This window comes from Arabidopsis lyrata, assembly GCF_000004255.2.
Source record: "Arabidopsis lyrata subsp. lyrata unplaced genomic scaffold ARALYscaffold_1, whole genome shotgun sequence".
NCBI lineage: Eukaryota > Viridiplantae > Streptophyta > Magnoliopsida > Brassicales > Brassicaceae > Arabidopsis > Arabidopsis lyrata.
In genome coordinates this window covers 22,253,076-22,324,336 of record NW_003302555.1, presented here as the reverse complement: position 1 = coordinate 22,324,336, position 71,261 = coordinate 22,253,076, and the positions used below count along the sequence as shown (strand labels likewise).

General features: G+C 36.2%; 6 protein-coding genes, 4 long non-coding RNA genes and 1 pseudogene across 14 annotated transcripts; 4 read left to right on the top strand and 7 right to left on the bottom strand.

Moving 5' to 3' along the window:
• Nucleotides 1-4,118: 4,118 nt before the first annotated feature.
• LOC9330027 (ras-related protein RABC1) lies at nt 4,119-6,340 on the top strand. Its single transcript, XM_002893920.2, has 7 exons — nt 4,119-4,203; nt 4,291-4,461; nt 4,539-4,607; nt 5,467-5,532; nt 5,641-5,762; nt 5,840-5,968; nt 6,046-6,340. Exons 2-7 carry the CDS (start codon nt 4,326-4,328, stop codon nt 6,160-6,162), a joined length of 639 nt encoding a protein of 212 aa, XP_002893966.1. The 5' UTR covers nt 4,119-4,203; nt 4,291-4,325; the 3' UTR covers nt 6,163-6,340.
• A 32-nt stretch (nt 6,341-6,372) lies between these two features.
• On the bottom strand, nt 6,373-8,084 carry LOC110224606 (annotated as a pseudogene).
• A 2,708-nt stretch (nt 8,085-10,792) lies between these two features.
• On the top strand, nt 10,793-12,962 carry LOC9330026 (probable protein phosphatase 2C 11). The gene is made up of 8 exons (XM_002893919.2): nt 10,793-11,157; nt 11,247-11,389; nt 11,482-11,580; nt 11,658-11,816; nt 11,905-11,991; nt 12,179-12,270; nt 12,453-12,524; nt 12,703-12,962. Exons 1-8 carry the CDS (start codon nt 10,808-10,810, stop codon nt 12,829-12,831), a joined length of 1,131 nt encoding a protein of 376 aa, XP_002893965.1. The 5' UTR covers nt 10,793-10,807; the 3' UTR covers nt 12,832-12,962.
• Nucleotides 12,932-14,743, bottom strand: LOC110224605 (AAA-ATPase At1g43910). Its single transcript, XM_021010919.1, has 3 exons — nt 14,253-14,743; nt 13,600-14,170; nt 12,932-13,525 (listed from the first exon to the last, which is right to left on the bottom strand). The coding sequence occupies exons 1-3, from the start codon at nt 14,684-14,686 to the stop codon at nt 13,103-13,105; spliced, it is 1,428 nt and encodes a 475-aa protein (XP_020866578.1). The 5' UTR covers nt 14,687-14,743; the 3' UTR covers nt 12,932-13,102.
• Nucleotides 14,744-17,846: 3,103 nt separating this feature from the next.
• LOC110225164 lies at nt 17,847-18,771 on the bottom strand. Its single transcript, XR_002329577.1, has 2 exons — nt 18,677-18,771; nt 17,847-18,161 (listed from the first exon to the last, which is right to left on the bottom strand). It is a non-coding gene; the product is annotated as an uncharacterized LOC110225164 (long non-coding RNA).
• A 159-nt stretch (nt 18,772-18,930) lies between these two features.
• Nucleotides 18,931-20,764, top strand: LOC9327338. 5 transcript variants are annotated; one of them, XR_002329576.1, is made up of 5 exons: nt 18,931-19,119; nt 19,235-19,597; nt 19,972-20,051; nt 20,238-20,420; nt 20,487-20,764. It is a non-coding gene; the product is annotated as an uncharacterized LOC9327338 (long non-coding RNA). The 5 variants fall into 5 exon arrangements; XR_002329575.1 differs by lacking the exon at nt 20,238-20,420; XR_002329574.1 differs by lacking the exon at nt 20,487-20,764 and having other exon boundaries at nt 20,238-20,479.
• A 287-nt stretch (nt 20,765-21,051) lies between these two features.
• Nucleotides 21,052-31,599, bottom strand: LOC9327337. Its single transcript, XM_021014149.1, is given in 16 exon segments — nt 21,052-21,223; nt 21,225-21,368; nt 21,455-21,542; nt 21,781-22,207; nt 22,319-22,669; nt 22,891-23,037; nt 23,231-23,434; nt 23,530-23,733; nt 24,119-24,322; nt 24,417-27,710; nt 27,809-27,960; nt 28,299-28,794; nt 29,183-29,891; nt 30,032-31,109; nt 31,180-31,353; nt 31,498-31,599. Coding segments are annotated over 15 exon segments (7,740 nt in total). The 5' UTR covers nt 31,352-31,353; nt 31,498-31,599; the 3' UTR covers nt 21,052-21,153.
• Nucleotides 31,600-33,548: 1,949 nt separating this feature from the next.
• Nucleotides 33,549-34,777, bottom strand: LOC110225163. Its single transcript, XR_002329571.1, has 2 exons — nt 34,396-34,777; nt 33,549-34,324 (listed from the first exon to the last, which is right to left on the bottom strand). It is a non-coding gene; the product is annotated as an uncharacterized LOC110225163 (long non-coding RNA).
• Nucleotides 34,778-36,225: 1,448 nt separating this feature from the next.
• Nucleotides 36,226-38,575, top strand: LOC110225306. The gene is made up of 5 exons (XR_002329699.1): nt 36,226-36,479; nt 36,581-36,723; nt 37,108-37,159; nt 37,664-37,778; nt 38,053-38,575. It is a non-coding gene; the product is annotated as an uncharacterized LOC110225306 (long non-coding RNA).
• A 21,293-nt stretch (nt 38,576-59,868) lies between these two features.
• LOC9327336 lies at nt 59,869-60,401 on the bottom strand. The gene has a single exon (XM_002891228.2). It carries the CDS (start codon nt 60,333-60,335, stop codon nt 59,982-59,984), a length of 354 nt encoding a protein of 117 aa, XP_002891274.1. The 5' UTR covers nt 60,336-60,401; the 3' UTR covers nt 59,869-59,981.
• Nucleotides 60,402-60,734: 333 nt separating this feature from the next.
• Nucleotides 60,735-62,132, bottom strand: LOC9330025 (F-box protein At1g53790). The gene is given in 2 exon segments (XM_021014965.1): nt 60,735-61,281; nt 61,284-62,132. Coding segments are annotated over 2 exon segments (1,152 nt in total). The 5' UTR covers nt 61,971-62,132; the 3' UTR covers nt 60,735-60,816.
• Between the last annotated feature and the right edge of the window lie 9,129 nt (nt 62,133-71,261).

Below are 71,261 nucleotides of genomic sequence, written 5' to 3'. Positions count from 1 at the left end.
AAAGATACATACAAAGATTTCAACAGGTGGAGTTTTTTCACGATCTTTCTATGTTGGTTCCAGATAAAACTAGATGGCATGTCTGTCTCAAGGTCTTAAGACGTTTTTGTGTCTACCTCGCCCCACCACACATAATGTTGGGATTGATTTTGGCAAATGAAGAGTTATATCTTTCTATGAATACTTATTTTGTTAATTAATCATACAAAAATATGTTCATATCAATACTCTTACTATTTATATTTTCATGTTCTTGTTAGGGTGTGAGGATTGAAGCAACTGTGGACAAGAAATTCTCTATTTATAACATGAAAGCTAATGGTTATCAACTATGAACTTCAGTGTTGGCTTGAACTCAGAAGCGGTTAGAGCGACGTCTCACCCTTAGAAGATATACTTTCTGTAATACACAGTAGTGAAAAAAAATTCTTCCCATTCCAGAAAATCCACTCAATCATTTCTCCTTGTTTTTTTGGACCATTAATGCTTCTATTGACATGACTATTTTAATCGGTAAGAGCACCCTTAATGATAGACTCTTGATGAGTTTTTTATTATAAAAATATTGAAAAAATAGAAAAATAGGAGAGAGAACTAAGAAACTTTATAAATAGAAATAGTTTCTTATTTAAGGACTTTTAGAATCTCATAAGAGACTCTTGACGACACTTGTCTTTTTATGAGTGGTTTATCTTGTTTTCAAAACTAAAATTTAATTTAATAATTTAATTCTATAAAAGTATTAAAATTTTATTTTAAAAAAACTCAAATTGGATCTCTCACCATTGGGGGTGCTTTAAGTTTACCTATATATACTTAAATCGGATCAGATTTATTGTTTATGCATGTTGATTTAGGATTTATGTAAAAAAAGTTCCTCTTTATTTGTTAAACATTGTTGGAACCGTTGTAAAAGTTGGCCATCTAGAGAACATTGCTTACAATTCCCATGATATTAGTGGTTTCAGAATTCCCTTCAAGATCACGGTCAAAAAGTTAGTATTGTTAAGTTCATAAATTTTATTTTAATAATGTTTCCACAAATTTGACTTGATAAACTTTTTATTTAAACGAGGTGAACAAGTTTTGGATTGTATGGCATGAAAAAAGAGGCTGTCGGTTTCCACCATAATTATATCACATGTTTAGTGATGGTGTTCTGACGGCGGTTCTCAGGTGGTGAAAATTTGATAGGTTTTTTGATGAGCCAAAGAATGTTAATTAGGATATGCACAAATAATCCAATTTCAAAACTATATCCAAATCTGAATATATCTGAAGTTGACAAAATTCGTGAGATGTAAGTTTATATTATTTTATATTTCAAGAGAGATATTTTGTTAGCACGTGAATAATATTTTGATTTGTTTGTTTACAACTTTGCATGCTAGCATGAACTGCTCAAGCAAATGTCGCACGATAATTCTATTCATCATCTAAGTACTAATTGTATTTTAAATGGTTGTTAGTGTTTAAGATCCTTGGAATGGTTCCTGATACAATGGTATACTGTCGTATTTTTGTAGATCTTATGGTTTTGGTTTAATGTATTTCTTCTCGATAAAAGCTACATGTGTTGGTTAAATTTCTTCTTGATACAAATTAAACTTTCGATTTTATTTAGGGAATATATATAAAGTAACCATGAATTCAAAAAGAATATACAAACTAACCATGAGCTACAGTAACCTGTCGGTAACATGTCGGAATGCATGTGTAATTACGTAAATATCACTTGCAACACGATTTTTTTTCAAATTACATGTGATAGCATAATATATCTCTTTTTATCATATATTTTTTTTGTATTACACGCTATTTATAAAGAACACATGGCATTTCTTGGAAAAGACATTCTATTCAGTTTATATCTCTTTTTATCATGTTATTTTGTAATAATACACATGTTTTATTAAGATCACATGTGATTTCTTTTAAAAAAGATGATTATTTTTTAGTAGTACACGATTTTTATTAAGATTACATATGATTTCTTTTTAAAAAGATTCTATTCAGATTAAATTTTTCATAACAATGTTTTTTCTTAAAAAAACACTATGTAACAATGTTTTTTCTTCAAAATTCACTGTTTTTTGAAATATCATGTCTTTTAGTTAAATATAACATGTGAAATTTAAATGTTACATGCTATTTTGAAAAATCTCACGAAACTGTCTCGCATATCGTAGATTTCGCAAGAAAATAAATGATAGTTTTGGTATTTCACTTCACCTGACAAGTGACAACGTGGGGTCATGGCTATTTTGCAACAAAAATTTTTCTCTTTGCTATTTTTTTAATTTCAGTGTTTTATTTGGCTATTCAATAATATTACCCACCTTTTATTTAATTGCTATAGATGTCATATTTATTTGTATTAAATAAATTTATTATGGTTTTAATGATACAATTATTAATGAAATCTAATTATTTATTTACAAAAGAGTCTATTCTTTTATTTGATTGAAACTAGATTACATAATTTTATAAATATTCAATTTATATACTAGAAAATTTGCAGATAAAAGTAAAATTTGTTTTATATTTGTCTAATAAAACAATTCAACTGGATCAATATCATAACCAAAAAGACTAAACAGGAAATCAAATCAGATTTCTTATAAACTATATATTTTTTGGGGTGAAAAGTCATATAGTTTAAAAGGAAAACAAAAACTCTATGGGGATGCATGTACTAAACGTTGGATCAACCGGTGATCAGAAAAAATGTTCCTTCTTGTATAAGCCCTACGGCCGAAATCAAGCTGGCATATTGAAGAAGACCTTGGTGACATTGACAATTCCATTAACATCTCAAGTTTCTCTTCAGGATTTGTGGATTTCGGATAGAAACCTGCCATCTTTAAACCACAAGAGTTTCTAAAGATGAATCTTGCAACTTCGATCTCTTCTTCTTTTCCTTCGTATTGCAACCATTCAAAAGTTTCAAGACTTGACAATAGGCATCCCGGGATATAACTTGGTTCGCTCCAGCATGGTCGCGGATATATAGTCTCACCACTATGGACCTGAGACTCAAAATGGCAGATTAGTATTATAATTCTACTTGAAACCATCAAAGTATTTCGAAATCAGTAAATTTACCTGTTCTAGTCTGAGGATTCTTAATTTAGGGGAATCTTTGAGTAGACGTATTAGTAGATTCAATCACTCTGGTTCACATGTACATAGATGCAATCGTACAAGTCGACTAAATATTAGTCCTTCAGGATATGCATTCTACATAGGAGATATGATTAAAGAAAAGTTTAGTATAATGATAGAAAAAATTAATGTATAATGATAAAATCTTTTAAAGAAAAGTTTAGTCTATAGAGAAGAAGTAATAATAATAACCTTTGATGTCGCTAAACATAATCCAAGTTGCTTGATTGAAGTAAGAGAAGAAAGAATTTGCTCGGTATGACTACAAGTAACATAAACATTAGCCGCTTCAATCTTAGGCATACTATGCTCAATGCCACAAAACCCACCTAAGTATTCTCGAATCTCCAAGAGCTCCAAAGAAGGAGCATCTATCAAAAATCCACCATCATTTTCCATGTCTATACGCAATCTTAACATCTCTAAAGAGGCCATTCTAACTATGAAATGGCCCGCATTATCACCCGGGCTTCGTTCTACGACCATAGTTTTAGGAACAGAACAACCAGATAAAAGCAAGGGGACAAATTCATCACTTGGGTACAAACATCCAAAGAAACTTCCATCGTTTCGACAAAACCATTGTTGTCACAACATCTTTTGTTGTTAATAATGACAATATTTCCAAGAGCAACGCATCAGGCAATTCACTTAACCTATCCATATATGATTATGATCTCATACAAAGTTTTCTTCCGCCTCCACATCATTAGCAAAGACCTACTAATGCAGCAAAAGAACCTTGCCGGTGATTAGCAGAAGAATTGGGCCATAGGCCCATTCGACTGATTCCGGTATACTAATTCGGCCGACGTCGAATAAAAACCGGTTAATGATCCAACGGTTAAGAACAAAGGAGGGTGTAGATAAGATTCCGTAAGACCATCTGCAGAAGATAATTCCCCATGTATCAGTCGGTGAAATTAAAGAGGCATCTTCAGGCTCTCACGTTAAGTCTCTCTTTCGAGTTTTTTCTTCGGCTTTCCACTTTTTCCTCTGTTCGTGTCATTCGTAGATCTCGAGAGAGAGAGTCTTAAGGTGAGAGAAACTTAAAAATCGATCCTTTTAGTCAAAGTTTGTGTCTTTTGATTGTTTTGTTCCGACCCTTCTAAAATTTGTTCTCAGGAGAAAAAAAAGGAAAAAAGGTTCGATTTTTATCGATGGGTTCTTCGTCAGGACAACCCGAATTTGATTACTTGTTTAAGGTTTTATTGATCGGAGATTCTGGTGTTGGAAAGAGTTCTCTTTTGTTGAGTTTCACATCTAATACCTTTGATGATCTTTCTCCAACAATTGGTGAGTTTGGATGAAATTGATTAAGCTTTATTACCGATCTGGTGTTTTGTTTTTGATGTTGGATTTGTTTTGTCTAGGTGTTGATTTTAAGGTTAAGTATCTGACAATTGGGGAAAAGAAACTCAAGCTTGCGATTTGGGATACAGGTGAGAGATCAAAACTCTTGTTGTGTGTTGTTGAATGAAATTTATGTGAATGTCACATCTTGTGGTTTTAATTTAGATGTTTAGGGGAATCATTGAACAATCGATAGTTTGAAATTGTCTTTAAAAAAAAAAATGGACCACAGTATGGAATATATAATGTTTTCTTTGTAATCTATTTGAGTGTTGTGTCTCAGTCATTGTTGGCTAATCTCATATGTATGACTTGTGAACAAATGATAAGAGTCTTCTATTTAGAATGGTTTAGATATTAGTCTATCCCCTTTAGAATAGTTGAGAGGTTAGTCTTGTATTTATTATAGTTTATATATTAGGCAACAGTATTACTTACAATTATTTTAAGATTAGTCTTGTATCTAGAATAGTCTAGAGAATAGACTCTTGTACACTTGTTCTATTATCACCGATCAGTTTTTGGGTGTTTCTAATCACTTAGATGGTGGTCTCAATCACTGTTGGCTAAGTTCTTATGTGTGATTGGTTAACAAATAGGAGTCTTGTATTTACAATAGTATAGAGATTAGTATCTTGTGTTTAGAGTATATTAGAGATCAGTCTATCGCTGTTAGAATAGTTTAGAGATTGGTCTTGTATTTAGAATATTTTAAAGGTTAGTCTTGTACTTAAAATAGTTTATAGATTAGGCAACGGTATTACTAATAATTATTGTAAAATTAGCCTTGAATCTAGAATATTTTAGAGATTAGACTCTTGTATTTAGTATAGTTTGAAATGAGTTTCTAGTTCGAATAGTAGTCTCTCTGTATAGAATAGTCTCTTGTAAATTTTCAGTTGTTCTGTTATCACTGATTAGTGTTTCGGTGGTTTTCTGATCACTCAGCTGGGCAAGAGAGATTTAGGACTCTAACAAGTTCGTATTACAGAGGAGCTCAGGGTATAATTATGGGTATGGCTCTCTCTTAATGAACAAAATAATTTGTTATCCTTGATCTACTACACTTTATTAAGGCTTTTGTTTTTCCTAAAAGTGACTTCTGGAATTCTTCATCTGTAGTATATGATGTGACACGACGAGATACATTCACAAACCTATCTGATATATGGGCTAAGGAAATCGACCTCTACTCGACCAATCAGGACTGCATCAAGATGCTTGTTGGGAATAAAGTTGATAAGGTAAGATTTTCTCTTCCTCCTCCATGTCAAGTGTCTATAATGTTCCAGCTTGATTGACTTTAATATGATTTCTCCAGGAGAGTGAAAGAGCTGTCTCGAAAAAAGAAGGCATAGACTTTGCTCGGGAGTACGGATGTTTGTTTCTGGAATGTAGTGCAAAAACTCGGGTTAATGTGGAGCAATGTTTTGAAGAGCTTGTTCTTAAGGTAGTAAATTTGCACCTATCTTCTAGATTTTTGTTCTGAGGATAGACGAGTATGTCTCAACCTTTTTTTATCTGCAGATATTGGAAACACCGAGTCTTACTGCTGAAGGTTCATCTGGCGGGAAGAAGAACATCTTCAAACAAAACCCAGCACAAACCAGCAGTGCTTCGTCGAGCTACTGCTGCTCGTCTTAGACATGGCTTTACGGTTTATGACAAAATTACACTCGTTCTCATCATCTTGTTCTTGATTGTCTCTTTGCTTCCCAAAACCGCAGCATCTTGGATGTATATCTTAACCCTGATTTCAAAGTTGTGTTCCCTAGTTTCCAATCTGGGATTATTGCATCTTATAAAAAAGTTCGTTTTACCTGATCTGGCTGAAGGAATAACTGACCAGTAACATAGTTCAAAACCAAATCTTCTATGCATCATTACAGAAGAATCCATAATTTCGTCGGTATCCTTAGTTCATAAGTAGCTAAAGAACTAAGGCGGATTAAGACATCATTTTTGAGATCCTATCTAAAAGATTCTCTGTTCTTTGAAAATCAGTTCTTTCTGAAGTGTAGAATTCAGATTCATACATGCAATAACTGTTGCAGAGTAGCTCAAAAGCAAGAACATGAGAAAAAACACCTACTACTTAAGTTTTGGTGTATATTTTTCTATCTCTTTGAGTTCTCTTGCAAACTCAATCATACGAGGCACATTTTCTTCTGGTCTGAATCTTACGCATCTCAAAGCAAGTTTACCGAATGCTTCCATTTGCAATCTTAGATTATCGTCACTCGCGTTGTTCAACAGCGATTGGTCTATCAGTTCGGTGAAGGAACCTCGCTCCAGGAACTTGCCAACATAATCAAGCAATGGGACACAAGCATCATCCAAAATGCATCGAAACTTTCCTGTCAAGAGAATTAGCTTGATGATTCCAAGGCCATAGACATCAACATTCCCAGTGACAAAACCTGTTCTGCAATAATCGGGCTCTATATAGCTGGTTGTCCCGCAAATTATGTCAGTTACACCTGATTCTCATTCTGGAATTGGTATGCTGAGGCTGAAACAAGACAATTTAGTGGTCCAATTCGTGTCCAAGAAAATATTTCTAAGCTTTAAATCCCTATGGATTATGGTCCTAGGGAATTCAGTATGAATATAAGTTACAGCATTCGCAATCTCTTTATAGCGATCTTCAATCTTAAACTCCAAGGAAATGGTTCGACACCTTCCCCTGCATGTCCTATACCGGTAAGATTTCCATTCTCAGCGTATCCGCAAACAAGAACCGGATGAGGAAACTCTAGACAACACCCCAAGAGCTTTAGAACGTTTTGTGGCTACTCATCAAAGATGAAACTGCGATATCACGGAATAAATTGTCAGGGTCATAGATCTTGCCTTGACATACCTTTATCAGCACGCTTCTGTTTTCAATCATAACTCTGTCTACAGCGATCATATAAGTCCAGTCGAAGTTATTTGTAGCTTGGTTGGATGAAATGAGTTCCTCCTACAATAAGCTCCCATTCTCTTGGAAAAGAATCTCCTCTTCTTTCTTCTCTCTCGTCTCCTTCTTCTTCGACCTCAAGAAATTCAAACAAGACATCTCTTAACTCAGAGAATTGTGGTAAAGATCTTTTTGCAAACAAGAGACGCAAGAAAGAAAGAGATGGACGCAAACGCAAGTTAAAAAGTCAACAAAGTGAAAACAAAAAAAGTCAATGAAGCAAAAGAGTCAAAAAAGGGGTTTTGGGTGGGCTATAAAGTGTTGATGGGCTCAACAAGGAAGAAGGAAGTCTGGCCCGTGTGGTGGCAGTTTGGTAAATGAAAGAGGTGCAAGCAAATAATTGCATTTATACGTTGACGATGATGTATGAGTCTCATTTACGTTTTAGCTCAAAAGAGCTTGCGATCTGGCTTGTTAGAAATGATATGGCTACAACTAAATATGAGAATGATAATATGACCGAAAGACTGAAGTAACATGCTTACATGTTCTAGTGGAACAAAGAGTCGACCCGAGTTCTCGCGGTCCCAGATACGAGGAGAAGTCTTCCTCACGGTAAATTAAACTACATATGAAATCCTTTACAAAGAAAAAAGAAAAAAGAAAAAAACTAAACTACATATGAATATGAATATATGAAAATAGCATTATATGTTTTGGTATATCTATTTTTGATATATATATATATATATATATATATATATATATATATATATATTTTAATAGAAAATAGACTTCTTTTCCTAGAGATCAATAGCAATACCATCACTATTGAGTGAGAGGGAGTCTACCGAATCGATAATGATTGAAGAATATATGATCGATAAGAGCATCTCCAATGGTTACCTTCAAATATATCTTCAAAATTGAAGGAAAAAATGAAGCAATGCTTTTCCAATGGGTTCCTTCATTTTCTACTTCAAAAAGAATATTTTAAATATATTTTATCTATATTTTATTATTAATTATTAACAAAACCATTTACTTTCTAAACGTATGAATTTTAAACCCGTTAAATTTATATTAAGCAAATAGTTCAACAAATTTTATTTAAAGTACATTATTATCACATTACTTAACACTAATTAAAAACATATATTTATGATGCAATTGTAGACATACACTTCTCCCACAAATGATCAATTAATGCATCCAGAAGTGAGAAATGAGTTTCTTAATCCTTTATTTTTCTGAATCGAGCTAGAAATTCTTGGAATCGGATATTTTCATCATTTTCTATTTCAACATCCAGAGGTTGAGTTTCTCTTCCAATTTCAATTGGCGCATCGAGATCACGCTCATCTTCAATCATCTGATTATGTAAAATTATACATGTAGTCATTAGAGTTAAGAAAGATCTTCTCTCTACAGAGATTGGGTTTCTGAAAAACAAGCTTTCTCCTATTATCTTCCAAAAAGTTCAACATTTCTCAAATTATCTTCCGAAGGGTTCAAGCTCTCAAAATCCAAAAGAATTTCAGAGTAAATCTTTACAACTTGTTAAATCTTCGAGACTTCTCTAGGCCGCGACCAGTGTCGATTGACACTCACACCCTTGATCGGCTCCAAATTTGTTTCTTCAGCTTAACTTCTCGAATTCGCTTCAAAATGTATCATAATCGTGTAAATACTTAAAAAACTTTACAAATAAGAAAAAGACTCTAAAAACTATACTTATATATCATGGATAAAAACCGTAAAAACTATGATATATAGAGACAATGTGTTAGTTTCTTACTAGTAGGGAGATTGGATTTTTATAAACAAAAACGCACCAATGAAGCATAACATGTGTTATTTTTTGTGATTGAAGTTTAAGTTACTTCTTGTATACATTAAAAATTAAACTAAATCCTCCTACATATATGGTAAATATGGAAAAAAAAAATTAAAAATAGGAAAATTGGATATAAAATACAAATAATTAAACTATTGTTTATCTATGCATTCTATGACCAACTGTTACATATTCATAATCTACCCTTCGTAATTGATTTAACCAATTCCAAACAAAATTTAGAATAATTCGTCGGCAAATGATGAAGAAATCATGAAGATACATATAACGTCGAAAATATGTTGTTTTTGTTGCTGTTTTGGATGAATAAAATATGATTTACGAAGTTTAGAATACACCTTCTGAATTAAGAATATGTATTATATACATTGTACATAGCGACTAAAGGGATTTTCTACCTATGGAATTATGAATATGTATTATATAATTGAGAATATGGAATTGGATAAGGAAAAAAATATGGAATTATCTACGTCAAAACAATAATGGAATGTAAATAAATGTTGCTTTTGCCCTATATTTTTTTTCCAAATTATATTTAAAAAGAAATCAAATTAATTTTGAAATTAGTTTTTAGTTTAACAAAAAAATTAAAAGCTGGAGACATAATAAAATTTTAATTATATTAAAACATATATGACTAATATTAAAGCATACAGTAAAACCTCTATAAATTAATACTCGATAAATTAATACCCTCTATAAATTAATAAATTATTCTGGTTTCGAGTTGAGACTAGTGTAAAAATGACATAAATCGATAAATTAATAAGATAATAGTTTTTTTGAAAATTTTCTGTAAACTTATGGTCCCATCAATATCATAAATTAATAATTATATAAACTTCGTACTTTCTCCGTTCCGTTTTAGTTGTCGTTTAAGGTTTTCTCACACAAATTAAGAAAAACATTAAATTTTCTGTTTTACCCTTTATCAATATATTTTATAAAAAAATTCATTGGTCGAAACATTAAAACAGTAGGGATAAAACTGGAATTTTCACAAAACATTTGCATCGAAAACCTAAAACGACAACTATTATGAAACAAAATTTTAACTTTAAAACGACAAGTAAAATGAAACGGAGGGAGTAATATCTTTATATATATTATAATGTAAAAATCTTAGTGAATTATGACTCTGCTATTATTTTTCTTTTAATTTACACTAATTTTTGGTCAAGTTTATTTTTTTACATTTTTACTACATCAAGAACTTTTTTTTTTTTGTTTTCTAGACATAATAATTTTTATTCTTTGTAATTGGTTTAGAAAATAACGATTATAAAGCAAAAGAAATATTTTTAGACAAAAAGTTTTTTAAAAATTACAAAATTAGCCTAAACTCTCTATAAATTAATCGATAAATTAATACTTTTATAAATTAAAAGAATTTCATGATTCCAACATTATTAATTTATAGAGGCTTTACTGTATATGACTAATTATGAATATAAGATAATAGTTTAATTATTTATGATGAATATAAAGAATAATACTGTCGGTAAAAAAAAAAAAGAAAAGGAAAAATGAAGAAAATTAGAAATGTTGCTTCTTCTCCTATTGAATGTGTCCACCTCCGGACCAAACCCACCACTCTTGTTCGGTCTTTCTTCTTCTTCTTCTTCAACTCCCAAACAATCTCTTCCTTTATCATCTTCTATCTCTTCCTCTGTTTCTTCTTTTGGTTTTGCCAATCACAAAACCTGACAAACCCATCTCCTCCTCCGCTTCCTCCACTCTCCGTCGCTCCCCTTCGTGGGGATGCCAATTCGCCACCGCCGGAATCTTCTTCTTCTCCGGCGGCGAACTCCAATCATCCTAGTTCCATGATTTCTTCTAGAGATCCCGATGCTCTCTTTAGCGGCGGTGGAATCAGGTTTCTAAAAAAATTGAATCTTTTTATCGATTTTCTCAAATTTAGGATCTTTTTGATTTATTGTGTTTTTTTTTTCTCCGGCGTTGTAGCTTTTTAGCAGGAGTTAGAACTGTGAAGTTTAGTTATGGATATTCTAGTCTTAAGGGTAAAAGAGCAACAATGGAGGATTACTTCGAAACTAGAATCTCTGATGTTAATGGACAAATGGTTGCTTTCTTTGGTGTCTTCGATGGTAAATGTTTTTCTAACAACACATTGTTTGTTACTTGTAATCAGAGTGTTGTCATTTGATTGTTACTGATGTGTTTTTGTTTGGTTTATTAGGTCATGGTGGAGCAAGAACTGCTGAATATCTTAAAAACAATCTTTTCAAGAATTTAGTTAGTCATGATGATTTTATCTCAGACACTAAGAAAGCTATTGGTAATGAGAAAAAGTTTGAGTCTTTTAGTATCTTTCTATGGAATTGAGTTTTTTAGACTTTGAATTTGATTTTGCAGTTGAAACTTTTAAGCAGACAGATGAAGAGTATCTTATTGATGAGATAGGACAACTGAAGAATGCTGGTTCGACTGCTTCGACTGCTTTGCTTATAGGGGATAAGTTGATTGTTGCTAATGTCGGTGATTCTAGAGTTGTAGCGTCGAAAAATGGTTCAGGTTTGTTTGATTTTGACTCTGCGATACTAAATTGATTAACCTCGCTTTTTGGCCTTTGTTTATGTGATGCTCTTTGTTTGTTATGTAGCTGTTCCACTGTCTGATGATCATAAACCGGATAGATCAGATGAGCGACAACGGATTGAAGATGCTGGTGGCTTTATTATTTGGGCTGGTAAAGTTTCCACTCTCCCTCTTTGTATGTGTGCTTGAGAGTGGTGGTGCACTTAGTATTGTTGGTGTTTCTTAGGCAGGTTTTCTGTACTTGACATGAAGTTTAGAGATATGTGATACGTTGTTTTGAAGTCATTTGTGGTTTGGGCCGTTTAGTTATTAATCGTTCGTTCCTTGGAATACACTAGGAACATGGCGAGTTGGTGGAATTCTTGCAGTCTCTCGGGCATTTGGGGATAAGCAACTTAAACCCTATGTGATTGCAGAGCCAGAAATTCAGGTGATTAGATGGTTTTCTCTCTTGTTGCATGGCCATTGAGCTCTCTGTATTCTGATCATTGGGGAATTTATATACGTTTTATGCCACATTTGTGGTTAAGTCACAAAATGAGAACGCCCTTTTTCCTGATTGCAATGCGCTTGCGCCTATACTCATACTCATTACTCTTTATCTGTTCTTAGGAGGAGGATATAAGCACGTTGGAGTTTATTGTTATTGCTAGTGATGGACTGTGGAATGTATTGTCAAACAAGGTTAGTTTTCAGATAAAGCTCATTTGAACCTTATATAGTTATATGCTTTTTACACTTTGTTTAGTTTTGAAAATGCACATTTTTCGTGATGGGACTTATTGTGAATGTTCTCTAGATTTATCAAAAAACAAAGAACTGAAAACCTACCTAAACCACATTCCCAAAATTAAATTTTCAGGATGCCGTGGCAATAGCACGAGACATTTCAGATGCCGAAGCAGCGGCAAGAAAGCTTGTGCAAGAAGCCTACGCACGGGGTAGCTTTGACAATATCACTTGCATTGTTGTTCGATTCGAGGTTTCTTGATAAAGAACCAAAGTCATATGATCTTGAGCTGTTGCTTTTTCCTTCCATGTTCTGGTTTTTTTAGCAAAACAGCATTAATACAATCACACATTTGCTTATATAATTAAAAAAAGAAAGATATATTTATGAGACTCTATGTCCCCTAATTTTTCATACATCAACATGTAGTTTCAGCTGCAATTTGTCTCATCTGGTCTAGAGCAATGATATTTATTACCAAAAGGAGCTGAAACACAAGAATTACTTCTAATAAGTCTTCAAGATAATCTTCTTATGTTTCTGCTTCTTTAGTCTCAGCATCTTCAATCTCTCCCTCTTCCTCCACACTAGAATCTTCTTCCTTTTTCATCTTCTTGTTTTCCAGGAATTCAAGGAGACCTTTAAGCGCGATATCAGCGTCCTTACTTGCCATGAGCTGCTGCGTGACTTCAGCTGGAGTTGAACTCACTTCAATGATGAGCTTCTCAATGGGATCAAACAACACGTGCTCATCGGTTTTGAGGTACAAAGCCACAAGCTTCTTGAACACAAAGGGAGTACAATTGTCCATGAGAATGTGAACATCCATTCTTCCCGGTCTAAGCAACGCAGGGTCGAGCTTCTCCTTGTGATTGGTGGTGAAAATTATGATTTTTTCTTCTCCGCAGCTCGACCAAAGTCCATCAACAAAGTTCAATAAACCAGACAACGAAATCTGTCCATAAGGAAGAAAATTCATAAGACAAAGAAACAGAGATTTTAACAAAACAGAGGAATTTTTTAACTTACCCCAACTTCAAACTTCTTCTTTCTCTTTTGTGGCTCACCATCATCTTCTCCACCATCTCCTTCCTTTTTCTTTGTCTGACGTCTACGAGAAGCATCAGCTCCACAATCAATATCTTCAATAAGAAGAATCGACCGGTTCTTGGTTGATGTAAGAATCTCCCGCAACTCACCATCATCTCTAACACTCTGAATCTGAAGATCATAGATATGATACTTCATATGATTAGCAATGGCAGCTACCATAGAAGATTTTCCAGTTCCCGGAGGACCGTAAAGAAGATATCCGCGCTTCCAAGCACGTCCCACGCTCTTGAAGAACTCTTTTCCTTTAGAGAAAGCATCAAGATCATCAATCAAAGTCTTCTTGAGTTCTGGCTCAACAGCTAGAGTCTCAAACGTCGTATGATGCTCGAAAATAGCGGATTCCCATTTAGACCGGTCTTGATTGTAAGTATAGATCTTGAGATTCTCGCGATGGCTCATTATCTTCTCCGCTGATTTCGCCAAGTAAGTGAAGTAATCCGTCATGATCTTCTCACGAAACTCCTTCTTACATGTCAAATGAAAGTACCTAAACACATCAAAACATGTCAGAACAAAGTCACAAACAGATTATAGTCTAAGAGAAGGGAAAAAACAGAGTTTTAGGTTACCGTTTTTCGGGTAGATACTTCTTAGTTTCAACAGAGTGAAGAGTCCACTCAAGATGAATTCCTTCAAACTCATCAATGATCTTTGTGTTTACAGGGATCCCAAGTTTTGGCTCAGCAGCTGGATTCTTAAGATTACTAGAACCCACAAGAAGTTTGCCTGTAGAAAGTCCGGCGAGACGGGTAGGTAAGTAAACTTCAGCAGCACGGAAGGTCTGATTCTCAACAAACTCCCAACGTTGCTCGATCACAAAAGTGAAACTAGATTGAAAGTAAGAAGAGAAGAAGTCCACAGCTTTCATAGCTATGTACTCTCTGATTCTTTTAGGCACAATCTCGTTGAGGATTGTTCGAAAAAGCATCGTGATTGCGGAAAAAGATGTGTAAAGAGAGAAAACTGCTGATACAGAAGGAACTTGACTATAAAGACTCGCCATTTTTTTTGGTTTTTTCTTAAGTGAAAGATGATGAAAGATTGAGAGAGGTGTGTATATGTTTATATAGAGAGTTTGGTGAGTGGTGAACAAGAAAGTTATAATTTTTTGACATTTAATTTTTATAAAGTTTTGGTTTTTATCATTTTAATTGAAAAAGAAAAAAAGAAAGATTGAAATTTCAGGGAAAGTGTGAGCAAAACTTGGGTGGAAAGCTCCAAGCATGGATGAGAGAAAGTGGAAGACGTCATTTAGGTCAAGGGAGATAAAGACAAGGCAAGTCACAATCACAAATGACAAATACAATGTAGACAATTAAACAATGTGATTAATGTATCTATAGACACTTTAAAAAATATTTGTTATACAAACTAACTTTCTATTAAAACATATTGAATAATCTATGTAAGCAAAGCAAATTAACAACGAATGACTTACAAATTAGGTTGGCGGCGTGCAAATAATCTTTGATTTTGTGATAATTATTATGAATATGGGTTTTGTTCTTTATCAAAAAATTAAACTTTATATAAAAAAAAGGATTTTGGAGGGTTTCTTAAAACACAAAAAAAAATGCTCTTTACTTACAAAATTTAGCTCTGAACGTAATAGTTTTTCGAGTCGGAAGATTACAAAATCCAATTGAACCATTTATAAGAGTTTGGACTATTTGAAAATGGATAAGAAAATTTATACAAAGTATTCACATTACCAAAATATACAATCTAATGGTATATTAATGTTTTCTATCTTTTATATTCTAACCGATATAACTTCGTGTATTTTTTCAAAAAAGAAAATAAACTTAGCTTATTTTTTGGGACTTTTTCTTTATCCCCCATATAATGCATATTGTAATCAATTTAGAGCCGGCTAACTAATCAGGAGTTTTGTTGTTAATCAGCCTGATTAAGCGTAGCATAGTAAGGGTAAACACTAGACAACAAAACAAGTGGCATGTGCTAGTTAAGACAAATATTTTGTAATAAATGTATGTAAATTATTACACGCAAGGAAAATAAGTGGAAGCTGACATGCATATGATGAATATGAAACTGATACATGTACATACAACAAAGGAGACTGGTGGGTCTTATTCAGAGAAAAGAAAAGGGAAAATATAGATTAAACGTAAAAAGGACTTGTTGGCTAAGGAAGAAAAGATTCTCAATGGAGGGTCGTAAATTGTTTTGGTTCTTGTTTTTATATTAATATTTTGAAAGACTAATGTTTGGAGTCGTGCACATGGCAAATCAATTGAATAATCTTGAAAAAAGCAACTAAAGTTATAAAATCCGACTCAGATTGGTCGGTCGGACCAGTATATCACTTTCTTTCACTTATTTTGTTCTTGTTTTATAGCTAAATCTAGCGATTTATCGAGTTGGTATATTTGGAAAAAAAACTCATCAATATTCACTTATTTAGAGAGTCTTATTTTGAAACTTGTTTTTTTGTACCTTTTATTGTTTGGTTTTGACCATTTAAGTATATATATTAAATTTTTACTAAACCTTTTTTAGTTTCCAACATTCATCAATGTTTTTTTGTGTAGAAATTTGTAACCACATAAAAGAAGAACTGAAGAAGCAACCTCGAGATGTTCCACTTAGGATGAACAATTCTCCTCTCTTAATATCATCAAACTCTGGTCTCAAGATAGAGAGACAGTTACTTTGATAAGTTTGGTTCGATGAGTGACATCAACATTGTTCCATTTTCTATGGATATTACATTTGACTAGTGCTTTACGGATATCTATTATTTAGGAACGAATCAAAGAGGATATCGTTATTTTAGTTTTTGTTGCTTAATTTAAATTAAATTTTAAAATAATATTATTGTATGATTATTGTTAAACGTCACAAATAATTTAATTTTGTTTATATAATATTGTCTTCTGTTCAGACCGAACAGATCTTACATCTTAGTAACCTAAAAGATTATTATTATTTTTTCTTTAATATTTATATTAATCGACCGAATGAACCGAAAACAGATCTTGGTTTACAAATATATTGGGTCTGATTGGTAACGACTCTTAGTTTCGGCTGTAGAAACTTTCGCTGTAAGAACTTTGGCGGTAGAAACTTTGACTACAGAGACTTTAACTTTAAAGACTTTAAATGTTAGAATGTGATTGGTAATAACAAAACTGTAGAAACTATGGCTGTAAAAATTCTGATTTTAAATAAAATAAAATACAGCGAATATAAATCCAAATTATGATATACCAACGAAATTCACACAAAGAACTTTATGAAGTTTTTATACATTCATATTCTCCATTTTTGTATCAAATGCAATATCTGATATTTTTTTATATACATAAATGGATCTTAAAAGAATAGGAAAAAAATCAATTATAAATTAGTTAATACTTTTTTAAAAATAATTTTCCAACGAATTTTATCAGAGGTTTTCATATAATGGAAAAAAAAAATAAGAAAAAATATTAATTTTTATTCTTTTTAATTTTAAAGTCACGTTTACGTGCGGCTATAGAAAAAAACTTGAATTCAAAGAATTAAAAAAAAAGAAGAAGGATTTTGGAGGCTTTAAAATTATTTAAAACCAAAAAAATGTGATTAGAAAAATAAAAACTTTAAAGACTTAAAAACTTTTCTAAAGCTTTAGGAGTTACACAAGGTAAATCCTACATCTTATAGAATAGTTTTTTACCTCATCACACTTGCAACCTTTTTTTACCTCACAGCATTTAACCACATACAACTTCGTATCCGACTTCACTATAACAAACTCAAAACAATTCTTATGCGCACCTTTTTCAACCAAATCTGCCACTACTTGCTTACTTTCAAATTCTTGTCTTATATTCACATTCAAACCGTCTTCCCATTCAACATTAACAACAAGTGTGACCTCAATACTCATATCATTGTTATCAACTTCTGCTCCTTCAAATCCAAGATCTTCACCACTTTCTAGCAGCTCATAATGTTGAGATGGTTAGCCTTCATAAACAATCATGTTTTCCTCACTGGCTCTACCAGTTGAAATAAACTTCTCATTACTTGCACGAAATTAACTTCCCATATCTTCTCTTAGAAGTTTATCACACCCCTGATTTTCTTGATTTTCCTGAGTGTTCTCTCTCTCGCCTTTGATCACGTTCAACATCTTTGTCGACTTCCACATGCAAAACATGGAAATGGTTTTTATTCATTTCCAAAAAACACATTACATCATCATCATGGGAAATATATGTTGGTTTCTTTGGTTTAACTGTTTCAGCAACAAAGCTCAATTTCAACACAACGGTAGCTTTATCAACCATCATTTTTCTACATATTTGGTTCACCAATTCAGAATATATGACTTCCTCAATAGATGTTTTCACCAAAAGAGTGTGATGAACATCTTCTTTTGAAATCCATTGTGTATCAGCTCCTTTTCTTATATAAGATCCCCCATAATCAAAATATATTATTGTGAGAAGATTATTATTCATTGTATCCTGAAAACAAATAAATATTAACATTAGAATAGCCAGTTGTACCAAGTTACCCATAATAAATAATAATTGATATGACAAGTTGTACCAAATAGTACTAAGTTACACAAAATCAATAATAATTGGTATTACAAGTTGTACCAAGCACCTGTCTACGGAATACCAAGTTGTACCGTATCAGTAATACCAGGTTTTAGCAGCTGTTTCCATTTCAGTAATACCAAGTTATCCTACATCAATGTCCTGACCACTAATAATTTCATACTATTTTTCTACGATTGAGTTGATTCAAGTGTTAATGGACACATTATCAACCTTATTCGACCCAGATCGACTACAATACCAAATGTGAATGAATTTAATGAGCATAACAAAGAAAATTTAAAATCTGCAATATCTCTAATTCAAAATTTTGATGAATTAAACAACAACAACACAATAATATCTTCTTCTAACACCATAAACGAGTCTCAAACTTGTTGGATTTAATAATGAAAATAAATTAGACAACAAATTACCTCAATTTTGGAGCTTTAACGGTGGAGAAGAGATTTTTGATCTTCAATTTTGGTACTAACCTCTCAGCCTTTCGCCTGAATCAGGAAGACATAAATTACAGTGTGGAATAGATTGAAGTCCCGCCATCTCAGCGGAGGAGCCATGAGCACTCTGAGATTCTCACAAGTAAGCAAGAAAGGGATCCTCGGAAGGCTAGAGCTGAAAGGGTCCATTTTTCTCAAGGCCCCAAACCTAATTTGATGACTCGGGATCCTCTGCACCAACGTAAAGAGAGGCAACATAAGAGGAGGTTTGATGATAGCTTTCCGATTGATTCTAGACAAGTAAGAACAGAGCTGCAACGGTTCAAAGAAAGTTAGTCCCAAACTCTGTTGATAAGGAAGATGGAGATTCTCAATCTATCCTATCTGACTCCCAAAGAACTATATCTCTCTTTAGCTAGGTTAGAGCATATTGTTTGTTTGATTGATATATTTCCGAGAAGAGCCGAATACCACCTGGAAAGCATTATGAACGAAATGGGGGTGCTGAGTCTAATCAAAGAGTTCCTCCTGCAGACGTACAATCATGTGGTGATCCAGATTCCGTGCAGACAATAGCTGGAAGTACAATGTTGCAATTTGCAAAAACTAACAAGTTGTCTATACAACTTGAGCAAGTATGTTTGACTTTCTTTTGTCGCTCTACCCATCTCTTCTTCCATTTTCATTTAACTACATAGGTTCATTCTTTGGAATTTTTCAAATTGTTTTCTCTTCCAGCCGTAGCCTCCTTGAGAAGAGACAGTTCTTCCACTCTCATCGAGCTCAGGTGATCTATTTTTTTTAGCTCTCTTGCAATTGATTGCTGATGATGTGTATTATCACAGCCCATGGCTCTAGAACAAGTACTTTCTGACCGAGATAGTTGAAGATACAAGGGTATGTTTTAGAGTTTAACATTTTCATCGCTTTAGGTTACTTTTATTCAACTCAGATGTGCTGGATAAAGCTCAGTAGTTTGGTAGATATATGCTTCGTGTGAAAGGGAAAGGAATATTGAAGACTGGGGCATAGGCAAATGTTTGATAGGAGCAAAATTGTTATGATAGAGAGATATCAAAAGGAAATACACGAGCAAGCCTCATGGTCTGATATGGAACAGTAGAACCACATCTGCTTATATTATATAACACTGGTTAAAGGACCAAGTGTTTCTGTTTGTTCTCGGTTCTAACATAGTTTGTCTGGTTCTCCATTAGTTTACAGCGAATAAGTTTTCTCCTTTTAGTATTTGAAAATCTTTTTTCTTTCAGATGCTCGATGATTTCGTTGATGTGACCAAGGATGAGAAGCAGATGATGCACATGTGGAACTCGTTTGTGAGGAAGCAGCGGTATGTCTTTCAGTACATATGATGTCGAATCTTACAGTATACAAGTTTAGAGTCACATGTGTAATAATAGTTTGTGGATGTTGTTGCATGAGTTCCTCTGGTAAAAGCAAAGTGAACAAATCTGGTTGTATGTTTTCTGACTCATGCATGATAAGCATTTTGTTTTTGATCCTTTGTTGGCTCCAGAAGTCCTTGTTCTGCACCTCCTTCTTCTCAGGCCGTAGGTTGAGTGGAACGTGTATAGGATCTTCCGTTCTTTGAATTCTTGGTTGAAAAAGGCATAAATTTTTCTTCTCACATTCCATGGGCATGTGAGGCATTCTCAAAATTACATGGACCCATCATTGTTCGAACACCGAGCTTGATTTGGTAAATTGAACTCCCATTTCCTCTATTGTTTTGCTAAGTTGATACAGGTGAGTTTTTGTGATGTAGGTGCTGGAGAGTGTTTATGGTGAAACTATGAAACTATGATGCCCGGACCATGAACAACTGTAATATTATTCTCGAAAAGCTCCAAAATTCCATTAATTCAAGTAGAAAAAACCAAAGAGAAAGGACAAAGGACAGGAGTTTTGGGTTTCATTTTTCTTCTTTTAATATAAATGTGTACATTGGCTCCTCATCTTTGACGTTTGTTATTCGAGTAATGCTAAAAAAACAGGATTGTAACAACAAAAAGGAATAATAAAACTGGTTATAAACTAAGTAAATAATTGTTTTACAAATTTCGAAATAGACAGTTCAAAGCCAACCACTACTGTCACCAATCGAAGCTTTCTAAGTTCCAACACTTCTTTTGGTCCTCTTGCAAATGTCGTTCATAAGTAGCCGGTTAAGCGAGAATGTTTCTCCTTGACCATCGTTAAGTGACCGCAGTTCCAGACAGCAAGCTGTTACCTTTCTTTGTTCAATTTTTCAATGTCTAATGTTCAAAGAAAATGGCCAAGCTTGACACATTTGGTGGCTGCAAGATGCTATGATTTTATGATATGGACTCTAGCTCAATAACAATTATCATTAAGGGATTATTGCTTAATAACAATTAATACATCAAAATTTAAACATAGTTCTTGTGAACTAACCAATAAAACAACTCCAGTCATTGATATAAAGTAAAACAAAACTGATTTGATTTGGATGATACAAATACACTGGAAATTTCAAAAAAAATCACGAAGCAACACTTGTTGAGATTCCTGAGGCATTGTCCCAAGCATATCAGAGAATATCAGCAAAAGCTGTTGGCATGCATCGATCTTTTTCGGATCTGTGGCTGGTCCCGTTGAAAGATCCTTCCATCCCTGATAATACGACCTATGGAGAAGGATTCATGTTACGGTTTGGAGTGAAAAACAATGAAAGCTTTGAAATGATGAACAAACAATAGATGAATCGTTTACCATCTCCAGACCGGAATAGCTTCAGGAGGACAACTAATTCTAGAACACAAAGATCTGATGAGCTTGTAATCACCTTCGGACTCTGTATCTACGCAGAAAGAGAGAACAATTTCAGATTTAGGTTGGCAGAAACGTGCAGCTTTAACACCTACAAACAAGACTGTCTATATAAATTCTATAGTTTCAGATTCTTATGACCTCTAATCAACAACTGAAAATTCAAAGCAGAAACATTTCAAACCTACTTCACCAAAGAATTCAATTCTCAATCAAAGCCAAGTAATCTGGAAATCAAGAGTTGTTTAACTCGGTGAAAAGCAGCATACCTGCAGTCAAGAAGAGGCCATTGCGAAGAAGCATGAGAGAAAGTGCAAATACAACAGAGGGAAGAAGAACCATGTTGTTTGTACACAGAAGCTTTTGGAGATATACGATTACTTCCCCTAGTATGTGCTCCGATTTTGTCATGCTGCCTTCAATATTCCTTTGCTTCAAGTATTCCAACAAAGTTTCTGGCTTTGTTTCACTCAAGACTGTTGAGTCCAAATCATTAGCTTCAGAATAAAGCTTCCCAAGAATCACTGAAGCCAACAGCCAGCGTAGAAACTTTGCTACCATAGTTTCTTCTTGTGCTTCTTCAGAGTGTGTTTTAGTATCTTTATGAGACTCACTAGGCTTAGATCCCTTTTCAAAGTCACTCTTCAAGGCTGTGGAGCTTCCCCAAAAAAGAAACCTTCTCAGCTTGTCCACGTCCTGAAAAGATATCATCGTATCAAACAAACACTTTTTTAAACTGTTCAAAACCAAAATTGGACGGATGCTCACAGTAGTTGGAGAAAGAGAGAGAGAGAGGGAGAGAGATACCATGCATATTATGTCAATTGGCGGGGTGCTCATTAATATAACATCAAGCCCACGCTCTGCACTAGCTTCGACTTGAGGAGAGTCGCAATTAGCAACTGCCTCAAAGAGTTGGCATATCCCCTCGATTGTGATGGTGAAATGTGGCTGGTACAGTTTCCGTTTCTGTGATATCTTTAGAGTAGCAGATAGTATCTGCAAAATCAAATCCACCAAAGTACCATTTTCTTTCACTGATACCAATCCACCACCTAAAAATCTGTATAAACGCGACGAGATTTCCATTAGCTCTTCGAGGGCAGATCTTTGCAACCACACTGTGACGTTTCTGGAGGCGAGTGTATCAGTTATGACCTGGTACAACAATATCACAAAGCAAATTCAATTAACGAATACAATATTCTAACAAAGGACCCTTGACGCCAACTAGACAACAATCATGGTTGATCACTGAGGAATTCGATTCAGTTTTGCGTTCATCATCACACTATAGATTTTCATTAGCAAAACAATGTATCTATCATTAGTTATTTTTAAAAGTTGAAAATCAACTAATATCATTACTGGACTAATACCTCCAAGACAGCTACCAAGCGCGAATCTTCATCTCCAATGGGCTTTGTAGCAAACATTGAGATAAACGATGAACACCATAACAAAAGACCACAGTTTTCAACTAGATGTCGGGCTATCTTATGGAACTTGACTGACTTTCTCACAACCTGAAAAGTGAAAGAAAGACGGATTTTATTGTTTTCATTATGAGCTCAAAGGTGGAGTACAGATACCCCACAACACAGAACGACCAAACAAATATGTTCTCAGAATTAACCTTCTATATTAATGACACTGAAGAGGCAACTGCATATAGGTGCAAGATAAACATTAAGTGACATTAAGGAAATAAAGTATCACCTGAAGGATTAGTCCTTTAGTTTCATCATCAGCAAGAGGGGATGAGGAAAAACTCATTAATGTCTCAAGGACAGAGTTTCTTATGTACAATTGAGCATCGTCTTCTGATTCCAAGCCCACACACACTAGGCGAAGTTCCCAAAGCCTCTGTGATCGAAGGACAACAGTGCTGCTCCAGAAAAAGTCATAAAACAAAGGTATTCCCTACCAAAAAGAAAAATCAAAAACAGTTTGAATGCTGGCAAATTGTTAGGGACAAAAGACAAGAGTTTTACAGTTTTCAGCGAATAATTAAGTACCTTCAGGTTCAGAGTAGATGAGCTCTTCAAAAGTTTATTTATGGGAGCATAAAGTTCGTGAGAAGAATCCAACAATATCAGAGACGTCACAGCAGCAAAATAAGCACAAACTGTTGGGATTCTTTTCCACCGTTTGTCAACTCCATTTTCCACATGCATCAGCAGAAGCATAAGCCCCATTACATTCTCATTCTTCTCACATCTCTACATCAAAAAGTTTTAGTTAAACAAAGAAAAAATACTTGCATGTGTCCACAGAAGCAATGGAATAATCGAGAACAAATCTGATCAGTGAGCCTTTGCAAAACCAATTAATTAAAGAAGCAAAAAGGATTGGTAGGCTAAGGACCCATAACTCCAAAAACTTAAATACTTTTGCTAGCTAGTTGCAATTACAAGTCCTCTGTTCAGATAGGGTATACCCAAATATTCCCCTTTTTAATATCCTTTCCCATTTTGTGTACCATTTAAATTACTGAAACTACCAGTTACTACTGAAGGAATGATAATATCTTAGAGATTCTGAGGAGACTTTGAGTATCAAAACAGGCTATGCATACAGATAAGAAAAACACAAAATAATTATTACCTTAAGGGCATGCACAAATATCCCAAGAGTTTCATAGCCCAATTTTCTCATCCCAAGATCTGCTGAAGACGTGCTCGCTAACGCAACTGCAAGCAAGCCTGAACTGGCGAATTTTACAGGTTCAATACATCCCATGGACAATGAGTGTATTGAGAATGGCAGGATGTAAGCCGGATCATACCGTTCAATAACAGGTGAGCATTTCTACACAGGGAGGAGGGATGATTACTTTGAACGTTGTTTGAAAATGCAAATACAAGAACTTTTAACTGGAAATTAAAATTAAACACGCGGGTACCTCACTTACTGGATCATCAGATATGTAAGAGTTATCCGATACCTCTGCAGTTCGTTGATAGGGAAAATACAAAAGAGTTTGAGCACATATTTTGGGATCAATCCAAAGATTCTCTTTGAAAAGAATCTGCTGGAGATTTTCCACCAAACCAGCTTCACCACCATAATATGCATCCTGAGAAAAACGCAGTCCCTCTCTTATTTTCAAGGCAGCTTTACCCCACAAATAATCTGTTTCAGAAACATTCAGCCTCTGTTCGTCCTCAATCAACTCGATATCATGCATCAACTTGTAGAGCTCTAAGTCAATTTCGCTCATAGTTGCACCATAAGAACACAAAAAAAGAAAGCGCAGCTCTTTCAGATTGATCCCCGAACCTTTTCCACATTTGGAAAGCAGCACTCTGAGAATTTTGACAATTTCTAACTGCTTCACATAGTCGGGTGCTTCGAGACAACAACTTCCAACTCCGACAGAATTTGGACTTGGGATGCTAAGATGTTTTAGAATGCTGGAGACAGGCCTCAATAATTCACCAGTACGCGAGGCTGATAGGATGGTTGGTGTAAACTGAGAGTGAGATACCAGGAGTTGGATATATAGTGTACATGAGTACTTTCCTCTCGACAATAAGGAGAAAATGTCCCTCAGTAACTTCAATGTCTTTGAGTCCTCAAATCTATACAGGAGAACTGATTTCATTAGTTTCTCCAAGAAAGGAAGAGAATCCAAGTTAACAAGCTCCTCACACATGTATTTCAAAATCTTTAGAATACTTCTCAAAATGAAGTTTTCAAGGCTTTTGCACAGGAACCAACATTTGTCTTGTTTTCTTTCAGAATTCCCTTGAAAATAACCATCAGATCTCTTGACAACACATGGCCAACTTTCAACTAAAGCATTTAGTAAACTCTCTCTGCAGGATCCCATTTCTGGAGAACTTTCCTTTGCACAACTAACAGCTTGACTTTTAAAATGACATATACTGCTATCCTCAGGAAACAAACAGATCCTTGAAAATTCTACTTTTGCAACTACACGGATAGCAACATTAAACATATAGTGTACTGACTGAGCGTCCATTTCTTTTATCTCGTAATCAAACATCTTTTTGCCAGCACTAGCGTGGGGAAACATGGAATAGAATACCTTTAAGAGATCGTCTATTTTAGTTGGACTTTCATTCAAGGCAAAGTGACACTGAAACATACGTACTGCCATCCCAAGAAGACTCGCATTAAACATAGTGTCAATATCCTCAGTTGTCGACATAAGAATCTCTTCATACTTCTCTTCAAAGATCCACCCAGACAAAAAACTGGGCCACTGATGAAAACCGTTTGTTAGTTTATTTGAATAAAGTGAAGTTATATCTAAACATCTACTACACGGCGTCTCGATTTTTGCATAAACTGATGCCAGATACGATAACACGGCAGGCGGAAGCATGATAAACTGATCAGAGCCATCCTGTTGCTTACTTAGCATACTAAAGAAAGAGTGTCCAAAGACTGACAGATGCAAGGGACTGGACTCCACAAGATAGAATAATATCTTGGCTCTGGTCATGCTTGGCTGGTTAATATAATGGATAATCAAGTCTTTAGGAGTTCTCCCAACAATCTGTGAAATTATCACCGTCAATGGATGAACATTGCAATGCCGATTATGTTTCCCCCTGAAAATGCTGCTCCCAACTTTAAGCAAACAAGTATCTGCCGAAACCAAACCAAAAGAGGTAGAAAACCTGCATGCCATGCTATAGACTTCCTCAATGAGTATACTGTCATAATTCTCTTCTTTTAATTCCCACAGCAAATCATATACCCCTCTCTTAGCAGCCGGCAGGTGTGAATAAGATATAAGCATTTCAAAAGCTCCGCCAGCAATATCCAATCCCAAACTGATAATCATACTCAAATTTGGGCTAGCCAATTCTTCCTCATCAATTTTACTCAGCATGGAACGGGCTAGCTCTAAAAGTTTAAAAGGTGAAATAAATCTCAACAACGCATGAATTAATTGTGATGGTTGGAGAAGCGGAGCGTAACTTTGAGAACCAACACAAAGCTCAAACTTGTCTCTGAATAACAAAAGAAGCCTTTGCACCAAGTCCTTAAAAACCGTAATTGACTTATTTTCCCTGAGATCGCCATCCTGCACAATGTGTCTCTCATCAAACAAAAAGTGCTCACAAATAGAAACCAATAGATCAAGGATTTGTTGATCTATTTCACAAATAACTAGCCTGCTCGTCGTCAGCGACGTTTCTGAAAAAATCTTAACATTATGCACTGGAGGTAATGTGCCACAATCCAAGGGACTCTCCAACAGTGCCATCACAACTGGATGGCAAAGAACTGTCTGGGCCACTTGATGCTTCCACTTTGCAAAAGGAGCAACCAACTTATCTGAAGAAGGTCCAGAAACAAAGCCCCGTTCTGATATTTGCGAGAACAAGTGCTTCAAGAGACGTAAGCAGATCTCAGAGATTCGACAGAGTACCGGAGCTGGTTGAATCTTGTAAGATGATCGTATTTGGAAGAGCCAGAATAGTATTAATCGGATATCTGATTCAATATTATCACTTTTAGGTTGCCAAACTTTTAGCAGCAGTAGCTCTGCTAATCTTGGAAACTCTGGCACGCAAGATATATCCATGCTCATAATTTCGTTAAGTAATACTGGAAAAGGAGCCTGCTCGAAGAACATAGACAAGGCAGAAGAATAAATATCACGAATCTCCACCTTACTTTTGATTGCTTCAGTTACGGATGAGTAGTCAGCAAAATCAATCTCACTATCTACTATTCCTTCACGGAGATTCCTTGACCTAGTAAGTTCTAAACCTCTAACAAATAAGTCAGGTGATAGCTTTGAAAGGTTTCCGAGGAAGTTTTCCTCTAGAAAGGCGATGGACTGTAAAAATGAGAATGATGTTCCATATAAATCCCAAGAAATAGCCATCACAGAAGCAAAATTCTCCAAAATTGATTCAGGTGTTGCACATATCAATGCAGAAGAAAACGCTTTAACGATTCCTGCGATTTCATCCAGAGAAATACTTCTTCTCACCAGTCCTTTTATCTCATCAAGAGAATCTGCAAAAGAAGTGTCAGCAAGTAAACTCGTTGTCCTTCTGGAATGTAAGATGAAAGTTTTTTTGTCTGACAAAGATTGTGAGAAAAGCAGCAACATCCTCAATGGCCTCCATTCACATAAAGAATCCTTAGATCCATCAACCACCTCAGACAAAACTGACTGGACCAAACAAGAGAGTCCACTGGAATCTACCTACAATATTCAATTTATAGAAAACGAATTGGTGTCTTAAGCGGCATAAACTAGAATATAAACATATCGTATGGCATAAGATATATGTATATATGTACCTGAGTTTGCAAAAGATATTTCAATGTGCTGCAGACGTACAGAGATATTGCTGACTTGTCTGGTAAAGAATATTTTTTAGATTCAGACTTAAGCAGCCTAACACAGTTCTCCAGAATACAAACAATTAAGGGGCTAAAACCAATTGAGTCACCTGCAACCAACACAGAAGATTCGCCAGTCAATAAATTCCTCTAGGCTTATCACAGTCCAAAGGACAAGTAACCAGGATTAAACTAGCTTGACATTAACCGAAGTTTGAAAATTAAAAATTTTGCCATAAATTCATAAGATAATTGCAGAGACATATAAGATAACCATCTTTGTGCAGACAACAAATTTGCCACTCAAAACCTAAAACAGTATAATGGTATGTCTAAACAAACATAGGAGCAACATATTATACAATTCAGAAGCTAAACCTAAGCAAAAAGAGTAAACACGTGCAATCTATACAGAACCATAAATTTTGAGCGCACAAAAAAACTGTACCTTTTAAATGGGACAATCTACTTCTGACAATTTCCCATTGCTTGAATAAATTATTTCCAACAGTCGTAACTGCATCACATAAAAAGGAGATGACAACTGATGACATGCTCTGTACAGCCTCCTGAACCATAAGAGGTGGTTTAATCTTTCCAAAACCTGGTAGAAACCGGAACCATGCCCCAATTTCACTTGGATTTTTGTCGAATGCACCGGTGCTGCTCATAGCTACCAGTGCTAAATTATACGATAGATCCTTCACCTCGTCGTGTGATGAAAAAGGTAACAAATTAATGAATACATGCAAATGCTTGAACATGAGTGGTGGAATTCTTGTAGGAACACTCTCTCTCTCACTTTGGGACTTTGGCGTCCAACTGATGTATTCATTTACCAAAGACAAGTGAGCTCTCTGCAATTCGGCTGGCAAACCTGAAGAAGTGCTCAGAAATTTCATGAAGACATCAAACGATCCTTCAAGGATATTAGGCACAGAACGCTGCAAAGATGAAAAACATGTAGCTTAAAAAACCAGAGCTCGTCAAGTACTACTAATGCGTAGACATATTAACAGTAATAAAATAAACTAAATTACATTGACAAAAGAAACAAGAAATTGGACCAAAACTGAGTAAGCAAAGCTATATCACTTCTCTAGTTGTCTAGAGGACAAACCACTACAACTCAAAAATCAAACTTCAATCAGGATAGTATACTACTCTCTTGCAAGAACTTCAAAACTAAAATTTGAGACACGAGGGTTTAAAGTACAATGCAAAACAATAAGAAACCCTGTTGTTATTAAATATTCTTAAGTGAGTAAAAGGGTTAAGCGTTTTCATTTATCAACAACACAACAAAACTAATAACGCGAAAAATCGACGTACCATATAAATCCTGAGGGTATCCAGGAGCTTAATGTGAAATAACATCTCTGCTTCTTCGACCGAATCAAAAGGCTTAGACCAAAACTCTGAACCCCAAATTTCTGAAACAATCCCAAGATATTCTTTTTCAGCATCTGCCTGATCTGTCATCTGAGCATCCCCAGTATCCTCTTCCAAAAAGAAATCTTTATCAGAACCTACCCCACAAATGACGATATCACCAGCATCTTTTTCCAAAACACACTTCTCAGATGGCTTAAAGCGTTTTCTTTTTCCTACTAATCCACTATCCAACACTGCTTCTCTTTTCAAAGGCAGCTTTTGGGTTTCGCTAGAACCGCTCAGAGACTTCAGTACAGTCAAAAACACCTGGGCATCTGGAAAAAAGCTTCTCACCTCACCCATGACATCCCGCTCAAGAGAAGCCTGAGACGAGCGAAGTTTCCAAGCGGTAACAAAAGAATCCAACAGCCTCAGCGTCTCCCAGAGAAATCTCAAAGTCCCATGTTTCACAAGTAAATCAGAATGGAGCATCCCTCTAGTGATCAACGACCGGCTAAACGGTCGAGGGCATATGCAATTCATGATAGTCTGAATTTCTGAACCAACAGAAGGAGGTATAGCACGATGATCTGGATTGAGAAAGTCAAAAGAAGATGAAATTCTTTCCGGCGATACCAAATTTGCTGCCAGGGAAATAGAAGAAACCCTGCAATGACTTCAGTTACTAAGCAGAAAGAATGAAAAAGAAAAAAAAAAAAAAAAAAAAAAAAAAAAAGGAAGCAAAAGTCTCAGGCTGCACTTAAAATGAAGATATAGATATACTCTAGTACTTTGAAGAAGACTAACCAGGATGGTGATGAAAAATCTTTCACATTGTATGGAAATTGTTCCAAGAAAGCTGAAGTTAAAGACGGTCTACCCCTAACAATGGCTAGAAGCAAATCCCTATGATAACTAATTTCTGTTGCTCTCAACTTCTTCATGAGCATTAGTAGGCTCTTTGAATCTGGCATCAATCCATTAGAGGGGTCTGTACAAACTTTAACAAGAACATCATGGGCCAACTCATTCACTTTCCCACCATCCTCTCTTGCTGAAATGATGACTAGCTTCTCTAGTGCAGGGATTCCAAAAAGAACACTCCTTAGCGGAGGGCAAATCAATGATTCTTTAACAAGGATCTTGTCCTTCAACGTAGACAAAACGTAAGCCGCAGTGTCTTCATCGTCTTCCCCAAGGCCTTTTAGGACATTAGAATACATTTTCTTCTGCCATAAAATAGAATCTGACAAATGAGGTTGCCCAACTTCAAGGAATGATATTGCAAACCCAACAAAAGCCTGCCTCGTTGAATGTTTCCTAACCTTGTCAGCCCCTCCAGTTTTATACTCCCCCAGTTTTGCAAAACCCTTAAAATCAAATTTATTCGCCATATGCGATGCCATTCTTGGACCACGTCTAACTATGGAAGCCAAGAGTGAAAGTGCAGCATTCTGTTGTTTTCCCTCTTTGCTGTTCAATGCATTGTAAATGTCATGCAGTTTTTCATCAATAAGTGACCTGCCAAGCTGGTTAATAGCTCTTCCAATATCAGCTGATGTACCTTTTCCCTCTGGATGACTCAAAACCGTCTGGAAAAGCGAGAATATATAGGACACTCCTTGTTTTTTTTCATGTAGAAACTTCCATACATCTAGAAGCTCCTTAAATTTGGCAGAGTTGTGGAAATAAAGACGCAACAAATGGCCGCCAGTTTCTCCCTTTAGTAACATAACAAACTCTTTTAAAGCATCAGAGCATAGCTTAATCTCATGTAAGCAAATGTTATACAGCAATCCTCTAAGTTTAGCTTCAAGAGATGGTCTGAAAGGCATCACTGGGATTTTTCCAACCTCAAGATCAGGATACTTGTGCTCATCAGTACCTGTATGAGAAACACAGCAACCTCCTCATTAGCTGGCTTTTACGTGATTATAGACAAGAGATAATTGTACCTTGCTCAACGCCGATACTGGGATCAAAGTAGTCCTGCTGCTCCAAGTCTTTATTTGGTCTCTCTGTCAGAGGTTCATAGCCTTTTGAGCATTTAGCCATCGCAGTTCCTTTCCTAGTCAAAGATTTAGCTACCATCTTGTAATCTGACATCAACTCACCGTCCATTATCATTCCTGAAAAAACATATAAATAATTCAATCTCCACCAGCCCACAGTGTCATATTGAGAATTAAAGCTACCTATCCAAAGACCAAAAACTTTACAAATCGGATTGATTAACCAAGTTCAGTTATCAGCTAGACAAGATAATAATTCACCTAGAGAGATTCCGGCCGATGGCGGTAGTTCCAGGCTGTTCCAGGGGCGGACGTACGTGAAGGGCAGGGTAGGCACGTGCCTTATACTGTTTTTTTTTTTTTTTTTCTCTAATAGTTATTTAAATTAACAAAGTTTCTTAAGAAAAAATAGCTTTAGACCTTTAGTCCAACTTCCTTACTTATTCGATAGTCTTTATAAATTTTATTATTTACTCTTTATACAGCCCAATAGCCTAATAGTTCACTAAAATAATAAAAAGATGTAAACAATCAAGCCACCATCGTTGACCTAGTTATTATAGAAACTGTTTTTCTTTTTTTTTTTCACAGAATCATCATCAATCAATTCATCGTTTTGTCTTTGGGACATTTAGCTCAGAGGTAAAATCAGAGAGGATAATTTGCTAATAGGTAATTGACTGCTATATCACAAAGGCATGGAAATAACGCTTCATTTTTGGGCTACGGTTTGACGAAAATAACGAAATAACCAGGCAGTGACGTACGCATGCGAGTGGGATAGGAGGGTAGACTTTTTTGGCAAAAATGAAAGAAGCGACGGCTCTGTTATGGATGGGATGGTTCCGCGGCGACAGAAAGAAGTAGAGGACTTACATTAAATGCAAACCTGCATAATGTCTAAAAAAAATCTTCGGTGCGAATCTTTTACGAAACCAGATGGGCGGGATTTTGAAATTTAAACACCTAACCTAAAGAGTTGGATACCCAATAAATAGGCTTGGGGGCGAGATGCAAAATCTTCACGACACCAACTACAAAAACCTCATAAAGTCTACAACTTCAGCGACGACCGTAAGAAAACTTGTGGAGAGTTAAGTAAGGAGGTTTATTCTTTATAGTTTGTAGATATAAACTTGTTGACTTTCTCTAACATGGTTCGTTTGGGTTCTTAAACAGGTGAAATGATGGAGGTGACTAATGAAAGAATCACGGGCATGGTACGGGTTAAGCTTGGCGGGTGGTCCAAAGATGAACAAGGAGTTTGGAGATTCTCAGGAGCGGAGGGACAGATGGGGAGGCTCATTCGCTTCAGGGAAGGAGACGGTGTTGAAGCAGCAAAAACGAAGGTCATTGAAGAGTTCAGCATCAACAGAACTAGGGAGAAGATCGAGCTAACTTATGAAATGCCGGAATGGATGGACGTCGACGGCTCTGTAAAACCTGTCCCTATTCACATTGTTTCCGACGACGATATGGACATGTTCCTAGCTATGCGGGTAGACATCAACGAAATGAAGCTGTACGTTGTCCCTATGCCGGTGAACATGACACCGGAAATAGATGGGTTCAAAGTGGTGCCTCTGATGGACGAGTTCGCGATGTGTGAAGTGATGAGTAAGGAGGAGCTGGAGAAAGAAAGAAAGCGCCGTCTTGACAGAGAAGCCGGCGACAACATCATCTGCTCGCAAGTTCCCAGAGAAGACGTGGGGGACAGCAATGATGGACCCCTTGGATGGATAGGGAATTCGTACGCAAGCAGCGGGTTCGCTACACTTTCAGCGGCTTTGAGGCATTACAAGACCTTGACAGAGGCTCCACAAACCCGTGGGTCACCCGTCTGTGTACTAGAACCTGAGGCAAGCTCGTCTTCCGACAATAACAGGGTCACACGACTAACCAGAGACCTGTTCTCAGATTTTGAAAGAGGTCAGAGAATGTGGAGGGTATCATTTATATATACATATACAACAAGAAATATAACGGTCTAACTCTTATTTTAACATCTACAGCCGACAGATCTAGTGGAGATATCGGCGAGAACTCGAGTTCCCAAGAAACATGAAAGACACAAGACACTAGACACTAGAGTTCACAAGACACTATCTTGAATGATAATGCAACATGCACATGATGATAATGTACCATAAACCATGGTGGAGTCAACCAAACTCGAACAGACATTACAAGCAAAGCTGCGTAAGAAATTCAGACTAATTTGCTGACTCAATCAAATTATTCAGTAAAAGAAATGAGGCCAAAACAGACTCAAATTTATAGAACAAAAAAGAGAGAAAGATATTCACAAACAGAAGCAAAGCTGTTCCTGGATTTACATGCTTCGTTGCAGACAAATCAAACTCAAAAAAGTCATATAACAGGGGTTTCATTAAAGGAAGGAACTCTCAGATTTCCAGAACACACTTAAAAAGCTAGTGAACAAAGTGGATGATCTTGTGGTTAAAATCTCACTTGAAATCTTGTGGTTAAGGAGATGATCAAGTTCTCATTATCTTAGAGATTTTGAAAATTTTAAGAGATCTCTAGTGAACAACTATGTTTTTTTTTTGCAGGCGCATCCAAATATCAAGAGAAGCCTGCGCTCATGCACTAACTAGAGATCTTTAGTACCACAATAGAGACAGAGTTAGGCCAAAATCCAAGCAATTTCATCTAAAGTTAAGTTGGTGCATTAGCCGCTTAGAGCTCAAGATTCATGTCTACTTGAAATCCCAGTAATCAGTAAACCAAAGAAAGTAAGTTTCATCTAAAGCTAGTTTGGTGCACTGACACACCTAAAAAGACTAAACACTAACGAAGAAGCCACAAAACTAAACACACAATGGCAGCTTTAAATGGTGAAACAGATCAAACATCAAACAATGGCAGCTTTAGATGGTGAAACAGATCAACTCAATACAAAATCAAACATCAAAAACGATAATAGCCTATAAGCATTAGAAACACGAAATCAAACAAAGCCACAACACTCGTCTCCATTGGTACACATAAACTCAATACAAAATCATGAATTAGAGATATATCATACCTCTCAAACAGTGGTTGCAGCGATTTCAATCCGTAACACCTGAAACCCACTTCGAGATTTCAATGACTAAAGGAGAAATCAAATCCAATAATCAAAGCCATGAGTCTTACCTCTCAAACAATGGTCGCAGCTAATTCAATCGTAACACCTAAATCCACGCACGAGAGAGAAGAAGACAGCCGGCGGAGAGATCAAAGAGGAGTGGAGTGGAGTGAGAAGATCAAAGAGGAGTGGATTCCGGCGAGAGATCCGGCGGAGAGATCCAGCTGCGAAGAGATCCAGCTTCGGTGCGAAGGATCTCGTTTCTCTTCTCACGTTGTCGAAGGATGGCTCTCTGAGTCTTTGTCGTGGAATGAATGATGAGAAGTAGGTTTAGGTTTTTTGGTGTAATTTTCCAAATTAGATAGGGGTATTTAGGTCATTTTGTATTTTAGACTGAATGAGCTCCAGTCAACTGCTCCGATCAGACTCAGTCGGAAAATGATCATTTTTTGGTAGAGTTTGATAAAAATTATCCAACTGGTTCATCTCACTGCTCTGTAAAATTGTTATAAACGAACATCATAACTCATCTCCATTCAGATGATCCATCTGAATGGAGAAACGAACAGCACCATAATAATTCACCTAGAGAGAGAGATTCCGGCTTCCACCAATCACGGTTTCTCTCTGTTCCGATGGCGGTAGTTCCAAGCTGTTCCAGAGTGCTCGTGCGGTTGAGTAACGGCGGCGATTCCTTCTTTTAACTCGAGGTTAGCATGTGTATACACGTGTCATTATTTCTCATGTGGTTGTCATATCTAATGGCCCATCGGTTGGGCTTCAATGTTTAATTTAGAGATCTGCCCATTTGGGCTTTTAATGAAATCCAGTTGCCGACCAAAAAAAAAAAAAAAGTGACGAAAACAATTAATTTTATTATGGAAGAATATCATGTTGACATACTTTTTCTGAGTTTTGTATCAAAAGAGACATTTTTCTAAATTTTCATCTTTTTCCACTATTCAACATTTATCAATACAATTTTGCCCTTCCTCTCTCTCTTTCTCTCTCTTTCTCTCTGTCTCTTTTTCTTTTTATTATCATTTTAGTTACCAAATATAAGGTATTTCGTCTATTTTTTTTATATAATAAATTAAGATTTATTTTTCCATACATTTTAAGATCCAGTGTTGCTATATTCTAAGTAAATAATTATATTACATATTATCCATTTCCGATTGAACATTTATTTACTATTAAATGGATATTAAAAGGTACTTGAACAAACATACTATACCAATATTTATAACTACTGATCATCCAAACAGGTGAAAGAGAGTGAATGCAAAGCTTGAAAATACAAAAAATGCAGATGTATTAATTCAAGAGTTCTGATCTGATTCATTAATAATCATACCATCCATGACATTGTGAACAATTGTTCGCTTCAAAATGTTTGTACCGTCTATGTACTAGTCTACTGGATTAGAACAAATGGATGACTTAAAGAACAACTAGCTTGAAAATAACACAAATAAAAGTAGGTTTTGGGTAACTGTATGTGCTTGGTGAAGACCATATGTATTGTCGGCTAAGTGAAAATCATCAAGACTTATTGCAGGCTTGGGACACCATCACAGCCAGCAACATCATAATGGATTTTAGGTTCTCTAAACACTTTAAGATCATCCACTTAAATTCGGTAATAAACACTTGTCCATTAACACTTGTCCACTTAGATGTTCAAAGGATATTGCTTAGATCAATTTCACTAAACACACTTAATAACACTGTGATAGTCAAACATACCATACCAATCTCTTACTAATAAAAGGTACTGATTGAGGCCTCTCAGCCTATCCACATCAGTTTTTAAAAATTCATCTACGTTATGCCACGTCAGCTATCTCTCTACATCAGTTTTTAAAAATTCATCTACGTTGTGCCACGTCAGCTATCTCTCTTGCAAATAAGGTAAAACCTCGAAAATTAGCCACGTCATCTAAATCAATCGGCATCTTGCATAATAGCAAAAACAAATAGCCTTTTCCCCTTCTCCTAGAAACGTTCAGCCACAAACACTAATTAAAACAGGGTTTCAACTTTCAAGCCATAAACTCATCAACTCCCACAAGCCATGATCTCTTCCATACATGTGGTTTGAAGCTCCTCTCCTTTCATGTTTAAACCAAAAGGCCACGATCATATATAGGTAAGAAAGACACATATATCGTCCTTCTTCTTTTCCATAGGTGTCCGAAATTGTGGTATATTTGACCCATATGTTGAATTGATGTTGTCTTGCTCATGTAGAGACATCCTCCATTTTGAACGTTTGTGTGGGTATGGAGAAGCATCGAGTCAGTAGATGATCAACAAGGTCTTCCATAAAAATTGAACTCAACAAAAGGTGAATGCATCTCGAGTTAAGCGAGAAATAAGAACGACAGAACTGGGTATGTTTTCAAGAGTGTTTAGCGTACTAAAAAGACTTCTAAATTTATCTCCGAGCCTTCCTGTAATCTTGCCAAAAGTTATTATCATAACCAAGTATAGCAATTTCTAACCGAAATTGAGTTTGTAGAGAAATTCAAAGATTCTTGCTAGCTTTCTTTTCTGTTTGGTCTTCCGACTATGATTTACCATCCAATAATCAATTAAGGTGTAAAAGATATACATGTTGTGTTTTTGTTATGATTCGAAGAACTTGACAGGATTTTTACACTACTAAACCATATTCGCCCTGTATGCTGATTCTCTTTCTGCTTAATTACAGTCCTCCACAAAACTTGATGCTGAATCACAGAAAAAATATATATCATTCCTCTCTTTCTTTTCAGGAACTCATCGATGGTAGACATGGTTTACTGCAATATTCAATGGATATTGATGGTACGTAGTTCATCCCGAGCTTGAGATTTCGAAGGAAATATGAAAAACTTAATATAGATTTTCTCATAGCCTTGGATCTTTTTCCCATACTCTCTATCAACACATAGTTTTAAGTGGATTACCAAGTCGGTTTGTATTGGTTTTTGATGATTCAACACAAAAGCTCTATGGTGTATACGTTTAGCCTTTTTTTTTCAACTGTTTACGTTTACTCTAAACTAAGAGTTTCTCTAATCCATGTTTTTTTTTCCACATCCAATGGATAAAGAGTTGCATTTGGTGTGACTCATGTTGGCTGATATGTTGGCACTAGCATCAAATTCCTCAACGCTTTAGGAGTTATAGATCTTTGTAATGGCTTATCACGAAATCTGTGTAGGTGTGTCAGCTATAGCAACTCTCAACGAAGTCAAGTGTAGGGATTTTACGAATTTCAAATTTTTTGCTTACAACTTTTAATGGTAGTAGGAAATCTGACACGAGAAACTATTATATTTATTCTAGCGAAGATGACCAGCATCAATATTGTGAGACTACACTTCTTCCCCAAATCCTCAAGGTGCAGCAACTCGATGATTGGTCAAATCTGATCAGTTCTATATTTTTCATGTTCTCAAAGGTATAGGGCTCAACTTAGACTTCCGTCATTAGATACTTTGGTAACTGCCTGGTCTTGCTGGATGAGAGTATATATATCTCCTACATTAAGTTATATACTATACTTTCACTCCCTAAAGTAAGCAGATCGTCAATTTATATTTTGTTTCCCAAATTTACTCAATCTTAAGATATACCCACGCTTATAATCAGTTCAACATTTATAATGTTTCAACATTTATAATATTAGTGTTTCAATATTAGTGTTTCTCAGACTAACTTATATATGCTTTTAGTGTTAGGTTGAATGTTAACAATTCTAGCGGTGGTGATCGAAGCAAAGAGAAATGATGGTTGTGGTGATGATGATGATGAGCGTAAATGACTATACTCGGGTGCTACCAGCCACGGCCAAAACCGTAACGAATCATAGTCACTTACAGTTATACTGTTTCTCCAAATTCTATTATTTTACATTTAAAATGTAAACCCCAAATTATTTCATGGTTTTGTTGTTTTCAAAGTTAAACTTGTCATGTCTAGATAAAGAGACCCTGAGCAAATTTACTATGCAACTGTAATGAAAGGTAAAGGTCCAAGCATAGTTGAGAAAGAACAAATTGGCGTGATGAATCTGATGAAAAAGTAAACAAGAAACATACTCAAGGTTATAATCGTAGAAAACAGACAATCAGAATTGATGTTCTATGCTTTATTGGCTAAACAAATAATCAAAATCATTAGAGTATTGGTGTCCTTGACGATTCAAATTATTATATATAATTGCTTGAGGAATTTTCCTAACATATAATTAGTATTTAGTAGCATATGATTTTCGACTTTTAAGTTATGAGTTTGGTAATCTACTATACATTTTTGCAACACTTTTTGGGGTTCCTAATCGGGTCAAATTTTGTTTAATTTTGACCCGGAAATCTTCAATCGGATCTTTCCTTATTTTTGACAAAATTAAAAAACGAAAATTAATCAATAAAATCTAAAAAATATATATATATATATTTTCTCAACTAATTACTATACCTAAACTCTTTATTTATGGCATATTCTCTACAATTTTTATAGATATAGAAATCAAATATGATTATTTAATGCTAATATAACAAATTTGAACTAATTTCCAAAAACCTCTCTACCTAATTAAAACATAAATATATGATTCTCATTTCACTTTTATATGATCTTATATTTATATTATTTTGAACTATTATAAAATATATATACTTAATAAAAAAAATTTGATTTTTTTCTGCATATGCTATGATTCAAATTTTTTAAAACGGATATATATTACACAATCGATGAAGAAAAAAATATGTGTACAATCTATATTAACATTTTTGAAAAACAAATTTGCGCGTTTAATCAGGTCGTATTTTTTTTTTACTCTGACCCGGAATTGAGTCATTCAGATATTTTTTTAATTTCTACAATTATCTAAAACGGGACAATATACCACGGTGAAATTTTAAAATTAACAAATCGAAATACAATTATTTAGTATTTTAATATACATTTTTAAAATATTTTTACGGGTTGGTCTAAAAACACATACTAATTTGAAATATATATATATATATATATATATATATATATATATATATTATAGAAACTATTTGAAAGCAAACTTTTAAATTGACTCGAATTATATGTCTTTTAAATAAAAGTGTTATTAAAAGAAATAACAAAATGATGTTTAATTTTACGGGACATGATTATATGGTGGGACGGGTCGGATTTGGATTGATATTAATACGGGATAATATATCACGGGTGAAATCCTGGGATTAACAAATCAAAATATACAATTATACAATTTTAAACACTAAACAAAACAAATACAACTTAAAATTTTCATTTTTAGTTACAACGCATGTGACTCGCAATATACAACAAAAAATATTATATACAACAAATTCATCAGTTTATAAAAAGACAAAAAAAATCAAATAATTAACCCGCGGTGTACCGCGGGTAACAATCTAGTTTGTTTACAGAAAAGCTTCTACGTCTCCTAGCTAATAAATTACTATTATTTTGGGATATTGAGAACGATCATGCGTTATAAACTTATAAGTTAGTAATAATATATTTGACAAGTTGTTTTAATTTGTTAAGGATGTAAAACATTAAATAGATATTAATTTAAAAAAAAAAAATAGAGTAGTCAATTGGAAAATATATTACCAGAAAGATATATTATGTGTAAACTATTATATAGATTAATAGTGAATGAAAATTTTTAAAAAGTTTGAAATAAATCAATTACAAAGAAATAATCATACATAGACAAATTTAAACCATTAATAGTACCATATAGTTTTTAAAATTAAAATTTTAAATATTATATCACATGATTTTTCGGTATATTTAACTAACTAAAAATATCAATTGTAAAATATACCGGGCGTAGCCCGGATTAATCCCTAGTATTTATAACTATTGATCATCCAAACAGGTGAAAGAGGGAGAATGCAAAGCTTGAAAATACAAAAAATGAAGATGTATTAATTCAAGAGTTCTGATCTGATTTGATTCATTAATAACCATACCATCCATGACATTGTGAACAATTGTTCGCTTCAACATGTTCATACCGTCTATGTATTAGTCCACTGGATTCGAACAAATGGATGACTTAAAAAACCACCAGATCGAAAAAACACAAACAAAAGTAGGTTTTGGGTAACTGTATATGCTTGGTGAAGACCATATGTATTGTCGGCTAATTGAAAATCATCAAGACTTGTTGCAGGCCTGGGAAACCATAACAACTAGCAGCACCATAATGGATTTAATGTCCTCTAAACACTTTCAGATCATCCACTTAGATTCGGCCACACTTGTCCATTAACACTTGTCCATAAACACATGTCCACTTAGATGGTCAAATGATATTGCTTAGATCAAATTCACTAAACACACTTAATAAGACCTAGATAGACAACATACTTGTCATCATCCATATATACAATCTTTGATGGACACCTTACTTGTCATATTCTTCTCTTTTATTTGAATCAGATCATATCAGAACTCTTGAATTAATACAACGACATTTTTGTTTTTTAAAGTTTTGCATTCACCTTTTCTCACATGTTTGGATAATTAGTAGTTATAAATATTCGTATAATATGTTTGTACAAGTACCTTTTAATATCCATTTAATAATAAATAAATGTTCAATCGGAAATGGATAATATGTAATATAATTATTTACTTAAAATATAGCAACAATGGATCTTAAAATGTAGGAAAAATAAATCTTAATTTATTATATAATAAAATAGACAAAATACGTTATATTAAATAACTAAAATGTTTATAAAAAGAAAATGAGAGAGAGGAGAGAGAGAGAGTGTGTGGGTGAGAGTGTGTGCGTGAGAGAGAGTGAGGGAGAGAGTGAGTGAGGGTGTTTAGGTAATAACACACAAAAACAAAATTTTTGAAAGATGAAAGTATCTAATTGTGAAAGAAAACTTGAGAAAGTATGTCAAAGTGATATTATTCCTTTTATTATTGTATGTCTACTGATCTTTGTAATCAATGTATTTAATTTTTGTTTATTTTTTTCCAGGACTGATTTGAACAGAAGCTGAGAAGAGAAACTACACTCTTCAGGAAAATGAGCCGGTATTGACAATTTCAACCGTTTAATTTTTGATGAACTAAGATATGATCGTATTGATTTGAAGGAGAAACATGGTGAATGAGTACTAAAAAAATTTATGATCAAATAACTGGCTGTGTGCTAAAAACAACAAGGAATATTTTTTGTATACGGCTTTGGTGGCACCGGGTAAACGTTTCTATGGAAGACTCTATCAGGTGCAATTAGGTACAGAGGGATGATTGTTCTTAACGTGGCTTCTAGTGGGATTACTTCTTTGCTGCTACCAGGTGGTAGGACTGCCCATTCACGTTTTTGTATACCAATCAACCCCAATGAGTTTTCTACCTATTCTATTAGTCCTACATCTGATCTTGCTGAATTAATCAAGATGGCTTCCCTTATAATATGGGATGAAGTGCCAATGATGAGCAAGTACTATTTTGAGGCTTTAGATAGAAGTTTCTCTGATATACTAAATCTTAAAGAGACCAAGCCTTTTGGAGGAACGGTTGTTGTTTTTGGAGGGGATTTCAGGCAGGTACTTCATGTGATCAATGGTGCAGGTAGAGTGGAAATTGTATTGTCTGCTCTAAATTCTTCCTATCTTTGGGATCATTGCAAAGTGTTGAAGCTAACTAAGAATATGAGACTACTAAACAACAATTTCAAAAATGATGAGTCAAACTTAATAGAGGAATTTTCAAAGTGGATTTTGGCTGTTGAAGATGGGAAGATTTCATAACCAAACGATGGTGAGGCTGTAATTGAGATTCCTAGAGAATTACTGATTACTAAAGTAGCTGATCCTATTGAAGCAATCAGTCGAGAAATATATGGCGATCCAAATCTGTTGCATGAGCAAAAGGATCCTTTTTTCTTTCAACGGAGAGCAATATTAGCTCCAACCAATGAGGATGTTAATAAACTGAACCTCATTATGCTTACTCAGTTGAAAGGTGAGTACTTTTTCTAACATTTTATTTGTGACCAATTTTTTAAAAATACTTCAGCGTTTATATGACAGATTCTATTTTTTTATGTTTGTTTTGCCTTAGGTGAAGAAATGGTTTATAGGAGTACGGACAGTATAGATCCTACGGATATTGATTCACAAAGAAATCCATTTTTTACACCCGATTTCTTAAACTCTATCACTATACCCGGTTTGCCTAACCATATTCTACATTTGAAGGTTGGTGCTCCTGTTATGCTATTACAAAATATAGACAGTAAAGAAGGCTTATGTAATGGCACACGTCTACAGATAACACAGATGATGAATCACGTGTTAGAGGCAATGGCTATCACATGTGACAGGATCGGTGATAAAGTTTTAATTCCAAAAATCATTTTATCACCATCGGATACTAAACTTCCTTTCAAAATGCGTCGTAGACAATTTCCTTTATCCCTTGCTTTTGCTATGACCATTAACAAAAGCCAAGGACAATCGCTAAGTGAGGTAGGTCTTTATTTGCCAAGAGATGTGTTTTCCCATGGCCAGCTATATGTTGCTTTATCACGTGTTACTTCTAAGAAAAGTTTGAAAGTGCTTATAGTAGACAAAGATGGAAAGATTTCAAACAAAACAAGGAATGTTGTTTTTAAAGAGGTTTTCCTGAACTTAGATAAGTAAGGTATGTTTTCAATGACTTACAAGAAGGATTGTACCTTCTCATAAATTTTGTTATTTGAGTTTGTATTCATCTTTTTTAGTCAGTCGTGGCAACTATCTTGGTCTCTTGGTAATATTACTCTTTTATCATTAAAACATAATGTTTCTTTCAATTCAAATAAAGTGTAAAGTTTTTTCTATGGTAATGCATAGTACGTGGTCTGAGACCAGTATGCAAAGGCCATAAAAAAGGCCTAAAACGAGAAATCAAAAACATTGTAACAGAATAATTTCTCTTACAATATTTTTATATACTTCAAGTAATAACTTAAATTCAATTCAATTCATTCACCCGAATTCATTTCATTCACCTAAACAAAATTTATATATACTTCAAGTAACAAATTCATCAAGAAGAATCAAATGTAACCTTACAAAAAGATACAGATATTTATTGATCTAAATATACAGTTTGTAAGAAATATTTTAGGGTTCGTGGCATGTTGGGGTAGTTTGTGAGATTGTTTGAGCAAATGGGGTACATGGGAAGGAGTGGGTACTTTTTTTGTGTTTTTTCACTATTCAACAAAAATCAATACAATTATACCCTTACTACACGTGGACAGTTAACCCAACTATAGTTAACTTGTTTAATCTTAGCCGTTGGATATCCATGAGAGAGAAATGATCTAACGGTTCATTATCATTGAAAGATGAGATGATGGAATTGTGTGGATATTGCCGAAAAAAAAGATCTAATGGTTGTGGGTGGGCACGGTATTCGGAGTGGGGTTTGATTGTAAAGAGAGAGAAATGAAAGTAATGAATTCTAATAAAAAAAAGATTATAAGTTCTAAATCAGAGATAAACATATTTTTTATTGTATAATAAATTATAATTACTCTTTCGTTACATTTGAAGATCCATTTTACTATATTTTATAAATATAAAAAATCATATAACAGAAATATTTTTAAAGGATAAAATAAAAACTATCCACATAATCTTGAACACATGATAGGTTTTTATAATTTTATATCAAAATTGACAACACAATCATTTAGAATTACCGCTCATACAAGCACATCCACCAAACTCTAACCACGTGGTCATTTCAATTCAGGTCTAATTTATTTTTTCACTATACTGAGAAGTATGTAGCCATAAACCCTAGAATCATTGTAGACAGTCATGGTTCTTTAACCATAATATCCTAAACCTAAACCATATATACTAAACCCTAAACCCTAGAAATTAAACCCAAGCACTTAAACCTAAACCCTATACCTTATATACTAAACACTAAACCCTAAACCTTATATACTAAACCCTAAACCCTAGAAATTAAACCCAAGCACTTAAACCTAAACCCCAAACCCTAAACTCAAAGCACTTAATTTTAAAACCTAAACCATAGAGATTTAAACCTTAACCCTAAATATTAGACCCTAAATAGTAAATGCTAAACCCTATAAACTAAACACAAAACCCTATACCCTAAACACTTAACACTATACCGATAAAAACGAAACCCTAAACCCTCAACAATAAACATTAAACCCTAAATACTAAACACAAAATACTATATCCTAAACATAAACACTAAATACTAAACTCTAATTATTAAACCCTAAACCCTAAATACTATACCCTATCCATCATAACATAGCCACGTGTTCGATATAAATTAAACCCTAAACCATAAACAATAAATCCAATACGCTTAACCCTTACATTACCATCAAAATATTGCCACATGGTTAGATAAAAACCCTTTCCATGTAAACCTAGCCACGGGATTCCATATATGCTCAAATTATAAGACTATACTATATCCATAAGAACGAAACCCTAAACCCTAAACAATCAAATTGTACCCTAAACACTAAATAATAAACCCTAAATACTAAAAAAGGAACCCTAAACCCTAAATAAATACTAAAAACTAAATCATAATTAATAAACCCTAAACCCTAATCATAATTAGTAAACCCTAAACCATAAACATTAAACCCTAAACCTCTAAAGTCAAAACCCTCAACTCTAAACCCTAAACCATAGAGACTAAACCATTAAACCTTAACCATATTACTAAACCCTATACCATAAACCCTAAACCATAAACCATAAAGACTAAACCCTTAACCCTTAACCATATAACTATAACTTATACCCTATACCTAAACCCTAAATCCTAAACTCTAAAACTTTAACTCTAAACTCTAAACCCTAAACATGAAATCCAAAACTATAACCCTAAACCCTACAATACAACCTCTAACTTTTATCCCTTCAACCTTAAACCCTAACTTTTATAGATACAACATCAATAACCACCACTTTGGGTTCATAATAATCTAAAACATGTTTCTTAATCTGAAAACATATAACATTATTGAGATCGATGTGTTCATGTACACAATCATACAATATACACTCTTATTGTTGTTTTGTTTATATGTAATCTAACTTTATGGAATAACTTTTGTGGATATGACTACTAGAACTTGTTTCATCATATTTTATCACGATCTTTTATATAACGTAACACTTATTTTGTGGACAACATTATACAAAAATCACATTAGATTTGTAACATAACAAAATACTGGCTTCCATAATGCTTTTTCTATACATAAATCATTTATAAATTCATAATGCATAATACATCATCCACTATGTGTCATCCATAATGTGGCATCCATAATATGTCATACATAATAGTCAACAATAATAATGGTGACTTATAGAGATAAGTGTGGGAAGTCATTGACACATAAATATTTTTAAGGGACAAAATATAAACTATCCACAGAATCTTGAACACATGACAGTCTTGTTAATTTTATATCAAAATTTACAACGCAATCATTTCAAATTATCGACCATCTATGCACATCCACCAAACTCTAACCACGTGGTAATTTCAATCCACGTCTAATTAATTTCTCACTCTCTAAAAAACATATTTTCACCCCTATCGAATCTTCAGACAAAATAGGGCAAATTAGCCACTTTCATTCTCATGAAGCTTCTTCTTCTTGTCGATTTAATCTAGGATTCATGATTTCAACAAAAACTCTTTCCTTATATAATTGATAAATGAAACCCCAAGCTGTCATAGAAATTAGTTTTCACATATATCTTTATTAATTATAAATTAAGTAGTATCAATTAAAAGAAGAAAAAGATAAAATACCCAGATTTGTTTGGGTGAGAGTCAAACAAGACGAGACTTTGAGCATTCGTATATGTCATCCATGGAGATTTAGATGAGTAAAACGACGTTGCTCTGAGATTCGGGAAGCTTCTTGAGGATCTCAAGGAGGAGAAAATTGGGTTTCCGAAATTCAAATCACAGATCTGATGGATACAAATCTAAGACATAAAAATTGAAATTCATTGAAGAGTCGTCTCTCTCGAATTCCGGCAACAAATTAATTCATCACAAATCACTATTTAGGGAAAAAGACGAAGAAGAGAGGAAGAAAAAAAAAGTAGTAAGAGAGATAGAGATAACTAAAAAGCAGCGCCGGCCCACGACGGAAGCAGCAGAAGCCATCGCTTACGGCCCAATGTTTTTTATAGCCCATGAAGTTTAATTTTTTTTTTTTTTACTAAATAAAACAAATTAAAATTGTTGATCTTCTCGACTCTCTGAACGAGAGTTTATAGTAGTTTAGGGTTTTTTTCATAAAAAGTTCTCTTTCATCACAGATTCACAGATCATTTAACTAAAAATTGTTTTTTTTTTATGATTTGTGATAAACTTGATTTGCTTGGTGATTGGTGATTAAGGAAGATTGAAAGAATCAAAAGGCAGGTGAGGTGGTAACAAAGAACGTCACGGTAACGACGTAACGTAACCAGAGCCGGTCCAATGTTTGGGAAGACCCTAAGCAAGATAAAAAAAAAATTTTCCCTCCTTTCAAAATGCTGCCTTAATTCATTCGTAATACAATTTTTTCTTCAACTTTAAACGAACTAATCAAAAGTCAAAACATAAAGCACCAAGCCAAAATATAAACCAAGAGATAGAAGAGATGACACATAAGTCTCAACCAGAAGCTAAATAACAGTTTAAATAAAATTCTACTTATTAGTAAATATGCTATATCAATTCAATCAAAAATTAAAACCAATCTCCAAACACCAAGAACAAATCATAATCAAAAACCTTTATGAACAAATATGACAATCACATACCTCTGTTACGTTCAGCGCCGGCCCACGACGGAAGCAGCAGAAGCCATCGCTTACGGCCCAATGTTTTTTATAGCCCATGAAGTTTAATTTTTTTTTTTTACTAAATAAAACAAATTAAAATTGTTGATCTTCTCGACTCTCTGAACGAGAGTTTATAGTAGTTTAGGGTTTTTTTTCATAAAAAGCTTTCTTTCATCACAGATTCACAGATCATTTAACTAAAAATTGTTTTTTTTTTTATGATTTGTGATAAACTTGATTTGCTTGGTGATTGGTGATTAAGAAAGATTGAAAGAATCAGAAGGGAGGTGAGGTGGTAACAAAGAACGTCACGGTAACGACGTAACGTAAGCCGAGCCGGTCTAATGTTTGGGAAGACCCTAAGCAAGATAAAAAAAAAATTTTCCCTCCTTTCAAAATGCTGCCTTAATTCATTCGTAATACAATTTTTTCTTCAACTTTAAACGAACTAATCAAAAGTCAAAACATAAAGCATTTAAACCAAGCCAAAATATAAACCAAGAGATAGAAGAGATGACACATAAGTCTCAACCAGAAGCTAAATAACAGTTAAAATAAAATTCTACTTATTAGTAAATATGCTATATCAATTCAATCAAAAATTAAAACCAATATCCAAACACCAAGAACAAATCATAATCAAAAACCTTTATGAACAAATATCACAATCACATACCTCTGTTACGTTATAGTAAAAAAACTTAAAAATGTGTCTACTACCCCTAATGTACTCCAACGTGAGATTGAGTTTCAATAAAGTACTCCATAGAGCAATATTCTCAATATTTTATTGTGATTTCAATCTTATTATTTATTTCAACTGAAAAAAATTATTAAGTTCAGTATACATTACTATCCTACTTTGTCGTTGGAGACCACTATGCAATTCAAAAGCAAATGATACCAAATCCAGAAAAACAAAAACAATTAAGTGTTCCCAATTCAAATGAAAACATTGTTCCCAATTCATTGCAGTAACCAAATTTCAATATAGACAAACAACCATAATCACAAACAACAATCACATGCATAGTTTGAGAAAGGTAGAGATTTTATATTAACCTGTTATTACAGAAGGTGATTTCTTCTGGTTGCTATGTATCTTCTCTTTCAAAAAATTGTTCCCAACATTACAGGATTTGAACGCAATTAAACACCTATACCTCAAACCATTGGCAAAAATCAAATTTCTCATTCACATAATTCAAATCTTATACGAACACTAAATTGGGACTAACCTACACTCTTTCTAATATTAACATCTTTTTAATAAACAAATAAAAAAAATTCCGCAAATAAAAACAATCCGTTAATATTATACATTTAATCTTTACAAAAACATTTTTCAATCAATTTGTCAAAATATATATGTTTATAAATATAATTCATAATTTCATGATTAAAAATAACTATTAAAAAAATACACTATTTTTTGACAAATTTATGTTTCAAGATTCATTAAAATAAGTTTACATTCTTTTATTTGATTGTCAATTTAATTTTAAATTCTCTATTTCATTTTTAAAATAACATACGGTTATTAAAGTAATGAATTTGAAATGAAAAACAATGTTACTAAACATAAATAAAAATCACATAATATGTGTTGAAAACTAAATACTTCCTACAATTTATTTAATGTTATAAATTCAACACTATCGATACTACAAAATAAATTTAATAAAAACCTCCACATCACAGCCTATTATGCCTGGAAATAATATTTAGCTTATTAATATGAATACGTTTATGACAGATAAAATCTATAAATTATCCAAAAAAAAAAAAAATCAAACACTATAAAACTAGCTGACTTCCCTGCGCGTTCACGCGGGACCAAGAACGGACACTAATTATATGTTAAAAACCGTAAATATATTAATCAATACAAAATCAAAATAGACTGAAAGTAAAGTAAAAATAACGTACACAACTTAATATAAACCAAGAGTACTATTATTAAAATATTACAACCACAATTAAAGTTCAAACAAAAAATTAAACATCTTTTTTCCCCTCAAGAGCCCAAGTATTCCTTGCAAAACAATAAAAAAAAAATAACATGAATTATACGACATCATAATAAATACTACATGTAAAGGTACGGAATAACCCTGATGCATATAACGTATACAAATAAACATCAGAGACTCACTTGAAATGAATATCAGCAGCCTCTGGAATATCAGGATCGGCAAATACTTTCGATATCCCACCATAGTTACAAATTTTAACCGAGTCTAGATTAGTGGCCAATCGCTTGACTTTCCACCATCCAAGTATACAAACCAAGTTCTTTTTACCATAACTTTTATAGTTACGCTCGAAAGATATTGCCTCTTCACCAGTCACCTCACACTCTAACTCAGTAAACTTAATGACAACAAATAAATTAACGACATTTGAGAGTTTATTAGTAAATACATAAACTAAATACACCAATGTAAATTTATGAAACTTACTCTATATCACGCAATCTAAAGGTGATCCTAAAACCTGAGAGCATTTTTGGGTTCGAATGAACGTTAACCAACGTTCCAACGTCATGCATAACTCCAACCAGATCTTCCTCAAAAAAAAAAAAACATAAATACAAAAGAAAAAAAAAATAAACTTGTCCAAAAAAAAAAAAAAAAAAAAAATACAAAAGAAAAATAACATCACCATACAATTAACAAAAAAAAAAAAAAAAAAAAAAAAAAAAAGAATACTAACCGACTAAGACACTTGTATCGACAAATCCATCAAGAATAGAGGAGAAAGGAATTTTTTTTTTTTTTTGTGCGAAGAGATGATTTCATTAATGAGAAAAAGTTAAACCGGGTACATTGCAATTGAAAATAGAAGCAAGACCAGCTTTGGATAACTTGTCTGCGGCTCGATTTTCACATCGAGGGATAGAAGAAAACTTAACATCGCCAAACTCCGAAGCTAGACGAAGAGTGTCGTGAAGGATTCCATGAAGCTCCGGTGAAGGAGTCCTTGAATTGATGGCCTTGATCAACTGTTGTGAGTCAGAGGCTATTGAGAGGGTGGTGATGCCGAGGTCTTTTGCATGTTGAAGGGCTAGAAGAAGAGCCAATGGTTCAGACCACACGTTGGTATCTGCTCCATTTCCAATGGCTTTTCCAATATTTGCTTTCAACAAATCTCTGCCAATACATATACCGCGCCAGCCATGAGACGTAGACGAGGTAACATGACACTCAAGAAAGGTGGAATTCTTGCAGTATTTTCCCATAAGAGTTTTGGCCAGAAGGCAAGACGGTTTTGATAAGATCCTCCAGCTAATCTTCGCCAATAGAGCATCGTTGAACTTCTGGATTTCTCTGAAACCAAGTCCTCCATCTCTTTTTGATAAGGTGAGTTTGGACCGTGATATCCAAACCATTTTTCTTTTTTCTGCTGAGGCATCCCACTAGAACCTTGTCAAAGCTGATTGGATTCATTTACACAGGGAGGTGGGAAGCTTAAAGCACGACATCGTATAAGTTGGCATAGCAGCCAGAACTGATTTTAGCATGGTTGTCTTCCCAGCAGTAGATAAAAACTTGGAGGACCAGCTGAGCGCTCTTTGATGTATCCGGTCAATGATACTGTTAAAGAGGTCTTTCTTCTTCCTTCCAAACAGTTCAGGAAGACCCAGGTATTTGCCTAATCCTCCTTCTTTTGGGATTCCCAGCAATAGTTTTGCCTTGTCTCTTATTTCTGGTTCTGTTTTGGTGGAAAAGGTGACCGCAGATTTCTGTTTATTGATGATCTGTCCTGATGCAGTCTCATATTTTTGCAGGATGCTCATGAGCTCTTCACAGCTTTTCACATCGGAGCGATAGAAAAATATGGTGTCATCGGCGAAGAGCAAGTGAGTGATTCTAGGACTCTTCTTTGCGACTCTGATTTCCGTTAGTCGCCCTACTTGTTGAGCCTTTGTGCATGGTCCAGAAAGAACTTCACTACAGAGGATGAAAAGATAGGGAGAGAGGGGATCTAATTCCTCTTTGAGGCTGAACCATTCCTTGAGCAGATCCATTGAGGAGGAAGGAGTATGAGACAGTGGTGATACACTGCATGACCCAGTTGACCCATTTTTGGTGAAAGCCTAGCCTTTCAAGCACTAATCCGATGAAGTCCCACTCAATACGATCGTATGCCTTGCTCATATCGGTCTTAACTGCCATGAAACACCTTTTCTTTGCTCCAGAGATTTTCAGGTAGTGAAGTACTTCATGTGTAATTAGCACATTATCTGAGATTGCTCTTTGCGGAACAAATGATGATTGGTTGTCTGCTACAATTCCATGCAAAACAGGTTCCAGTCTTGAAGTAAGGATTTTGGAGATGATCTTGTAGAAGATAGTGCAAAGGGCTATAGGCCGGTATTCTGCTACTTTCCTTGGGCTCTGAATTTTTTGTATAAGCCTGATATGGGTATTATTGATGTTCCTAGGAAGGATACCAGAAGAGAAAAATGATTGAATTTCATGGATTACATGAGGCGCCACTGTTTCCCAATTGGATTGGAAAAAACAAGCTGAAAATCCATCTGGCCCGGGTGCCTTGTCTGCATGGATAGAGAAGCAGGCCAATTTAATCTCCTCATGAGAAGGTAGGGAGATAAGCTTCAGATTTATATCTTCTGAGATGTATGGTTGTAGGGCTTCTTTTATAATATTCTCTCTTTCTCCAGGTTGAGAGGCGAAAAGATCATGAAACTAGTCAGAAATAACTGTAAGAATCTTCTCCTCTTCATACTGTGCAGTTCCACTCATATCCTCAATCACAGAAAATTTATTTATGACTTTTCTACCTCTTATGATTACATGAAAATAGCCGGTGTTTTTATCTCCAAGGGCTAGCCAAAGTTGTCTACTCTGCTGCTTCCAGAATTCTTCTTCATTTTTATAGGCTAAAAGCAGCTTGTTGTTTAGCGTGGAGATCAATCCTGGGCAAGGGTTGGAGCTAGTCATTGCTTCTTCCAAAGACTCCCGGTACTCCTCGATAAGCTTTTGACTGTTTATATGTTTCTTCCTTGACCACTCAATGATGCTTCTTCTAGTTCTGATAATCTTTTCCTCCACTGTTTCTTGCCAGTCATACTTCCATGCCTCATCGATCAGCTTTACCACTTCAGTATTGTCTTTTAGGCGTCTATCAGATCTGAAAATACCTCTCTTTTTCTTTTTTTTTTTAAGATCAAAGTAGGTTATAAGAGGCCGATGGTCATAACCTTCAAAAGAGAGATACTCGCATCTACCTGAAGGAAACATTTCAGCCCATGCTCCATTAGAGACAGCTCTATCCAATCTGCAGTACACTAAATGTTCATGTCGTTTGCCTCTCCAGGATAAAGAATTGCCAGAGTGTCTAAGATCATAAAGGTCGCATTCAGACATGAAAGATCTGAGATCCACAAAGGAGCCTTCAGGTCTGACTGGTCCACCCCATTTTTCTGTGGCATCAAGGATATCATTGAAGTCTCCAGTTAAAACCCATGAGGAGTCTCTTGATGTACCAATCTCAGTTAGCCGATTCCAGATAAGTTTTCTCTTTGCTCTATCTGGTTCTCTGTAGAGGAAGGTAGCATAGAAAGTTTTACCTTCTGCTTTGATGAGAGTGTCAATAAAATTTTGGCAGGATGATAGTACTTCAATCTCAATATCCTGTTGCCAATAAAGTGCTAGGCCCCCACCCCCATTGCTGTGTGGAGAGATGAGTAAATGCTTTGAAAAGTTCATCCATTGAAGTTTCTTCAAGACAACTTCATCAGGACTTTTTGTCTCCATGAGGAATAGAATATCTAGAGAGATAGATTTCTGTATCTCTCGCAGCCGCTGAACTGTCATGGGATTCCCCAACCCACAACAGTTCCAACTTGCCAGTCTTAAGGAAGAGGACGAGGTGGATTGGGAAAATCCACCCTTCCTTTGACAATGGCTGGGACAATTTTTCTTTGAGGAGGTGCTCTACTTGTAGAAGCCAAGTTTGCTGTAGCCTGTGCAGAAAGTCTTCTCTGAGCAGAGGATTTGCTTGAGGTGCTAATAGTTTCATCACCTTGTCTTCTCTTAAGTGAGTTTTGAATATTGCAGAGTTGTCTCTTTGAAGATTTTGCTCCTGCTAAAACGACAGGGCTTTTGATTACAGGTTTTGTGATAGGTGGTCTTCCTTTCTTCTTCTTAGGAGGTACTGGAGGGGATTGCAGCTTCTGGGCAGGGTGAACAAATAGATCAGGGGAGATAGATTAGCTTCTGATCTGTTGGATTTCCAACATAGCAGCATTATTTAGGTGAGCTTGTTTGGCTGATTCTATGATTGATGCAGCCGTCTGTGCCATTAATCCTTTGGTTTCTCCCTGTAAAACCCGTTGTTTTCTTGCTGCACTTTCAGTTGGATCAATGCAGCTAGTGTATTGGATGGTGACATCACATAGTTCTCCCATCACTGCTTCAGTGGTGGGGATAGGAGGAGGGTCAATGAGATTTGGAATCTCAGTCACTGGCCTCTCTAGTGGTGGTCGCCTGTTTCTGGATGATTGGGAGGTTTCTAACAGAGTGTTCTCTCTGACTGGAGTTTTCTCTCGCCATTGAAAGGATTGTGCAGGAGCGTTTCTGATAGGTACCTCAGAATTTTGTACAGGTGCTCTAATTACTCTGCTAGAATCACCTTTGTAGTAGTCATGTTTTCTTGGTGAAACTCTTGCCAGGGAGTAAGATTTGTTTACTAGAATTCTTTCAGATGGAGTGGACTGAAACTTACTACCATAGTCTCTTGGAGCTCTGCTCTCAGAAGTCCTATCAAAATTAAGCTTTTCAGGTCTCTTGTATGGGTGGTAGTGAGATCTGGCAGAGTCTCTACTACCACGTTTTTGAAAGCTGTGGGAAGTAGTATTGGTGCCTCTGTTCTGATGGCTTTGAAGAGGAGAAAGCTCTCTGGACAGGTCTTTGCGTGGTTGTAGTCCTGGGCAGTCTTTCTTGGCATGGGTAAGTCGATGACAGTGTGTACAATGACTTTTTAATCTCTTGTATTCCAAAGTAACCAGGGCTTCAGTTCCATTATCAAATTCAACAATGGTTTCCTTAATGAGGGGTTCTAGTCCGTTAACCATGACTTGAATTCTTGCAGCTGTAGGGGTGAGTTCATGGTCCAAGAGGTCTCCTACTCCTTCCCCAATATCTGTGAGCATCTTTGGTTTCCAGTAGTGGAGAGGAAGGCCTTGAATCTCTATCCAAAAAGGAATTTAAGATGGAAAGAAGGCTGAGATGACAGGTTCCCATCTTTGCAAAATAACCATCCAGTCATCAAAGTGGTAAGGCCTGTTGCTAAGCACCTTTTGAAGATCCTCTTTATAACAAACCGGAATTTGAAACAACCTTTTCCTAGGTCTGACCCTAGTGCTTTCCCTTTAAGGTTCCAACGGTTCGAGAGGAATGGTATAAGTGATGTGTCTACAATTTGCATGTTTTCTGCATACATTCATCATTGTTTTGAGTCTAGTTTCATGACATTCATCACTGTTTCATATCATTCTTCATTATTCTTGCATACTTTGCATGATTAGGATAGGTTTGCATACATTTTGCATTTCTGAGTTGTTTTCAGGTGATTTGGAGCTATTGGTGATCAAATTGGAAGAAATGACCCGGAGTCAGCAGAGCATACTCGACCACAAGGTCGAGTACCTTCTGCAGCACTTACTCGACCATGTGGTAGAGTGAAAGCAGCCACCATCCTCTTTGCTCACTCGACCAATGCACTCGATCACACCACTCGATCACACCACTCGACCCCGTGGTCGAGTGGCACCAGCCACCACCCGCCTCATTCACTCAACCACACCACTCGACCAAGTGGTCGAGTGACAGCAGCCATCATCTTCCTGAAGCACTCGACCACATCACTCTGTCATTCACTCGATCACGTCTTCAAAGTCTTCTCAAATCCGCACTCAACCGGACAAGCTGAGCATAAGGAAGAGAAGAGGAGAAGAAGAAGTGTTTGGAAGCAGTTTGGAGTTTCACTCGACCACAAAGGCCCAGCTTCGGCCTATTACTATCTACGGGCCGATTGAGTGGATTCCCGATCCTTCTTCTGTCGTTTTAGTTTTGCTTTGTTAAATAAGTCTTCGAGGGTTTGTCCCGAGACATCGACGTTACGTCTAGTTTTTGCTTCAAGTTTTCATTTCTGTTAAACCTAGTTTACTCTATCGCTTAGCCGTTTTCTTCTGCAAACTTGTAATTCGAGATTTTTCCCAGTTATTCAGATTTCGCGTTTGATTGGTTCTATCACTTTGTTTCTTTACTCTCAATCTCTTTACTTATGCAATCTTCTTGTTTATTTGCGATTATGTCTTTGAGTGTGATGTCTGAGTAGTGACATAGAATTCTTAAGGATGGGATAGAATGGTTGTGGGATCCGTAGTCTATAGGATGGTAAAGTTTTAGAATTGTTTGAATCCCTTCTGGACTAGTTGTGTTTATTACTTGTTTCTTTCTGATCAACTAGAACTCGATCTAAAGCATTCCCGCACCCAGAAGATGTTCGATGGAATGCTTGATCCACTAGTTCCAGAGATATGCGTCTTTATCCCAAGGGATTGGCCGTTTAGAGCGTTTATTGACTGTAATAGGTTGAATCGTTGAATCGTATTGCCTGCATAGTTAGATTCCGTTAATGGGAATTAGTCTGGGCTAGCTTTGCTTGAGGGTTTCTGTCATGGGAGTTAATTAATCTGTTGTTGAACCTGTTGTCTAGGGATAGCTTGATTGCGCTTTGTTAACCATCTGAATAGGCTAAGGAAACCACTCAATTCGATTACCTCATCCTTAGGAATTTCTCGTCTATTTGATTTCTCTGTTCGCATTGCTTATGATTTATTGCTGTCATTGCCTGCTGTCACATTTCTTACCTGTTTTCATTCATCCACTCGACCACATCCAGTGTCTGGCAACAGACTGTGTGGTAGAGTGATTTTGTTACATTTTTTGCCTGTTACTCGACCACATCCTGCTCCTGGCATCAGCCAGTTGTGGTCGAGTGATTTCTGTAATTCTGCAATTTTTCCATTTTCTGCATGATCACTTAGAACTGTCAGAAACACCAAAACCTGTAATTGCTTGGCTTGACTTAGTGACTTCTGATCACATCTCATCTGTTTGCATCACACCTAAAATGGATTGACAACCTTCAGTACTACAACGACACGATAGTGCTTTAGGATTAATTGATCTTAAAAACCTATTATCAATAAGAGACCATAATCGTTGGACAGAAGGATTTGTAAGCCGACCAAGGAGCGTTAGAGAGTTTTCCTTGATGAGATCTGAGTTGTCCAGAGGTGGGGCTCTTATTCTTTTGCAAGGAGGGGGAGCATAGTGGCTCGTTGACTCAATCCTTCTTGTTCCATAGGAGGAGTTGCGGTCCCTAGAGGAGAAAGGTTGGTCTCTAGAAGTCTCTTGTGCTTTTTGAGAGTAGTGATGTTTGTGGTCTCTTGAGGGAGAAGAATCTTCTTTGGCGATACCTTTTCCTTTGCTTGAGTAAGAGTATCTGGGCGTCATAGTGAGCTGAGAAGAGTCTTGGGTTGCAGGGGCTGGAGCTTCAGTAAAGTTTTCGAGAGGGTTCTTCACTGAAAGTGAGAGAAATCTAGCATATGTTTTACAAATAGATCTGTGGTTTTAGTGAGAGGGAATCCTCAAAATTTAACCACAGAAACTAAGAAACGGTTCCAAGAGGGTTCAAGTAAAACAAGTTAGTACAAGAGAGGGAGGACAGAGGGAGTTTCCATACCATAGATTGAGGGACTACGGTTGTTGGAGCTTCTTGTCAAAGGGGCTTGGGGAGGAACATAGCCAAAAGGTAGAGCAGGAGCTGAAGTTTGATCCTCTAGATGCTTGGTAGAGGTAGTAGACAGTTCCCTCATGCCTTTTGCATGATGGAGAAGACCGGTAGAGCCAAAAAGGCAAGAAGAAGTCACCGGAAAAGTGAAAAATTTCTTTATTTAGCACTAAAAAGTAGCTGAGATCTGTTTTTTCAAACTCAGGTTACTTCTTTTAGTTATCTTGGGAAGAGGGCCTGAGAGCTTTTTCACGCTAGTATTTTTTTTTGAAATAGTGCTTTTTTATACAGAGGAGAAAGGAATAAGACGATGAATCGGGGATTGCAAGACAACATTGGTGTTCGTAACAATAGTTGAATCAATGAATGTTATTTTGTAAAGGGGATCAGTACTCTTCACAACTCCTACATTACGAGAAACCCTGAAAAGCATAACAGAGTAACTCACTCCTTTCAATAGACCTTCATAAACATCAACTATCTGGCTAGATACTATTTTATTATTTAGTATAATTTGTATAAGTTATGAATAACAAATTCTTATTTTTTTCATTATTCATGATTTAAAATCATGGCAACAAAGCTTCAAATTAATCTGTAATTGCCAATTATCGAAATGTAAATGATGCTGCCTCTTATTCAAGAAACTTAAAAAATAAAAAAAAATAAAGGTACCTCTTAAACCGCTAATAAACTATTATTTAAAAATACTATTTTTCTATTTTCTATTTATTGCTATTTTAAAATAACATGTAATAATCACAGTAAATTTTAATGGAAAAATTAACAGAAAAAAAATAGAAGGAAAATTTACAATTACCAACACAGAAAAATAACTTAATGTTGTTAGTCCAAGAAAAGTATAATATTACTATTTTTTTTATTATTTTCTACTTTGAAATAAAAAATAATAGTTACTGTAAATTTTAATGGAAAATTTACGTAACAATTAGAAGTGAAATTTACAATTGTCACCGTGGGAAAATAAAACTTAATGTTATTAGTCTAAAAAAACTATGATTTTTAGCTAAAACATAAAGCTTCAAGATCATTTGTGTTTATGATAATAATATTATGTGTTTCATTATATTCGTTTTTGTTTCATGAATACTTTAAGCTTCATTAAGAAAATCCGTGTTCATGATTAAAAAATAAAATAACCAAGTAAAGGAAAACTCCTACAAAAAAAAAATTACAATTACCAACACAAGAAAATAAGTAAATGTTGTTAGTCTAAGAGAAGCATGAGTTTTAGCTTTCCAAATACTAACGAAAAGGAAAACTAAATTTACAATATACTATAAAATTATTTGATAGGGTTTCAGAACTATAGTAATATTCTGTTAAAATTAGAAAGTTTCACAAAAAACGGGAAAGTTTCTAACTTCCTTAATCCTTAGAGATACAAGTTTTTTTGGTTCTCTCAAATCCACAAAATTGCACGTTTGCTCCTAGAACAAAAAAAAAAAAAACCATCACCAACCCAAGTTTGAAGAACCATCTTTGTCCAAAGAATTTATATAAATACTAGATAAGGCTATTTAGGCGGATGTGAGAAAAAAATATAATTTTTGATAATATTTGAATTATAAATATAAATTATGCATGTTGATAATTATAGATACAATATTTGCCCCGCCCCGGTCCAAGAAAAGAGAGAACCTTCGTGATTTTTGTTTTTGAACCTTTTATCATGAAAATAATATTTTTTACTATTTTTAGTTAATTTTCTGGTGTTATTAGAAAAACTAAAATAATTTTAATATATTACTGGCTTATTCAGATATATATATATTTTTTTGAATTTTGGATTTTTATATTTAAATTTTGGATTATATTTAATTTTTTGAAATAAATATGGACTTTTTCTATGTTTGTTTTTTTATAAATATAATGAAAGCTCTGAGCCATCGACCGGGCCTGAGTCACCAACTTATTCTCTTCTTGATTCTATTCACTCTCCTCTCTCATTCCTACATTTTCTTCCAAATTCAAGTATTAATCACATACTTATTATTTTCTAGATCCTAATCACTATGATAGTACTCCTAGCCCATATTTTAGAACGGCCAGATGTCAGATCCACCAGGTTTCTCCACAAGAATCCGATTATCCGTTATGACAATCTTTGCAGTTCTATTGTATTTTTTTTTTGACGGCCAGTTCTATTGTATTATACATTTTAATTCTACACACTCAATTTTATTGATAATATTTTAATTCTAAATAGTAACCCACACTCTTTATTTATATTTGATTTAGTATTTAGATAGAAAAAATAAATTTCCATCTTACACATTCAATTTTGCAGTACAATTCAACTATCTATTTCATCATAATATATTCGATTTTTAATCTACACACTTCATCTTAAGTGATACTAATTTCATATCAAAATAATATTTATATCAGATTAAATCTATATCTTAGTTAATATTAAATAATTAATAAAAAACAGAAATCCACAAAAATATTTTGGAAACAAACATTGTTTAACATATATTTTTATATACTAAATAATTTTTTAAAAAGTTAATACATACTAAATTTAATTGACCAATAACACATGTAAAACAAATTCCTTAATTTTCTTTTTGGTTAATAAAAATAAAATTTAAATTTTTTTAGGTATAAACATTTAAATTAGTATACGTAAATTTTGTTTCCTTTTTTTAGTTTTTTTTTTTATTTTATTTTTTTAAGGGAAACATGTCAACATCTGATCGATAAACTTGACACGTGGCACAATCCTATGAGTTACTAACTTTGAAAACCATACTTTTTTTTAGTGATTCCTTTGAAAAACCATACTTTATATAATAAGATTTCATATGCTTTTTTATTTCACCAAACAAATGATTCACACAAACACAATTATAATACAAATAAATAGATTGGCAACATTATGAATGAAGAAAGCTCATTCACGAACGGGTAACGACTGATGATCCAACTCCACCATCTTTCTTCAGATCTTTCTCATCTCTCTTGATCGCGTCTTCGATCTTAACATCATCCTCAACTGATAACATCACAGACTTTTGTCCATTAGGTCCTTCGACTATAGCTTCCTTCATCTTAAAGTGCTCATCCACACGAACCGCCTCAGATTTCTCACGGTGCTTCCTGGATCTCTTCTTGATCAAGAACCAGATAACAAAAGCTAGAAACGCCAAGAACATGACACAACCCAAAGAGACAAACACAACTACTACAACAGTAGTGTCATGGTCTGGAGTTGGTGTGGGACGGTAAACTGATGAATCCGTGGAGGCCATTGATTGTGTATGAAGTGTGAGGCTGATGATTTATTTCTTGAGGTGGGTCTGGTGTGAGAAAGATGGAGATTCATGTGGCTTATTTGTAGTGAGAATTGAGAATAGTAGGTTGCTGCTAAGTTTCTAATGACTTAGCTCCCATCCTAAGGTTTTGTTTGCTTGTTGTTTTTGTTAAGCTAACCTAGAAAAATAAATAATGAAAGAGTAAAAGCCAAGAAAAATAGGCTCTCAAAATATTTGATTTTGATGGTTGAATCCAAAAATATGTAAGAATTTGAAGAGGCAAAATTCATAATTCTCACAATTATTGTTCCATTTTGTTAACTAAAGCAAAGTCATGAAAGATAAATTACCAAAATATAAAAACAATTCATGAACATACCAAAACATGAGGGTAACTTCTTGTTTCCCAAGTGATTTGAGACTTTTTTTTTGTTCTTTTATCCAAACTAGACAAAGCTTGAAAACAAGATTTGAACACTTACATAAGTTTCAAATTCTCAGCATAGTCTAGAGAGGTGTAAACTCTCGTACGCTTAAACACTTCAAGACCTTGTATTTGAACTCTTGTGAAACTCCAGCTCTCAAGGTTGAAGTAATAAATGTAACATGGTTCTACTAGACAGTACTGTGACAACACAACTTCACCTCTACCAGTCATTCCAACAATGAATAACTCGGCACGTTGAACTATGTTGTCCCACAAAGAAGGCAATATGTAGATATCTTTGGACCATATATATTTCTCAGCATCTTCTAGAATCCAAAACTCAAGTTGTCTTTGACACAAAAATGTAAACTGAAGTGCACCTAATTTACCCTTGTAGTTGATCAAAGTACAAGAATGAGTCATCAACATGCATCCATCTATGTCAATAAAACTAAACTTCTCAGACTTAACATTGAAGCAAACTATTATAGAATCCCGCGTATCGTCCTATAGACCCGAGCTGTATAATACAAAACACCATCTATGCATATTCCATTGGATTTAGGATAATGGGGTTTGCATTGGATTGTTCTCCATAAATGTTTTCCATTATTCAATGTCAACACTTGATGATCAACAAAAATATCCGGGATTCCACCGAACTTGATGCACAATACTTTTAACTGTTTGTCAATCGGATCATACCCTAAATAAGGTCTTGTCACAGTATTAACACTCTTCAATTCCACTTTGGGTAAGGGTAAGGACTCTCCTGTGACCGGGTTATAAATAACCATAGTATCTAGACTTCCCTTATCACGGCAACAAATGAATCCACGAAGAGGAGAACCAAATTCAGACGAAAACTCTCTAGGAGAATTCTTATGGTGAACATGATAACGGGTTGGTACAAGAGACGTGTTCTCATCTGGATTTTGAGGCAGAGGTGAAGAGAAGAAGAATATATTGCCATTGTCGTCAGCTTGGAAGGTGAATAAGAGCAGGCGTGGACGAGTCAAAGACATATTCAAGAACAACTCGGTAAAATCTTGACGGCAAAGTATGGATCCCCATAATTTAGATACACAATGAAACCTTGCTATAGTGGTCGCCGGAACTCGAGAAAATATATCCATGAGGAGATCGATTGGGATGTATATTCCCGAGTTCGGAGATTGTGTTTCTTGCTGCTCAAGATTTCTCATGGCAACCCTAAAAACGATTCAAAGCTTAGACAGGTTGTGATTGAAGTTGCAGTAATCAAAATCTATAAGACCAGATTCAAACTACAACTATCAGTACAGTAATCAAAAGTCAAAGTTCGTATTGTATTAAGTTTTAGGGAGGCGCTCAAAGAAAATAATGAGAATCAGAGTTTTTGCTTATCTTGATTTTAGGTCTTTGCTCTTATTTTATTTTATGGTGGCTGCTTCAGGCTTTCCGATAAGCCTCGGCCCAGTACAACACTGTTTTGGTTAAAAACGGTTTTGTTAGCATATTAAGAAAGCTTTTGATTTGGTTTAGTTTGGTTTAAAAATGTAAAACCGAACAGATATTTTTTTTTGTTTTGAAATTAAATTTAAACTGCTTTTTGATTATAATGGTTTTAGTTCTAGAAAATTTATTTCCTAGAACATACAACTCGTTTTGATCTAACTTGCTATACTTGGCAAGGTCATTGATCTACAGAATCAAATTGAATTTGTTCTTAATGTGTTATTTTTAAGTTTACAAGTCACGGGTTGATCAAGTTGAAAGCAGAGACACTCCAACGCTTTGGAATGAGAAGCTTCTCAATAATGCTTATTGTTGGAGCTTTTTTGTCAAAGTATTTTTCCAGCGATTTTCTGACCAAATTTTGGCCAAATAGCTGAACGGATTTGTCAGGTCGATAGTACAATGGAAAGCTGGTAGCGAGTACTACAAGATGGTATACACATACGTCAAAAACGGAGTTGATTTGAATGAGAAATAAGGGTGTAAAGTGAACAATTTGGATTGAACCAAACTGAACCGGGCTAAGCACAAGCGCAGGTTGTCGGGTCGTCTTTTGTGGGCCGTCGCGCTTGTGGGTTTGCCGAGTATTTTTTGGCCTAATTTTGAGAGTCGAATCTTATGAAAATATTCCATTTTTTGGCAACAACTTGGAGTTTCTCCAAGTAACTTGGGGTTCACTCCAAGTAACTTGGCGAATACTCTGAGAATATTCTGTCAAGGCCTACCTTCTTCTACTATATAAAGAGATCCAGCCTCGTATTATTTCTCAAGCTCTCAAAAAGAAAGCACTCTTAGTTTTAAAATCTCGCATCTCTCTTGCTTCTTAAAAGTAAGTTCGAGAGTATATCGTAGATCAAGTTCGCTTGAGTCTATTACTCGTGTGCTCGTGTATTAGTTTGTGATCGGTTGTATCCTGGAATTCATAAATCATGATTGTCCGAATGCACTTACAACCAATTTATTGAATTATGGAAAAAGATACCATATATTGCCTCCGTGATTTACTTTCTGTCTTTAAATACACTTGTTGTAATTCTGTTATTATTGTTATCTAAATAAAATTCACATCTTTTCTCAATTAGGTTTTTGCGCTCCTACAATCTTAATTCAATAAATCCGCATTAAGATTATCAATCTAGACGGATTGAGAATTTTTCGAATTTTTTAAAAACGATTTAAAAATCTTCTAAAAATTGTTTCTGAAATCATCTTTGAGTGTTTACGCAGAAAGTTTATAGAAAAAACTTTTACTTCTTTCTTTCTCCTCGTTCTAACTGCTTCGCAAATGCTACTTAGCGATTGTTGTGGACAGTTTCTTAAATAAACATCTCTAGTTTCCACGAACACTCATACTTGAGTGGGTTTGTGAAACGCGAAACAAGTTTCTGCGAACGCTTCTTAAGCGAGTTTGCAAAACTAATTTGGTGTAATTTAGTTACCTGAATTTTTTGGTTAATATACTAATCTAATCTTTTATTTGTGAACAGAATACTTGGATCAACACCAACAACGAGGTCGTTGAAAAGTTCTTGAGACTCTTGATGAGTTAGGTTTGCGCCTTGCAAAAGAACTTGAAAAGATACATATCATTTTGGTAATGGGTCAACCCACACTGCCATACCTCCTTCTGCTTCCCAAGGGATGATGCTAGACCAGTTTGATGGTAAACCTTGGTTCAAAACGTGGCAAGACAAGATGCGCTACTATTTGGCCAGCACGAACATGGAAAGGTACCTCATAGAGGATCCACCAACACTTCCGAAAGGTACCACAAATGTGTATGCGGTTGGAAGTGTGGATAACTGGGCTCAAGGTGACTATTGTTGCGAAGGTCAGATTCTGAACCGCTTGGTCAACGATCTGTTTGACTTCTACAGCAAGTACAAGTCTTCAAAAGCATTGTGGTTGGCTTTGGAGAAAAAGTACAAGACTGATGAGTTTGGGCTACAAAGATTCTCAAATGTGAAGTTTATGAAATTCAATATGGTGGACTCCAAACAAATTATGGAACATGTGGAGGCTCGTCAACGCATCTGTCAAGAGATTGAGTTGGAAGGGACGTCGATCTACAATGTCTTCAAAACGAATTGCTTGATCAAGAAGCTACCACCAGTGATGTGTCACACGGTCACGGAAATAGCCTTCGGGACGATGGTACGGTCGGCGATCGGTACGGACAGGGCCTTCGGTCATGGACGGTTGCGGGACGGCGAGGGAGGTTGACGATGAGTAGCTCGAATCGCCTAGACTCCAAAGGGATGATTTGCGAGGGTGGGTAGCGACAACCGGTGAGTATCTCGAACCGGTGGTGACTTGGAGAAGAGGGGTGTGAAGGTGGAACGAGGTAATGACACACGAGGGATGGTGGGCTCGTGATACGGTTACACTTAGAGGCTTTGAATCCGATTCAAAGACTCTAAGGAGCTCTCAATGTTTTCGCAACAAATGAGAAAAAAGAAAGGACTGATTTTTATTTCAAAAGAAGCTAACCCTTACAAGTGACTTAGAGGGCCTTTATATAGGCGTTTACAAGGGAGACTCATAAAACCCTAAAGCAAACAGTCAAAGCGCGGGTCAACAAGGATAGACGTGTCAAAATACAAACCATAAGACAAGAAGAGCCTAACGGCTTTATTACGAAAGGGAGGAGAGATGGCCACGTCATGCGGAGATGCGTGGTCATGCGCTAGTGTACGTTGGCCTCGTTAAAACCCTCTTGGTAAACCACGTGGGATAAACCCAAGTAGGGAAAAAGAGTACCACGTCCAGCTAGTGACTTTGATGCCTTCACCTAGTGATGGTGAAGACGGTCCGGACAAGCTCATGATCGTCCGGATGGTCGGGTCCAATGGGGCCGTATGGCCGTGGGTCGTGTGTTTGGATGAACTCTTCCGCGAAGGCATTGCACTTGATCCTGAGATTGCGTGCAGCTCCCCTTGACCTTGTGACAGCTCCCGGAAGGATTTGAGGTACCTTGGTCGCCGGTAGTGTCCCGTGGGTTGCTCCGGGTTGGTCCATGTCCCGTCCCTCGTCCCGGCCCTCGTCCGGATCGTTGTCCGTATGCTGTCCGGTAGGTTGGGTCTCATTATCCCCTCCCCTTTGGGAAGGTTCTGACCTCAGAACTCCTTCATCATTCCCTACATCAAAAGGAACCAAATCAGAAACATTGAAGGAAGTAGACGTGTTATACGTACCGGGTAGCTCCAAGCGGTAGGCGTTGTCATTGATCCGCTCGATGACTTGGAAAGGGCCATCTCCTCTTGGGCTAAGCTTGTCCTTTCTACGTTGTGGGAACCGCTCCGGTCTTAAGTGTAACCAAACCCAATCTCCCGGCTTGAAAATCATGGCCTTGCGGTGTTGGTTGGCTTTTCGCGCGTATTGCTCGGTTCTTCTTTCTAGATTTTCCCGGACTTCGGTGTGTAACTTCTTGATCAGCTCGGCCTTGGCTAATCCGTCTTGACATTCTATCTCATTGGGTGGTAAGGGTAGCAAACTCGCGGGGGTTAAAGGTTTGAATCCGTAGGCCACTTCAAATGGAGACTTCTTCGTTGTCGAATGCACGGACTGATTGTATGCGAACTCCATAAAGGGAAGTAGCTCTAACCAAGTGCCCGGATTGCTTGCCACGGTGGTCCGGATCAAGGCGCCTAAAGTTCGGTTGACGACCTCAGTTTGACCATCCGTTTGAGGATGACACGCGGTTGAGTATAGTAGCTTAGTTCCCATCTTTCTCCATAAAGTCCTCCAAAAGTGACCAAGGAACTTGGGGTCTCGGTCCAACACGATGCTACAGGGTATTCCATGGAGCCTCACAACTTCCCGAAAGAACAAATTGGCTAAGGCCGTGGCGTCCGATGTCTTATTGCAAGGTATAAAATGAGCAATTTTGGAAAATCGGTCTACTACGAAGAAGATGGAGTCTTTGCGGTATTGGATAGGCAATCCAAGCAAGAAATCCATAGATAAATCGACCCATGGTGCATTCGGAATCGGTAGGGGCTTGTAGAGGCCATGTGGCCGTGGGGTGGCCTTGGCGGTACGGCAAGTGATGCAACGGCCTACGAACTTCTCGACCATCCGCTTCATCTTAGGCCAATAGAAATGTTCCTTTAAGACTTCCAAAGTCTTAGTAACCCCAAAATGCCCGGTTAGGCCTCCTCCATGTGACTCTTGCATTAGTAGGGTCCTAATAGATCCGGCGGGTATGCAAAGCCTTTTGTCCCGAAAGAGAAACCCGTCTTGGATGTAGAACCGTGAGTGAATTCCTTTGCCGTGATCCCTATAACTCTCCCCAAACTCCGGATCTTCTTTGTAAACTTCCTTGATCCCTTCAAAACCCAAAACCCTTGCTTCCATGGTTGTGATCAACGCGTGTCTTCTTGATAGCGCGTCGGCTACAACATTTTCTTTGCCCTTCTTGTAATTGATAACGTATGGGAAAGCCTCTATAAACTCTAGCCACTTCGCATGTCTCTTCTTCAAGTTGGTTTGGCCTCTAAGATGTTTCAAGGTCTCATGGTCCGTATGGATCACAAATTCCCTCGGTAGTAGATAATGTTGCCAAGTCTCCATAGCTCGGACCAAAGCGTATAACTCCTTATCATAAGTCGGATAGTTGAGGGTAGGGCCATGTAACTTCTCACTAAAGTAGGCCACGGGTTTGCCTCCTTGGGTTAGGACCGCTCCAATCCTGATGCCCGACGCGTCACACTCTACTTCAAAGGTCTTCTCTAGTTCTTTAGCTTCGGTTGGGTTGAATCTATAGGCGGGTCTATTTGGCAATTGAGCTCTCGGAATAAGATCTATTTGATGTTCAATCCCTCGGATAGGTGGCAAGCCATGCGGTAGTTCTTCCGGAAACACATCTTGAAAACGCTTGATGATGGCCTTAATCTCCTCCGGAATGTCCTTGCCTTCACAATCTATAGTCAAAACATCTTTAAAGACCATTAGTAACACTTGGCAAGAGGAGTCACATAGTGATCTCCTAACATCACTAGAATTAACCAAGAAATTTGACTTAGAGCTAGGTTCACTAGACATTTTCGATTGCATTTCATTGACTTGGGTGGGTGACAAAGGCTTTAAGCAAATTCGTTTACTATTATGGATAAAAGTATACTCATTGGTAAGGCCACAATGCGATGTCTTCTTATCAAATTGCCAAGGCCGACCCAACAATAGGTGGCTAGCTTGCATAGGGACAACATCGCATAAGACTTGGTCTTGGTAGGGGCCAACACTAAAAGAAACTAACACTTGTTCCGAGACTTGGATTACGGATTTGTTGTTCAACCATTTAAGCTTATAAGGTTTGGGATGGCTTGTGGTAGCCAAAGAAAGTTTCTTGACCATATAAGAACTCGCAACATTGGTGCAAGAGCCCCCATCTATGATCAAGCCACAAACCTTCCCACTTACCATGCACCGGGTGTGGAAGATGTTGTCGCATTGGTTGGAGTCGTCCATGGCTTGGCTTGTGCTTAGCATGCGGCGGATCATGAGAAGTTCTCCAACTTCCGGTTCGGTAATGGCTTCCTCGATCTTGGAGTCAATGCCTTGGCCTTGTGGGGCGTCGTCTTCGTCTTGGGATTCATAGTCTCCGGCGGTGGTGATGATCATGGTGCGTTGGTTGGGGCAGTCTCGGGCATAATGACCTTGGCCTTGACACTTGAAGCAAATGATGTCTCGGGTCCTTGAGTCGGCGGGTTGAGGTCTTGGGTCGGGACGGTTGTCTTTGGTGGTCTCTCGGGGCTTGAATCTTGTGTCGATACGGGCGGCTTTTGGTTCGGTGGTACCTCGGTTGGTCTTGTCGGCTACTCGGTTGTTCCCATGAGACGGTGAGGCGTTGGGCGACCAACTTGGAAGTCCTTGTCCCTTGGTCCGGATGGTGCTTGCAATTTTCTTCTTGATTTGTTGTTCTACTTGGATGGCTAGGTGCAACATCTCCTCAAACCCTTGGTAGGATTGGCGTTCAACCTTCCTTGTGATCCGGTCATTCAATCCGTCTAAGAATTGGGCCATCAAAGCCTCTTCGGTCTCTTCTAGTTGTAAACGGTTCCTCAAGTGCTCAAAGTCCTCATAATATTCCTCAACGCTTTTTATTCCTTGAGTGAGCTTCCTAAATCGCGTTGTAGGTCACGGCTAAAGTATTGGGGAATGTATCGGCGTCTCATGATGGCCTTCATTGCGTCCCAAGTGGCCACGGGTCTCTCGTGGTTACGTCGTCGGTCGTCGACGTCGCGGTCCCACCAAGTAAGGGCATGGTCCGTGAATTGAGCAGCGGCTATAATGACCTTTCGTATCTCCGGGTAGTTGTAACAAGAGAAAACCTTGTCCATTCGGCCTTCCCATTGTAGGTAGGCCTCCGGATCAACCTTTCCCGCAAAGGTTGGGACGGTAAGCTTGCAGGAGGGTCCGGTGAGATTAGGACCCATTGGTCGTTCGTTGTCCCGTCGGTTGTTTCTTCGTCTTGGATAGTCGGAGTCTTCTTCATCCGACGTGTGTCCCTCACCTTGACCTTGATCTTGTTCTTGGTCGTCGACTGGTGGGAGTCTTTGGTCTCGGACCCGTCGTACAAGGGGCACGGGTGGTGGTATAGCTTGCTCAAAGAGATAAAGCCGATTATCGATCCGTCCCATTTGAGCTTGGATTTGGGTCAGAATGACTCCAAGGTCGGGTGGAGGAGCGGGTGCTATAGGTGGGTCTTGTCCGGCCATAGTACGGATTCCGGTACACCGGGAAATGTCAGACGGCGGCGGGTGGTCGGAAAGTTGGTCGGAGTGAGTAACCGGCGATGGTAGACTGGTGGCGGTCGGTGGCCAATGGTCGGTGGTCGATGGTACGTATGGTCGTTGGTCGATGGTCGATGGTACGTACGGTCGCTGTCGTGGTCCGTTTGGTCCGTACGGCTAGCGAGGTTCGTCCCACCTGTCCCAAACAAAGAACACGTGCGTTTTAAGGTTGCGATATGTTGATAAGATGGAATCAATTTCAAAAAAAGTGACAGCTCATGATTGGAGAGAGAACGGTCAAAAAGCAAAAAAAAGCAACCTAAGACCAAAACGAAAACGCTAGAGGACAAACGGTACGAAACCGTGTGACCCAAAACGATACACGTGGTTTCAAGGCCACCAAACTAAAGCGATAACACTAAGGAACAAAACAACTAAAGATCTAACAGCCTAACAAGATGAAAAACACGGTGAAGAGCACGATGAACACGAAGAACACGAAAAAATCAAAACCGGCTAAAAACGAAAAGCGACTTCAAACGAGTGGTTTTCAAGGCCACGAAACAAAAACCCGAAGCAAAACTCAAGCTTTTAACCCAAAATGATACTAAAACACAAAAAGACTAAGACTTTCTAAGAGAAACAAGAAGGGAAGGCGAAGAACACAAGGAAAGAAAACTTTTTTTTTTTTTTTTTTTTTTTTTTTTTTTTGAAATGAAACAACGATAAACAACACAAAGAGAACTAAGAAGGATAGATACAACCTTAGGAACGTTCGGCTCTGATACCAAAAGCTGATGCGTCACACGGTCACGGAAATAGCCTTCGGGACGATGGTACGGTCGGCGATCGGTACGGACAGGGCCTTCGGTCACAGACGGTTGCGGGACGGCGAGGGAGGTTGACGATGAGTAGCTCGAATCGCCTAGACTCCAAAGGGATGATTGGCGAGGGTGGGTAGCGACAACCGGTGAGTATCTCGAACCGGTGGTGACTTGGAGAAGAGGGGTGTGAAGGTGGAACGAGGTAATGACACACGAGGGATGGTGGGCTCGTGATACGGTTACACTTAGAGGCTTTGAATCCGATTCAAAGACTCTAAGGAGCTCTCAATGTTTTCGCAACAAATGAGAAAAAAGAAAGGACTGATTTTTATTTCAAAAGAAGCTAACCCTTACAAGTGACTTAGAGGGCCTTTATATAGGCGTTTACAAGGGAGACTCATAAAACCCTAAAGCAAACAGTCAAAGCGCGGGTCAACAAGGATAGACGTGTCAAAATACAAACCATAAGACAAGAAGAGCCTAACGGCTTTATTACGAAAGGGAGGAGAGATGGCCACGTCATGCGGAGATGCGTGGTCATGCGCTAGTGTACGTTGGCCTCGTTAAAACCCTCTTGGTAAACCACGTGGGATAAACCCAAGTAGGGAAAAAGAGTACCACGTCCAGCTAGTGACTTTGATGCCTTCACCTAGTGATGGTGAAGACGGTCCGGACAAGCTCATGATCGTCCGGATGGTCGGGTCCAATGGGGCCGTATGGCCGTGGGTCGTGTGTTTGGATGAACTCTTCCGCGAAGGCATTGCACTTGATCCTGAGATTGCGTGCAGCTCCCCTTGACCTTGTGACAGCTCCCGGAAGGATTTGAGGTACCTTGGTCGCCGGTAGTGTCCCGTGGGTTGCTCCGGGTAGGTCCATGTCCCGTCCCTCGTCCCGGCCCTCGTCCGGATCGTTGTCCGTATGCTGTCCGGTAGGTTGGGTCTCATTAACCAGGCTGGTCAGATTCAAAAATTACCTTAATTTCAAACGTAAAGCAATTACTCTTGATGATCTCGTCCGAAGTTTGAGGATTGAGGACAACAATCGTGGGTGACTATCACATGGAAATTTTCTCCCATATTTGCTATTGTTTTCTTATGTTTTAGGAAGTATTTGGTGTGATTTCAAGGTCAAAGAGGAGATATTCAAGTATTTATGGAATCAAGAAGATTTTAATAATTTTGGAGCAAAAAGAACCAAAAGGCGATCAAAATGCATTTTCGGACAGATTCAAAGCTCTAGAATTTTGGCATCCGTTGGAGGCCTTCCCGTCAAGAAAATTCAGAGATATTGGACTCTATGGAAAGCTAGAAGAGTATGGAGGAAGAAACAACTCAGTCTAGTCTACCAAACGAAGTTTATAGCGGATTGAGTGAAGCCCTGTCCGAGACCCGTCGCAAAGCGTGCGACCGGTGGTGAAGTCCATGTTGGGACCGGTCACAAA

Bases quoted from the DNA above. Each gene is read 5' to 3' on its own strand.
- LOC9330027 (XM_002893920.2), top strand. From the start codon at position 4,326: ATGGGTTCTTCGTCAGGACAACCCGAATTTGATTACTTGTTTAAGGTT. The intron at 5,533-5,640 runs GTATGGCTCTCT...CTTCATCTGTAG, and splicing joins AGCTCAGGGTATAATTATGG to TATATGATGTGACACGACGA. The intron at 5,763-5,839 runs GTAAGATTTTCT...TGATTTCTCCAG, and splicing joins TTGGGAATAAAGTTGATAAG to GAGAGTGAAAGAGCTGTCTC.
- LOC9330026 (XM_002893919.2), top strand. From the start codon at position 10,808: ATGAAGAAAATTAGAAATGTTGCTTCTTCTCCTATTGAATGTGTCCAC. The intron at 11,158-11,246 runs GTTTCTAAAAAA...CCGGCGTTGTAG, and splicing joins TTTAGCGGCGGTGGAATCAG to CTTTTTAGCAGGAGTTAGAA. The intron at 12,271-12,452 runs GTGATTAGATGG...ATCTGTTCTTAG, and splicing joins TTGCAGAGCCAGAAATTCAG to GAGGAGGATATAAGCACGTT.
- LOC110224605 (XM_021010919.1), bottom strand. From the start codon at position 14,686: ATGGCGAGTCTTTATAGTCAAGTTCCTTCTGTATCAGCAGTTTTCTCT. The intron at 14,171-14,252 runs GTAACCTAAAAC...TGATGTGTTTAG, and splicing joins AAGTATCTACCCGAAAAACG to GTACTTTCATTTGACATGTA. The intron at 13,526-13,599 runs GTAAGTTAAAAA...CCTTATGGACAG, and splicing joins AGAAGAAGTTTGAAGTTGGG to ATTTCGTTGTCTGGTTTATT.
- LOC9327336 (XM_002891228.2), bottom strand. From the start codon at position 60,335: ATGGCCTCCACGGATTCATCAGTTTACCGTCCCACACCAACTCCAGAC.